At 47.2% G+C, this 71,131-nt stretch overlaps 1 protein-coding gene and 5 pseudogenes across 1 annotated transcript; 1 reads left to right on the top strand and 5 right to left on the bottom strand.

Moving 5' to 3' along the window:
* Window positions 1-4,064: 4,064 nt before the first annotated feature.
* LOC139357675 (uncharacterized) lies at window positions 4,065-7,837 on the bottom strand (annotated as a pseudogene).
* An 8,770-nt stretch (window positions 7,838-16,607) lies between these two features.
* LOC139357674 (mediator of RNA polymerase II transcription subunit 15-like) lies at window positions 16,608-17,613 on the bottom strand (annotated as a pseudogene).
* A 13,585-nt stretch (window positions 17,614-31,198) lies between these two features.
* Window positions 31,199-38,418, bottom strand: LOC139357673 (serine/arginine repetitive matrix protein 5-like). Its single transcript, XM_071076075.1, has 4 exons — window positions 38,389-38,418; window positions 32,683-32,909; window positions 31,986-32,505; window positions 31,199-31,258 (listed from the first exon to the last, which is right to left on the bottom strand). Exons 1-4 carry the CDS (start codon window positions 38,416-38,418, stop codon window positions 31,199-31,201), a joined length of 837 nt encoding a protein of 278 aa, XP_070932176.1.
* Window positions 38,419-48,809: 10,391 nt separating this feature from the next.
* LOC139357310 (LIM domain-containing protein A-like) lies at window positions 48,810-49,745 on the bottom strand (annotated as a pseudogene).
* An 8,139-nt stretch (window positions 49,746-57,884) lies between these two features.
* On the bottom strand, window positions 57,885-59,351 carry LOC139357672 (serine/arginine repetitive matrix protein 5-like; annotated as a pseudogene).
* Window positions 59,352-59,904: 553 nt separating this feature from the next.
* LOC139357671 (uncharacterized) lies at window positions 59,905-65,392 on the top strand (annotated as a pseudogene).
* The last annotated feature ends 5,739 nt before the right edge of the window (window positions 65,393-71,131 follow it).

Genomic DNA, 71,131 nt, shown 5'->3' with positions numbered 1-71,131 from the left:
CATTTCACAGTTGACCATTACAGAATGATGCTGAAGGAAGTCACATTGCAAAAACAACCGAGCTCCTTCTCATCCTTCACAAACGCCTCTCTTTGAGGTCAATCCACCCCGTTGGGAAGCCCCTATCTTTTCTCCTTGGCCAGCTTCTCTTTCAGGGTGAACTGCCTGATCTTCACTGCGGTGGCCTTGCCTGGCTCCCACCAGAGGTTCTCCAACGTCACTTTCATCGACATCACAGAATCCTACGTTTCTTTTTTTTGCAAGCATTGCAATTTTACTTACAATTTGCATTGTAAATACGACTGTGGAAAATTTATTTAGGAGAGCTGGTTCTGCAAAAACATGGAAGAGATCTGGGAGGGGGTGTGTGGGAATAAGTGATATTGTTAAGTAAATGAGCTGCTTGAGTGGAGAACACTTTCAGAAGTGATCAGCCTGGGCTGGGCATGGTGGCTCACTCCTGTAATCCAGTTCTTTGGGAGGTTAAGGAAGAAGGAACACTTTAGCTCAGGAGTTCAAGACCAGCCTGGGTGACATAGCAAGACCCCATCTCTACAGAAAAATAAAAAAAATTAGCTGGGCATGGTGGTGTACACCTGCAGTCCCAGCTAATGGGGAGGCTGAGGTGGAAGAATCTCTTGAGCCTGGGAGGTTGAGGCTGCAGTGAGCCATGATTGCACCACCACACTCCAGCCTGGGTGACAGAGTGAGACCCTGTCTCAAATAAATAAATAAATAAATAAATAAATAAATAAATAAATAGATAAATAAAAGACATGGTCAGCTTGTTTACTTGTTTGTGATTCTTTTCTTTTTTTCTTTCTTCTTCCTCTTTTTTTTTTTCAATAGAGGTAGAGTCTCACTGTGTTGCCCAGGCTGGTCTTGAACTCCTGGGCTCAAGGGATCCTCCTACCTCAGTCTCTCGAGTAGTTGGTGCTACAGGCATGCACCACTGCTGCTAATGAATATTTTCAGAACCTGATGGTTTCCTGCCCCCCCCCACCCCAGGAATCTTGGATAATGAGTGTAGGGAGACCCTGCATAGAGCCTAGAGATGCTGGCTGTGTGTGGAGTGGTCACCAAGGGAGCATCTTAGCAGGAATCTCTGGTCAGAGTGATGGGGGAACCAGACTCAGTCCTGAGACAAGCAGGGGACACCTTCAGCTCACGGACAGCAGACTGTGGAGCTGCTCAGCCTCTGTAATTACATAGTCCAATTCTTCAGAATCATCTATGTATCTATGTATCTATCTATCTATCTATCTATCTATCTATCTATCTATCTATCATCTATGTGCCTCCTTATCCATCTATGTTTTTGTTGTTGAGATGATCAAGTTGGTTCTAAAATTTCGTTGGAAAAGCAAAGGAATTGAAAAAAAGAAAGCAATCTTTAAAAAGAAGAATGAAGTTGAAGTCTCATAATACTTGTCTTCAAAATCTCCCATAATGTCACAGTGACGCTGTGTTTGCATTAGGAAGCAGCATACAGACCGCAGAGCAGGACACAGGAAAAAACTTGCCATAGTGTCGACTGATTCTCATTAAAAACACCATGATTCCAGTGGGATAAGGATGGCTGGTTGGTTGGTTTATTTATTTATTTATTTATTTATTTATTTATTTATTTATTTTATTTTTGAGATGGAGTTTTGCTCTTGTTGTCCAGGCTGGAGTGCAATGGCATGATCTCGGCTCACTGAAACCTCCACTTCCCAGGTCCAAGCGATTCTCCTGCCTCAGCTTCCTGAGTAGCTGGGATTACAGGCATGTGCTACCACGCCCAGCTAATTTTGTATTTTTAGAAGAGACGGGGGCTTCTCCATGTTGGTCAGGCTGGTCTCGAACTCATGACCTCACGTGGCTTCCCAAAGTGCTGCTATTACAAGAGAACCACCTTTGTTTGTTTGTTTGTTTTGAGACGGAGTCTTGCTTTGTCGCCCAAGCTGGAGTGCAGTGCCACAATCTTGGCTCACTGCAACCTCTGCCTCCTGGGTTCAAGCGATCCTCTTGCCTCAGCCTTCTGAGTAGCTGGGATTACAGGTGTCCACCATCATGCCCAGCTAATTTTTGTATTTTTAGTAGAGATGGGGTTTCGCCACGTTGGCCAGGCTGATCTCGAACTCTTTACCTCACGTTATCTTCCCTCCTCGGCCTCCCAGAGTGCCTGGATTACAGGCATGAGCCACTGCGCCTGGCCACGATGGTCTTTTTATCAAATGCTGCTGAAACAATTGGATGAAAAAGTGAAAAAATGGATCTCAACTCCTACCTCACATTACACACAAAAATTAGCTTGAGATCCATCATAGAACTAAATATAGAAACCAAAACTCTAATGCTTCTAGAGGAAAAGCTAGGAAAGAGAGTTTTCTTTTTTTTTTTTTTGGAGACGGAGTCTTACTCTGTCGCCCAGGCTGGAGTGCAGTGGCACGATCTCGGTTCACTGCAAGCTCCGCCTCCTGGGTTCACACCATTCTCCTGCCTCAGCCTCCTGAGTAGCTGGGACTGGAGGCCACCACGCCTGGGTAATTTTTTGTATTTTTAGTAGAGATGGGGTTTCACTGTGTTAATCAGGATGGTCTCGATCTCCTGACCTCATGATCCGACTGCCTCAGCCTCCCAAAGTGCTGGGATTACAGGCGTGAGCCACCGTGCCCAGCAGAAAGAGAGTTTTCAAAAAGGTCACAAGAAAGCACTAACTGTCAAAGAAAAAAATGTTAAATTGCACTTCAAAATCAAAAACATTTCCCTATAAAAAGAAGTTCAGATAATAAGGCAAATCAAATACTGGAAAATTATGTATTATATTTTACACATACATATATATTATATATACACATATGTAGGGAAAAGAAAGAGAGATCAGACTGTGACTGTGTCTGTATAGAAAAGGAAGATATAAGAAACTCCATTTTGACCTGTACCCTGAACAATTGCTTTGCCCTGAGATGCTGTTAATCTGTAATTTTGCCCCAACCTTGAGCTCACAAAAACATGTGTTGTATGGAATCAAGGTTTTAGAGATCTAGAGCTGTGCAGGACGTGCCGTGTTAACAAAATGTTTACAGGCAGTGTGCTTGGGAAAAGTCATCGCCATTCTCCAGTCTCGATAAACCAGGGGCACAATGCTCTGCGGAAAGCTGCAGGGACCTCTGCCCCGGAAAGCTGGGTGTTGGCCAATATTGTCCACATGATAGCCTGAGATACGGCCTCATGGGATGGGAAAGACCTGACTGTCCCCCAGCCCGACACCCGTGAAGAGTCTGTGCTGAGGAGGATTAGTAAAAGAGAAAGGCCTCTTGCAGTTGAGATAGAGGAAGGCCTCTGTCTCCTGCCTGCCTCTGGGAACTGAATGTCTCAGTATAAAACCCGATTGTACATTTGTTCTATTCTGAGATAGGAGAAAACCCCCCCTGTGGTGGGAGGCGAGACATGTTGGCAACAATGCTGCTCTGTTATTCTTTACTCCACTGAGATGTTTGGGTGGAGAGAAGCATAAATCTGGTCTACGTGCACATCCAGGCATAGTACCTTCCCTTGAACTTACTTGCAGCACAGATTCCTTTGCTCACATGTTTTCTTGCTGACCTTCTCCCCATGATCACCCTGCTCTCCTGCCGCATTCCTCTTGCTGAGATAGTGAGAATAGTAATCAATAAATGCTGAGGGAACTCAGAGACCGGTGCCGGTGCAGGTCCTCCATATGCTGAGCGCCGGTCCCCTGGGCCCACTGTTCTTTCTCTATACTTTGTCTCTGTCTTATTTCTTTTCTCAGTGTCTCATCTCACCTGATGAGAAATACCCACAGGTGTGGAGGGGCTGGCCCCCTTCACACATATATACATGTATATAAAACACATGTGTAAATACATATACATACATATGGCAAAGCATTTCATTCATATATTCTTGATATCGAATTTATGAAGAGTTCCAATAAGTCAATAACAAAAAGAACAACAAAAAAAAAACCTACGATAAAATGGGCAAACAATTTTAACAAGACCTTTTAACAAGAAAGATGTGAAAATGGCCAGTGCAAGAAAGGATCCTTGCGAACATTAGTCATCAGAGAAACACAGGTCAAAATCCACACGAGATGCGATTGTACCCCCATGCGATGCCTCACGTTTGAAAAGCCGCCGGGCGGTACTGACAGGCCTGATGCAGCTGACAGTCCCAGGCACCGCTGGGGAGGGGAAAGCAGCACGAGCGTTTGGACAGCTGTCCGTTTCTTAGCAAGTTAAACATACACTACTCTATGGTCTAGCAAGGCCAGTGCTCAATATTTAACCAAAAGATTAAAACTAAAAACATGAGTACGGAAGGACTGGAAGGCATGTTTATGTGTCATTCATCATAGCCCCAAACTGCGAACAATTCAAATATCTATGAACGTGAGAATGGGGGAACGCAGTCGAGAGTATTTTTACACGAAACACTACGCAGTGATTAAAAAAGAAGAATAAGACTAGGCGTAGTGGTTCATGCCTGAAATCCCGGCACATTGGGAGGCTGAGGCAGGTGGATCGCCTGAGCCCAGGAGGTCAAGGCTGCAGTGAGCCATGAGGGCACCACTCTGCACTCCAGCCTGGGTGACAGAGCAAGACCTTGTTTCAACAAAAAAAAAAAAAGAAGAAGAAGAAGAAGAAGAGCAAATCATTGACACACAGAATAACATCGTGAGGGAAAGAAACCAGAGTACATTTTTAATGATTTCATTTCTGCGACATTCAACAGCGGGCAGAACCGGTCAGCAGAGCTGTGCCTGTAGTGATGGGTGGGAAGGGAAGGCCGTGAAAGTGAACCTCTGGGGGTGGAGCAGTTGGTCATGGTTGGGGTGATGGGCACACAAGTACGTGTTTAGCGGAACTCATGGAACTGCACACTCAAAATACGTGCAGAGCCCAGGAGGCCAAGGCTGCAGTGAGCCAGGATCTCACCACTGCCCTCCAGTCTGGGTGACAGAATGAGACACTGTCTCAAAAAAAAAAAAAAAAAAAAAATGCAGTGCAGGCGCGGTGGCTCAGGCCTGTAATCCCAACACTTTGGGAGGCTGGGGCAGGGGGATCACTTGAGGTCAGGTGTTCGAGACCAGCCTGGCCAACATGATGAAATGCCATTTCTACTAAAAATACAAAAATTAGTTAGACATGGTGGCACACACCTGTAATCCCAGCTACTCAGGAGGCTGAGGCAGGAGAATCGCTTGAACTTGGGAGGCAGAGGTTGCAGTGAGCTGAGATTATGCTGCTGCACTCCAGCCTGGACAACAGAGTGAAACTCAGTCTCAAAAAAAAAAAAAAAAAAAAAAAAAGCATTTCACTGCATGTAAATTTTACCTCAATACAAAATTAAAAGTAATCTTTTGGAAAATAAAAGTGCATTAGAGAGGGTGGCTAGTCAAAATTTTTGTAGCCTTCAAGGAGAGTAAATTTGAAGCATATCTGTCGATTTGTGGAATTTTTACAAAGACTTAATTGAGGAAAACTCGAAAGCATTAGGAAGGGTCTTGTTCCTCTGTTCCCTCTGTGAGCCCAGCTTCCCTGAAGGGAACGTGGGTCTAATCTGTGTCATTAGGAGTGAGCTGATTACAGGAGGAAGAGGTAAGAAAGACAAAGGAGAACCAGGGCCACACTAAAATCCATGCTCTTCGACACTTTGTTTTACAAATTTGACAAAATATTTATACTGGAAGTTTTTAAGTGATGGAACCTATAGACAGCCTTTTCTTTCAGCTTATTTTTTTAATTTTAATTTTAATTTATTTTATTTTATTTTTTACAAAATGACCACCGTTGACATAAACACCAATGCCAGGGGGTGGAGGGTCTGCATCAGTGAGGAGAGCTCTGAGCGCCAAGGACAATGGTCCACCCACCAGCCAAGCCACCACTGCCTCCCAGACTCCTAGGACACCCGCTGGAGAGGGAGCCCAGTGTCTTCTAACAAAGGGAAACGCCTATGAGGAAGAGGCCAAATTTAGAAACCAATGAAAGTAGAGCTTGGCTTGAGCTGATGGCGGCTCATAGGACGGTGAAGAGATTAAAAATAACACTTGTGCATGTGAAACAGCAGAAACAACAACAGTATTCATGTGATCAGTATAAACACCTGGGCAGGAATATAAAGAGCCGGGGCTCAGGGAGCTCCACACCTGCACCTGCCACCTGCTTCTCACCTGCTCCTCTACCTGCTCCACCCTCAATCCACCAGAACCATGGGCTGCTGTGGCTGCTCCGGAGGCTGTGGCTCTGGCTGTGGGGGCTGTGGCTCCGGCTGTGGGGGTTGTGGCTCCAGCTGCGGGGGCTGTGGTTCCAGGTGCTGTGTGCCCGTCTGCTGCTGCAAGCCCGTGTGTTGCTGTGTGCCAGCCTGTTCCTGCTCCAGTTGTGGCTCCTGTGGGGGCTCCAAGGGGGGCTGTGGCTCTTGTGGGAGCTGCAAAGGGGGCTGTGGCTCCTGTGGGGGCTCCAAGGGGGGCTGTGGCTCCTGTGGGGGCTCCAAGGGGGGCTGTACCTCCTGTGGGGGCTCCAAGGGGAGCTGTGGCTCCAGCTGTGGGGGCTGTGGCCCCAGCCGCTGTGTGCCCTTCTGCTGCTGCTCTAGCTGTGGCTCTTGTGGGGGCTCCAAGGGGGGCTGTGGCTCTTGTGGGGGCTCCAAGGGGGGCTGTGGCTCTTGTGGGGGCTCCAAGGGGGGCTGTGGTTCCTGTGGGGGCTCCAAGGGGGGCTGTGGCTCTTGTGGCTGCTCCCAGTGCAGTTGCTGTAAGCCCTGCTGCTGCTACTCTGGCTGTGGGTCATCCTGCTGTCAGTCCAGCTGCTGTAAGCCCTGCTGTTCCCAGTCCAGCTGCTGTAAGCCCTGCTGCTCCTCCTCAGGCTGTGGGTCATCCTGCTGCCAGTCCAGCTGTTGTAAGCCCTGCTGTTCCCAGTCCAGCTGCTGCAAGCCCTGCTGCTCCTCCTCAGGCTGTGGGTCATCCTGCTGCCAGTCCAGCTGCTGCAAACCCTGCTGTTCCCAGTCCAGCTGCTGTGTCCCCGTGTGCTACCAGTGCAAGATCTGAGGCTCTGCCCACAAACCTCAGCTGGTCCTACAGATCTGGGCTCTCCAGGAATGACTGCAGCTGTGGCCTGAATTCCTGAAGCATGTCTCTGAGCCTGTCCTCCTCTGGACTAAGGCAGCCTAGTGTTCAGGGCTCAGTACTCAGCCGCTCAGCCTCTGAGGTCATGAGGGCTTCCAGCATGCTGGGTCCTGCCCATCAATTCTCCCGGAATCCCCTTTTCCTTTCCTGACCTCACCACTTCAACCTTCTCAGGGCGTCAAGATCCCACATCCCTGGGCCCCTCCTGTGAGCCTGCTGGAAACACGCTGAAACTGGAATCCTCTGACCTGCTGCCACCTCTCCCGGGTCCCTGCAACCTCCTGTCTCCTCCACCCTTCGTCTTCATCCTGCCTGAGCTGCCAGAGCTCCGATTGCTTTTGGAGTTGATCTGGAGGACTCAGAATTATTAGAGATCCCAGGATCCTCTCCTGAGGAGGAGGGGTGCCCAGTCTCCTCCTCTACCTCCAACCTGGCCTGGTTTCTTTGCCCCAGGGCTTCGCCTTTAAGTACCTGGGCTGGATCTTCTAAATAAATACGATCCGTACCTCTCACGAGTTTGCGTTGTGATTCTTTTGTTTCAGCCTCTGTGTGATTAGAAAAATATACAATTTTCACTGAGTTGCACTCCCAGGCATTTGGGAACCCCCTGTTCCCTGCTATGTGAGTTTGCTAGGGCTGCCCCACAAACCATGTGGCTTCAGCAACAGGAGTGGATTGTCTCACAGTCTGGAGGCCAGAATCTGCCATCGAGGTGCCGCAGGGCCGGGTCCTCCTGAGGCCTCTCTCCATGGCTTACAGATGCTGCCATCCCTGTACCCTCACGTGCTCGTCCCTCTGTGTGTGTCTGCATCCTTATCTCTTTGTATAAGGACACAGATTAGATTAGGGCCCACCCTAATCCATGAGGTCCACGTTTCAACTAATCACCCTGTAAAGAGCTATCTCCAAATAAGGTCCCATTCTGAGATACTGCAGTGAGGACTCCAACGTATGAACCAGGGGGCATAACTCAGCCATGGCATCCACTTGGATGGGGGCCTCACCATCTTTCCTGTCTTCCAGAACACAGAATTGGGAGGCCCCTTGGGCTTCTTTCTCCCACAAGTCGCCAAATCCCACAGCATCTCCTAGAAGACATCCTACAGACATCTCCTTCCTGCCTCCTTGTAACACTTCCCTATGCAGACCTCTGCTTCAGGCACCCACCTGTCCCTTCCCTGCTGCCTCTGTCAGCTCTGGCTGCCAGAATGAAACCCACAAAGTAAGCCTGGAGGACTGAACAACAGACACCATTTCTCCCAGTTCTGGAGGCTGGAGGGCCCCAGCCAAAGTCCAGCAGGTTTGACTCATGGGGAGGGAAGGCAGGAGCCGGCGGAGGAGGAGGTGGGCTGCAAGGCTGGAGCCCCCAGACCCAGGCGTCTGTAACAGCAGAGCACTGGAGGCTGCTTGGGAAGCCAGTGTCTTATAGGATGGCAGACAATGAGTGCCTGACGAAACTGTGACAAGAAAGTGAAAACTCAACAACACAGAAGTTTTAGAAATTGCTTCTGAGTTTCTGTTTTAGTAAGTAATGTTGACTTAATTAACAAGTCAACATTAATTCATAACCCTGGAACTTCTAAAAGGACATGGTGAAACCCCATCTCTGCTAAAAATACAAAAATGAGCCAGGCATGGTGGTGGGCGCCTGTATCCCAGCTACTCAGGAGGCTGAGGAAAGAGAATTGCTTGAACCTGGGAGACAGAGGCTGCAGTGAGCATAGATTGCACCACTGCACTCCAACTTGGGCAACAGAATGAGATTCTGTCTCTAAATAAATAAATAAATAAATAAATAAAACTTAAAGTGCTGTATTTAAAACATGTATATTTTTAAGTCAATGAGCTGTTCAAAAAATAAATAATCCTCAGAACCAACAAGCAAGAGAGAGATGAACCCACAGAAGAAGGTGAAAGACAAAAATGGCCTCCACCCCTTGCCTGGACCAGAAAGAGGCCCTCTCTGTTTTCTTCCACCTGTGGTATAGCTTTTGTTGTCAGTATGAATCTGAGAAAAACGTAGTTTCTCTACACTCACACATAGAACACTCTCATTCCTGATGTGCGAGTTTTCCCCACACCACTCAATTGTCTGCTTCTTTCCACACCAACTGATTCTCTGATACTGTCCTGCGATTCACTCCCATCCTGAAACAGAGTTCATTTCAGATCCCACAGGCAAAGGGCTGAGTCCCACAAGACTGTCCTCATTTGAGATGTTGACATGGTTTGGCTGTGTCCCCACCCAAATCTCATCTTGAACAGTAGCTCCCACAATTCCCCCGTGTTGTGGGAGGGACCCGGTGGGAGGTAATTGAATCATGGGGGTGGATGTTTCCTGTGCTGTTCTTGTGATAGTGAATAAGTCTCATGAGATCTGATGGTTTTATGAAGGGGAGTTTCCCTGCACAAGTTCTATTCTCTTGTCTGCCGCCATGTGAGATGTGCCTTTCACCTTCCACCATGATTGTGAGGCCTCCCCAGGAGAACTGTGAGTCCATTAAACCTCTTCATTTTGTAAATTGCCCAGTCTTAGGTATGTCTTTATCGGCAGTGTGAAAACAGATTAACACAGATGCCAATCACTAGTCCAGGTCTCTGGAGCTTCTAACCAACAGGCTATAAATCAGGGTTCACACTGATACCTAAAATGAGTGGCTGAGGCAAAGCTCTCTATCCACCAGGGTTTACTAAGTCTGCTTTAAGGCGCACCTGGGAAAAATGCAAGACGCAGGCACGTCTGTGGCTGTTTTCCCAAAGAGGTTTTTGGGAAGTTTGGTATTTATACATTTCCTTAAAGGGAAGCAGGCAGGTAGGAAGAGGCAGGTAAGCGTTAGGCCAATGGTTGCATTCCTGTGAGACTTTAGTTAGTGCCCAGTAAGTCTGCATTTTACATGAGGTAAGGTGGGCGTTTGAGGAGAAAAGGGGACTAAAGGAAGAGTCAGTTGTGCAGACCTCTCTGGGTAGGTGAAGGAGGGACTGGTATCATCTTGTTTTTGTTCTGCTCCTGGGAAGATAAACTCATAATCTATATGATCGGTGTGGAATGGAAGACTTTCGTTTTAGGAGCTGGACGTGGATTGCAGGCCTGAAGTCACAACGGGCACGTCCTTGTTGATGGCAGGACACACGTCTTGAGAAGTTTTGCAAACAGCATGGTGCATATTTATGAGTGATTTGCGGGGGCAGCGTCCTGAACGCCTGAGGCCTTTGCCGTTTCCTGGGCCTGGAGACCGAAACACACCACAACACAGGCTATGGAGGAACAGGGCTGCTTTTGCGAGAGGGCGGTGCCACTCAGCCTCTGGGCTTAACTTTCCCTTTGGCCTAAGGAGCTTGGGGGTCCTGAGATTTTTATTTTCCTTTACTCAACACCACCCTCCCTGGGTTTGATAATCTGCTAGAACAGCACCCAGAACTCAGAGAAACACTTGCTTATGTTTACTGGTTTATTATAGAGGATGAGATCAAGGACACAGGTGAACCCCCAGGTGAAGAGGCATCTAGGGTGAGGTCCAGGACGATCCTGAGTGTGGGAGCTTTGTCCCATGGAGCCGGGACAAAGTGGGACAAAGTCTTGCCCACTCTAGCCTGGGCAACACGGCCAGACCCTATCTCAAAAAAAATAACAATAATTACAAAATACTCATACTTATGAAAGGGAGTTCTTGGGCCTGATCAAGGAGGCTCAGCATCAGATTAATGGGACTTACAGAAGGATAAAAACTGGAAAATGAAAGAGAGGAGAGTATCAAAGAAATTATGTAAGAAAAAAAGCCCCAGTGGCAAAGGTTGCGAGCCTCCACACGAGAGGGGCTGCAGTGCAATCACTGAAAGTGAATGGAATGAGCCTCCGTCGTGAGATATCTACACATCAGGAGTGAAGAGAGGGCCCCAAGCTTCCAGACAGAGAACGCAGGCCCCACACGACAGGAGGCTGGGAAGAATTTCTGTTGGATTTCACAACAGCAGCGCTGGATGCTGGAACGGGACATGGTTTTCAGTCTCCCAGTTTAAGTCCCTGCAAAGACGGAAAGGATAGAGTAATGCATGCAAGAACTTGGCTGTACCTTTCCAGGCTCACTTAGGAAGCTACGTGGGGTGGGGTCCAAGGTGGGGGGTTTCTCTGTCAACTAAAGGCATAAACCAAGAAGGAAGAAGGCCCAGCCTCTAAGAAGGAGGGGGCTCAGCCCAGGAGAGGCGAGGACCGAGACCTGGGTTGACAGCTCTGTGTGGTCCAATCAGATCCACCCAGTTTGGATCAGGAGGACAGGGGCTCTGGAAAAAAGAGGTCCCAAGAAAACAGGCTGTTCAGGGACAGATTCGTCACCCAGGAGCTCCTGAAGAAGCAGATTGGCTAAACCTCCCCTCCACGCCACCTCTCACCTGAGCCCTGTGATCACTGTGCATAGGGCCAGACAGAAGTCTTAGTGCCTGGAGTCTCTCCTGGCAGAGATGAGACAGTGAAACCCTGGGAGAATCAAGGCTCATGGAGAACAAATGATAAAAGTGAAAAAACAAAGCCAACCTAGGCTTCCGAAGAAGGCGGCTGAGTCAGAAGGAACTGTCACCCGCATGGGCAGCGTGGCTCCACAGAGAACAATGTTCACATAAACATTCCAACAATGGAAAGAGTGGTTTCACAAAACACACACAGGGAGCGTATTTGGAGGACACGAAAGACAGGTGCGGGAGAGGTGAGTCCTCGTACATCACAACAGAAAGTAAACACCTACGCTCTCAAAATGGTACGCCAAGAGCCAGTGGGACCAGCACCTACGGAGAGCCTGGCCAGTAACAGCAGAAGGTGCATTGTTACACACATGCCCATCCCCTACATGAGGCTGGGCTGAGCAAGGCGAAGCTATTAAAAGCCTCTTGGCATTATTTGACTTTTTAAATATACACACAAAACATTTGGTGAAATTTGTTTAAATGATATGCGAATAAAGTGTTGAGAGACTGAATGTATCAACCGACAGTTCCCGATGCAGGTGGCACCACTGACCCCCTGCCAGAGCCAGCTCCGCGTAAACAGCCTCCAAGCGTTCCTGTTCGGGTAGCCTTCATTCATTTCCACATTGTGAACTGATCATGCTACAAGGAACACATTGAATGACACATACGTGTTCCCAGGCACACAGGCGTCATCATCAGCAAACCGGTGTTCTCTAAGATGGAAGAACAAGAGGTGCAGGTCTAGAGCTCGGAAGGAACACGCAGAAACCAGAAGCAGCGGGGGCTGGCGCTGGGACCCTCACAGCCCTTTCCTCTGTGCCAGCACAGCGGCCGCCTATCCAGGGAGTGAGCGGCGTGTTCGATCCTGGAAGCAGGCAGCAGAGTTCTGGGGCCCAGAAGTGAACTTTCCGTCTTCCGAGAGTGAAAGGAGGGAGAAGCGCTGTTCCTTATGCACTCTCTTGGGGTTCCCACTCCAGTTTCAGCCTGAGCCCCCCTCGCCCTTCAGAACTCCCCTCACCCTACACCTTGCTCAGGCCCAAGACCATGCCCTCACGGCTCCCTGCTGGACAGAGCTGGGTCCTCCTGAGCAGGAGCTGGCTTCCTCTTGCCAGACTCCCACTTCCTACACCTCCTCCTCCCCCAGTGCTTCCAAGCCAGGATGCACCTGGAACCAGGCCACAGAGGCCCTGAGACAGCCCCAAGGGCCTCACTCGGAGAGGTCCTGCCCTCCCTGCCCCAGGCCGCTCTGGCCCCTCACTCAGGCACTTCCATTCTCTGTCCTCTCAAGACCTCGCTGGGCCTGGGGCCCACTAGCAAACACCTCTCCCAAAAGCCTGTGCTTGCTGCAGCCCTACCCCACGGGCCCTGTCTGGCCAATGTCTGATCACCATCACCTGGAGATCTGCCCTGTGCAGAACCAGTAATGCCCCGGGACCCTCGAGGGCCAGGCTCCCACTGCCCGGCTGACTTCATCTCAGCGCCGATCCACAAGAGGGGACCTGGGGCCTTGGAAGGATAGATCGTGGCTTCACACCCACTTCCAGGCTCCTGTCCGGCCCACAGCCCTGCAAGAGGCAGCCCCAAGTGTCCCCTGACTCCACCTCCAGGCCACGCCATCTGATGGCACCAGAGTCTGACCCTGCCCAGCTAGGAGGCGGTTGTCAGGCAGGAGAGGCCAGGATTGAAAACCACAGTTGAATGGTTAGAAGCGCATTGTTTTCTTCACTACAACATCTTGAGCTTCCTGGCTGTCAGGGCAAAGGGGCTAACACACTGGCTGCAAAATGTTCACTGTGTGAGAGAGACCAGAGCACTCTGGGAGCTGCTGGCAGGAAGACCTTCAGTGTGGCTCAAGATTCTGGATGAACCTAGGGTGACTGTTTCATATGTGAAACTGACAACATCCCCGTGCTGATGGCAGCTGCTGACCCAAACCTCCCGGTCTCTGCTGACTCATGCAGACACCTGCACGGCTCCTGCCTAGACACCGGAGTGGCTGCCCTGGGTGTGGGTAGGGCACAGCCTGCAGGCCGCGCTGCCTGTCCTTGAAAAGTGGGTGTTCCCACCTCTCAGGACTGTGGAAGTGTGAGGGGTGAGGGATCCTGGCATGTGCTGCCTGCCTCAGTCTGCAGCAACTGTCACCGCTGGATGTCACGGCAGTCCTCACAGGGAGGCAGCTACCCTGGCTGAGAGCGTGAACCAGATGCAGAGACCACGGGCAATCTCCACAAACGCTCTCTGTGGCCTGTGCGGCAGCCGGGATGCCATCTCCAGGCCAGCTAAGCCCGCACTTCCCGAGTTATCCAAGTCAGGATGAAAGCTCTCCTCTGAGAAGGCTCCAGTGGAGAAAAGCGAACAGGCTGGTCCTCTTGGATTCTGGGTCCAGGGTTGGTCTATCCGGGGGCAGCGTTGTGGGATGGAGATTGCCGTGGCATTGGCCATGCCCCTGAGATGGAATTCCCGATGATGGGATCCTGCCAGGCCACGAGCTGATGCTTCAGAGCAATTAAGTGCAAGTTGGTGTCTGTGTGAACATGAACTTCAAAGGCCAGGATTGGGGACGATGAACAGGAGGGGAGGAGGCAGATGCCTTGTGGCGCCACCTACAGCTCGGCTGGGGACCTCCTACACTTGTGCACTTGTGGTGCATGAAATCAACCCCATGGAGGCATTTCTGCCTGGAGATCGTCCACCCAGAACCCAAGTGAATGGGAGTGGAGAGCAGGCCCCGTCACGCAGGCAACGTGACCTCACTGGGTGGACCTCTGTGGACACCCCAGGAAAGCCCCCACTTCTCACGTTCTTCTGAGGAAACCTGTTTGTTTTAGTTCTACAGGCGTGTTCTCAGGTCAGGAAGAGTCTTGCAATTTAGACAGCGCTGGGTGGCTGAGGCGGACCTGCCCCAGTGCCATCTTCACACACGAACACCTGCATCACCCACCTGGGCAGCTACAGCCCATGGGCCGGGTCCAGCCCCACCTGCTTTTGTTCCTAAAGTTTCTCTGAAGCGCAGCTGCGGTGGGCGGTTCTGCATCTGTGCCTGCCTTGGTCACTGGGGCAGAGTCAAGCAGTTGTCACAGTGACTGCATGGCCCAAAATATTAACCCCCAGCCTTGAACGGAAAGAGTTAGTCAGGGTGGGTGTGGCGCCTCACGCCTGTAATGGCAGCACTGTGGGAAGCCAAGGCGGGCAGATCCCATGAGGTCAGGAGTTTGAGACCAGCCTGGGCAACATGGTAAAATCCCATCTCTACTAAAAATACAAAAATTAGCCAGGCGTGGTGGCACACGCCTGGAATCCCAGCCACTCAGAAGGCTGAGGTAGGAGAATCGCTTGAACCCAGCAGGCAGAGGTTGCAGTGAGCTGAGTTCTCACCATTGCACTCCAGCCTGGGTGGCAGAGTGAGGCTCTGTCTCAAACAAAAACAAACAAACAACAAAAACAAAAAACAAACAAAAACCGAGAAAGAGTTAGTCAGTTCCTGCCCTGAACGGTGGGGAAAGCACCGCCACTCACTGCTTTATCTCCACTCAGCTACGGCCCCACTTCCCCGCTGGGGGTTTATGGCCTCCTGCTGGACCATGATCTAGAAAACAAACTCCCTTTTGTTTCTGGGCTCCCAGAGGCCCAGCATGGACCCTTATGCTGGCATCAGGACCATCAATGTGAGAGAAGCTGAGGGACCTGTCCCCTGAGGCCTCCCTTTTGGAAATAGGGGCTCTCGTGGGACCGGAGCAGGATTGCGGGCAGGAGGAGAGGTTGTGGTGCCGAGGGAGTGTGGAGCCTGCACTGTAACTAGCCTCTCCCCGCAGAGCTTGCACAGAACATCGTCTGACTGTCACAGACCGTGGGGTACCAGCAGACCCACAAAATCCCCAAAGTTTCTAACCCCTAGCAAGTGCCTGCCCCCTCTCGCCCAACACCCCCAAGGGGCAGTGGCTTCTGCAGGGAGGCCAGTTGGGACCCAAAGCTCTGTTCACAAGGGACCCACCTTGTCATACAGGGACGGGCACCCAGGGTGGCTCCAGGGCGTCTTGTGTTTGGCTGACTGATGCCCTCCTGGCCCCCAAATCCAGGCTCCTGGGTCCTGTGGATGTGAGGGGCCTTGGCAAACGTGATTGTGTCTAGGATCCTGAGATGGGAAGGATATCCTAGACTCCAGGATGGGCCCTGAGTGTGACCTCAGTGTCCTGATAAGAGGGAAGCCGGAGGAACCTGACTGCAGGAGAAGAGAGGCCTGGAGCACAGGGGACGGCCCTGTGGCTGGGGAGGCAGAAGCTGGGCCATGCGTCCACAGCTAAGGAACAGCCAGAGGACACCCGGAGCCCGGAAGCTGGAAGAGGCAGGAAGGAGCCTCCCGAGAGCCTTTGGCGGGAGCACAGCCTGCAGACACCCAGGTGTGGGTCCTCCGTAATTGTGAGAGAACAAATTCCTGTTGTCTGAGCCCCCAGTTTGTGGTCATTTGTCACTGGAGCTCCTGGACAAGGACACAGGCTTCACCCCTGCCTCTGGCTCCCTCTTTTTCTGACATCCTGCGAAGGTCTCTCTCAACAGTGTGGGAAAAGTAACCCAGCCAGCTCTGCCTTTCTGATCAGGTGTGTCGGGCCCCTCCCAGCCCCATCACCCTGCACATGTGTGGCCTCGGGTTTGATGCAGCCTCAGGCGTGAGGCCCTGAAAGCAGTTGCTGGCAGCTGCCCAGTTGGGGAGCCCCCCAGGAGGGAGGAGTTGATCCCAGCCTCCTGCCCTAAGAGCTGTGAAAGCTATGAGGTCCTGCGTGCCCCTCCTAGCCAAGCTCTCCGGGTCTCTTGGTGGCTGTTCAGAGGCATTCCCCTGATGGCCAGGAGTCATGTGGGGACAACCACTGGGGAAGGGGATGTGCGGCAGGTCCAGCGGGCGCCTGGGGGCCCTAGTCAGTCCCTTCCATGAAACATGGGTGTGGCATGCGCCAGTCAGATTAGAGATGCAGAGCCGGAATTAAAACTGCAAAACACGGCAAACAGAACGTGATTGTTTCTAGTTTCAAGAAAGCAAACAAAATCTCCCTGGGGAAATGGCACAAACAGGAACCAGGAAGTGACCATGTGCCCAGCTTCACACCTCACCCTGGGCAGGGATATAAAGGGCCCAGGTTCAGGGGCCTCCACATCTGCACCTGCCTCTCACCTGCTCCTCTACCTGCTCCATTCTCAGCACACCAGAACCATGGGCTGCTGTGGCTGCTCTGGAGGCTGTGGCTCCGGCTGTGGGGGCTGTGGCTCCAGCTGCTGTGTGCCCGTCTGCTGCTGCAAGCCTGTGTGCTGCTGTGTGCCAGCCTGTTCCTGCTCCAGCTGTGGCTCCTGTGGGGGCTCCAAGGGGGGCTGTGGGTCCTGTGGGGGGTCCAAGGGGGGCTGTGGCTCCTGTGGGGGGTCCAAGGGGGGCTGTGGCTCCTGTGGGGGGTCCAAGGGGGGCTGTGGCTCCTGTGGGGGCTCCAAGGGGGGCTGTACCTCCTGTGGGGGGTCCAAGGGGGGCTGTGGCTCCAGCTATGGGGGCTGTGGCTCCGGCTGTGGGGGCTGTGGCTCCAGCTGCTGTGTGCCCGTCTGCTGCTGCAAGCCCGTGTGCTGCTGTGTGCCAGCCTGTTCCTGCTCCAGCTGTGGCTCTTGTGGGGGATCCAAGGGGGGCTGTGGCTCCTGTAGCTGCTGCCAGTCCAGTTGCTGTAAGCCCTGCTGCTGTTCTTCAGGCTGTGGGTCATCCTGCTGCCAGTCCAGCTGCTGCAAGCCCTGCTGCTCCCAGTCCAGCTGCTGCATCCCTGTGTGCTGCGAGTGTAAGATTTGATGCTTGGCCCCAGGTGTCAGGTGAAGGCCGTCCTGTATCCCAGACCTGTGATGCAGTTTTTAGCTGTGTCTCTCTGAAATATGACAGTCCCTGGAATCAGAAACAGAGCTCCTCTGGTCATGCCACGTCTTTGCCTTGAAAATCCACTCACCCTGTGCTCCACATCATCACCCCACTGGGGATCCTGGGGTGAGCCGTTTCCTCTGCTGCCCATCACAAAGCTCACTCCACTTGCTGGGGCCAAACCGCCCTGCCCTTCCCTTCTTCCTTGGAGATCTTCCCTCCCCTGCCCTCCACCCTGGCCAGTGCTGGAGCTCAGGGAGGCCCAGGAGGCGGCAGACACTCGGCCATGCCCAGATCTGTGGCCTCTCCTGTGGACCTCACCCTCCCACTGAAAAGCTCTTTGTTATTCATTATCTGCTAAAGTCCAGCTGGACGCTTAGTCCTCTAAATAAACACCGCCCCCCTCCACCAGTCTGCGTCTCCTTGAGTTCTTTCTGTGCCATGTCTTTCTACAGAGCCCAGCTTCTTTCTGAGCATGGGCTCCTTTTGTGTCAGCAGTGGGTGTTGGGCCCTCCTGGATAGAGTTGGGATCTGGAATTGCCACAGTTCCCCAAGGGTCTGTGTGTACCCCAGTACCCACCGGGGTGAGAGGTTTCTTGTGAGAAAGATCTGGGACCACCTGGGATGTCTGCTCTTCTCCAGGGAGGTCCCAGGACCCTGAGAAGGTTTTCTCTGCAGGGGATGCTCTGTGTGATCAGCATGGGGCTGGAGTGGTCCCCCCAGGAGCACTTTGTCCTCTCGAACCAGCTGCCCCAGGGGAGACCGGGGCTTGTGTGAACCAAAGGCTCAGTTCAGGATGGTGCCTCAAACTCAGTCCCACCTGGTAGCTCAGGCAGCAATGCTGTGAGACACCAGTAACAGACCCATGCCTCAGGGTGACCTGGCGGGGTCTGGCAATGGGCTGGAGTGCACCCTGTGATGGTGACCCCATGCCACCCCGACCAGGCTGCGGTGCCCAGCTGTTCTGCCCAACAGTCACCGCAGTGTTGCTGGTAAGGTATTTTGTTAATGAGAGTAACATTCAATTTCAGTAAAGCACTTTGCTCTCCATGATGTACAGGACCTCATCCAAGCATCTGACAACCGGGTAGCTGCAGAAAGCAGCACGAGTTCCATGGAATAGGATCCCACGGCCACAAAGTGAGGGGCTTAAAGCTATACAGATAGAGTCTTTCACTGTTCTGAAGGCCAGAAGTCAGAAATGCGGGTGTCGGGAGGGCTGCACTCTCTCCAGAGGCTCCAGGGCAGGGCCCTCCTGTCTTTTCCGGCTTCTGGGGGCTCCAGGTGTCCTGGGGCATGTGACCTATAAACCAAAGAGTATATAGGACAGGGCTCAGTCAATTTAGAAAGCTTATTTTGCCAGGGTTAAGGATGCACCCATGACACAGCCTCAGGAGGTCCTCATGATATATGCCCAAGGTGGTTGGGACATAGCTTTGCTTTCATGCATTTTAGGGAGACATGAGGCATCAATCAATACATGTAAGATGTGCACTGGTTTGGCTTGGAAAGGTGGGACAAGTCAGGTGGGGAGGGGGCTTCCAGGCCACAGGTAGATAAGAGACAAACTTGCATTCTTTTGAGTTTCTGATTAGCCTTTCCCTGAATACACAGTTTACAGGAATAGTCACTCATGCCTTAGTCTGACTTAGTGAAACAATAGGGCAAAAGAAGCCATCGGATATGCATTTGTTTCACGGGAGCCAAGGGAGGACTTTGACTTCTGCCTGTCCTTTGTCCACAGGGAGTTTCTTTGTGGGCAAATAGTGAGGGAGAGCTGTAGCTTTTTCATATTTGCAGTGATCTTATTTAGGAGTAGAATGGGAGGCGGGTTTGTCCTATGTGGTTCCCAGCTTGATGTTTCCCTTTGGCTTTGTGATTTGGGGGAGTTTTTTGTTTTTGTTTTTGTTTTTGTTTTCCACATTCTGCATTGCTCCAACCTGTGCCGGCACCATCATAGCCTCCTCTCCACATGTGTCTGCGTCTCGCTTCTTGTCCTGTAAGTCCTGTGACAGCATCAGTCATGTGGAACCAGGACCCATACTAATGACCTTATTATAACATGACATGCACGAAGTTCCTGTTTCCATGTAAGATCACACTCACAGGTCCTGGGCATTAGGACTTCAATGTATACTCCGTATTGACTTATATTAAAGTAGATACTTCAACATATTCATCCCACAACACACAACGTCTACCTTGCAAAAAGTCACCCGGTGCATTCTGTGCCATGCAGAAGTTTCTTGGGTTATACTGTAAGCTCATGTTAACACAACTGTTAGCCTTCCCAAACCACAGAGAACAGGTTATAAACTGTGCTGGAGGGTTGGGGGAGCAGGGGATGCGGCAGGGTGACCCCACTAGCCCTGGCTGCCTAGCAATCCCTCATCCCTCCTCAGATATCACAATTTAAGACTATTTAACTGACAACTGCCTAGGGATATCAAGAATTGATACAACCTATTGAAGCAGGTTATCAAGAATTTGAAAATCTAAGATGGGAACAAAAAGGGGAGTTATGACTCTATAAGATGTAGTCCTATTGGCATGACTAATACATATACATATTTATGTGTTGTGTACACGATGTTGTACTACTGAGATATATAAAAGCCGAGTGCAGTGGCTCACACCTGTAATCCCAGCACTTAGGGAGGCTGAGGCAGGTGGATCACAAGATCACGAGTTCAAGACCAGCCTGCCCAAGATGGTGAAACCCCGTCTCTACTAAAAATACAAAAATTAGCCAGGCACGGTGATGCATGCCTGTAATCCCAGCTACTTGGGAGGCTGAGGCAGGAGAATCACTTGAACCCAGGGGGCAGAGGTTGGAGTGAGCTGAGATCATGCCACTACACTCTAGCCTGGGTGACAGAGCAAGACTCCATCTCAAATATATATATGTAAGAGCTCTAACTAATTGGCTTAAGAAAATAAAAGGGCTTGAATCTAATATTTTATCAGGAAAAAAAGACTAGTCAAAAGCTTTTTCAAGTTTTATGTAACTTAAGTAAAATCTTTAATAAATAAGTTGTCTTTAAAATTATTGGTAAAGTAATATTAGAAATGTTTTAAGAATTTCCAGCATACATTTTTGTTTACATTTATTAGTCAAGCAATTTCAAACTTATCCCTGCCAAATACTATAAGGTGTCAAAATTTGGCATAGGGATCACAAAACTATAAACCCAGCCCCAAACAGAATAATCTTTGCTTGTGTAATTTTAAAAAATAAGACATTAATATTTGTTTAACGAACATAATTACATCTTGAATTGTTTAGTAAAATTTCCATAACTTCTAATCTTGTGGCTTTAGACAGTCTAGTCCATGGGCAGTAAGGCAGTTGTTTGGGGAAAGGACCATCTTCTTTGTTTCAAAGATGAACTATCAACTACATTCCTCCAAAATGCAGGAATGAACAAGGACAGCTTGGAGGTTAGAAGCAAGATGAAGTCAATTAGGACATATCTTTTTTGATATCTCAGTTAGAATTTTGCAAAGACAAGTTTCATAACTTTAAATGATGACTATTATAGTTTTCGGAAATAACCTAGGTAAACAAAATGAAATAATTGGGTAAATGTAATGTGATAAATACTTGTAGACAAAGTTGTCATACTTTAGAATCTAAAGTTATATTAGATTCAATAATAGATATTGCTCATTTGGATATTTTCCAGTAAAAAATATATTGTAGGAAAACATCCTTTCTTTTAAAAAGTGTCCTTTTTAAAAAAGTGAACAATTTTTGTCTAATTCAAAGTTTTCTGAAGGTTATGTATAAAACAAGATGAAAGGAACCAGGAAATAAGAGAGATATAAGTAAAGTTATAGAAATAAAGAGGTAGTTTTTGGTAAGAAAGCCTAAAGAGAAGTAATTTTATATGAGAAATAATCTTGTATGGCAAATGTAGTCCTAGAATAAAATGTCTGGTTGTTCAAGAAAGAGGGATGTTCAGAACAAACCAGAAAGTCCAAGCATGTCATGAACATTCTGTGTAAGCTACAATAAGAGGATTTACTTAAAAAAACTTTTTATATGATCAGGTTGTCTATAATTAAAGGAAAAGCATAATGGTCTTTCTAGAGATTGGGTCTGATGTAAAAAAAAACACACACTAAAAAATTGGTTAGAACAATAAAATTTTCTTAAGGGATTGATTAATTCTTAATAAATTATAAGAGATTTTAATTTTTTAACTGAAAGCTGAACTTTTATTGCATCTCACTGTTTTCAGTTTTCTCTTTCCTTTTAAAAGGCACGAAATAGTAATACTTGCATTCAACTCATTTTCAGCTCATTTAAGTTTTTTCCCTCAAGTTTTGTTTGTTGTGGCCTGATGCTAACAAAGTTTTCTTTTCTTTTCTTTTCTTTTTTTTTTCCTGAGATGAAGTTTCACTCTTGTTGCCCAAGCTGGAGTGCAATAGCATAATCTGTTCTGACTGCAACCTCTGCCTCCCAGTTTCAAGTGATTTTCCTGTCTCAGCCTCCCAAGTAGCTGGGATTACAGGCACCCACCACCAAGCCCAGATAATTTTTGTACTTTTAGGAGAGATGGGGTTTCACCACTTTGGCCAGGTTGGTCTCAAACTCCTGACCTCAGATGATCCACTCACCTTGGCCTCCCACATTGCCAGGATTACAGGCATGAGCTACCGTGCCTGGCCAACAATGTTTTCTTAAAGGTCTAAAGGAGGCTGGGCACAGTGGCTCACACCTGTAATCCCAGCACTTTGGAAGGCCAAGGCAGGCAGATCACCTGAGGTCAGGGGTTCAAGACCAGCCTGATCAACATGGAGAAACCCTGTCTCTACTAAAAACACAAAATTAGCCTGGCATGGTGGCACATGCCTATAATCCCAGCTACTTGGGAGGCTGAGACAGGAGAATCTCTTGACCCTGGGAGGCGGAGATTGCGGTGAGCCGAGATCACGCCATTGCACTCCAGTCTGGGCAACAAGAGTGAAGCTCAGTCTCAAAAAAAAAAAAAAAGATCTAAAGGAAATATTTTTTTCCAAAGTATTATTCTGTGTACTACAGAAGGTCTTTCCTTTTGTCTTTGGTAACTGGTCTAACAGATTTTTACATTTTATCAAAATAATTTCTATGCCATTATTACTACATTTTGGTTTGCTTACAAAAAAACTGAGATTAAATTTTTTTAAAAAATTTAAGGTTATTACATACATACATCTTTCTGTATGTGCTTTTAAAATCCTAGTGACATTGAGTTACAGGGCTTTGACTCCAGAGTCTAAAAAGGACACCAAGTTCTGCCAAATCTTTTTTTTTTTTTTTTTTTTTTTTTTTGAGACAGAGTCTGGCTCTGCCACCCAGGCTGGAGTGCAGTGGCCGGATCTCAGCTCACTGAAAGCTCCGCCTCCCAGGTTTACGCCATTCTCCTGCCTCAGCCTCCCGAGTAGCTGGGACTACAGGCGCCCGCCACGTCACCCGGCTAGTTTTTAGTAGAGACGGGGTTTCACCGTGTTACCCAGGATGGTCTTGATCTCCTGACCTCATGATCTGCCCGTCTCGGCCTCCCAAAGTGCTGGGATTACAGGCTTGAGCCACCGCGCCCGGCCACAAGTTCTGCCAAATCTTAAAAAGTGACAGCAATTCAAGCCTCATTTTCAGGCCCTGCAGAAGATGCCAATCAAAATATACTGCACTCCTGAGACACAGGGTAAGAAATTAAAGCTGTTCAGCTCCTCAAGGCCCAGGGACTATCATGGAAGAGCTGGGCATGTGAGATTGCAAAGGCTGATTTTGAGAGAAAAAATAAGTTCAGTTTATCTATAAATTAACCACTAATGTCAAAGGCACACTGATGCAAGACCAGCATGTGGGCCCTGTGTCAGATTAACAAGGTTTTCTTGGCCGGGTGCGGTAGCTCGAGCCTGTAATCCCAGCACTTTGGGAGGCTGAGATGGGCGGATCACGAGGTCAGGAGATCGAGACCATCCTGGCTAACACGGTGAAACCCCGTCTCTACTAAAAAAGTACAAAAAACTAGCCGGGCGAGGTGGCGGGTGCCTGTAGTCCCAGCTACTCAGGAGGCTGAGGCAGGAGAATGGCATAAACCCGGGAGGTAGAGCTTGCAGTGAGCTGAGATCCAGCCACTATACTCCAGCCTGGGCAACAGAGCGAGACTCCATCTCAAAAAAAAAAAAAAAAAAAAAAAAACAAGGTTTTCTTGAAGCATTAACTGACTCCTTAATAAAGGTTATAAAGTCTTATGAAAGTTATATCTTATGGTCAAGATTAAAATTTTGTAGATTGTTTATAAAATTTTGGAAAACAAATTTAATTAGCTTCATGCTGTTTTTATTAGGGCTTATTGTTTGGAAAATTAATTCTGTTTTCTCAAAGAATGAAGGTTTTTACCTTTTTTTTTGAAATCCTTGAGTTATGACTTTGTTCAAATAAATGACTTATTTTACAATGACCTGTGATCTTATTTTGTGATATCAAGTGTTTTAAACCTCTGTTTGGTTTGACAAACTTTCCAAAATCAAATTATAAGTTATGTCTTTTTCTGACTTAATTAATCTGTTAAGATATTAGATTCCCTAAAGTCCAAAAATAACAAATTTGGCTTATTTGGTATAAAAATTATACAGGAGGCATTGTCATATATAAAATGGTGTTTGGTTTTTTTGGGGGGGCTGCATTTGTGTAAATATGTTATTGGTATGTGTTTCACAATCATGAGAAACTCCTATAATTCTGATATGATGTAATACACATTATCAGTAATTATTATAATTGTTATGTTAAGTTATTGTGTGCCACAGAGGTAACAAATTTCCTTGTCAATTGTGTCTTTGACTCTGGCTGTGTTAAAACGTTCTGTCATCCACGAACAATTGTTTTCTTGTTTTGGTCCTCTTTAGAAGGTGATTTTATAACCAGCTATAAAACTCTGACAGGTGCTCCTGAATGCAGGTTTCTGATAACTTTGGAGATTGTGACATCAGAATAGAGGAAAAACTTTTCAGAACTCATGAAGAACTGAAATGTTCATGAATATCAAGCAGAACACGAGTTAACTGTATGGACTGAACTAATAGAACACCGAAGTAATCTTTTTGACTTTTTGCTTAAAATGTTGCTGAGCCTTTGTTTTGTTTTTCAGAGCCTTTTGAGCTACTGACATCTTTTAGCAATTGAGTATACATCTACAAACAAAATTTGGAGCATATTTGTTTCTCTCTACCTGATTTCTCCAGAATTTGGAACCTATTTGCGAGTATTCTTAACTTATAGCGATATAGTTATTTGTGTAAGTGCAATAAGAATCTGTTTTCATTTGTAACAAGACACAATTGGAGAAACAGTTATTTTACCAAGACTTTGAGAGGAATGGTGTGCTTTCCTTTAAGGAATCAAACTTGACTTACAGAGCCAATAAAAGCCCCTTGGGAAAATTGTCTTCATTACATGTCTACACAGTCCCTGCACAGGGTTCCTGACTTGTGGTAAGTAAAGCATGTCACTTTCTGACAGGCCCAGGGTCCCAAGTTATCCTGGGACCTGAAAAAGAGAGGAGTTCACCCTCTCTTTGTACAAATCCATGGCTGAGCTCAGCTTTAAAAAAGTATTATTTGAGATTCCTTCTAGGGAACAAAGTTCCATCAAAGCCCATTATAAAAGCCTATGTAGAAAATAATTATTCTTGCTTCACTTTATACAAATAATCTGGCTAACTATAATAAAGCAAATCGATCCTACCATGATGTGTCTTTAGTAAAAACAGGAAACTGGAGAGAGAAAAACTATGTGTCAAAAACTATAGTACACCGTCGTTAGATTCTAGTCCTGCCTAATGTTTTTCAATTTTTCAATTTTTTTCTGCAGTTTGGACTGGATGCTAATTTTTCTAGGCCACAAGACTTCAAAGTAAAGTTGTCAATATTTTTCCTTTTTCTCCCCCTGACTTTTCTTAATGTGGTATTGCTGAAACCTAACCTGTGCTTTCTTAAAGCCCTACAGACTGAAGCTGAACAACTTAAACTTCAGAAGAAAATAACAGCAACCTATTTACATACATAAGCCACTTTCTTATCTGCCTACTGATGTATGGACTTCAGAGTAACGTGGCCTATATTGATGTCCCAGGATTGGCCTTTTGTTTGTTGTTGTTTTTCTCCCTCTCCCCATTTTCTCCCTCTCCTTATTTTCTCCTCTTAGGACTTGAGACTTCACAACCTTCTAAAAATGAACTTTCCTAATAACCCAGGACCTACCTATCTAGGCAGAAACCATCCTAGCCTTGAGAGATCAGATGAACTCTGAGACCAGGGACTAATTATCTCCTAAAATGCTTTCTCCAAAATATTTTTAAAAAGAAAACAGGGGGAAATGTGAAAGGAAAATAAATCTTAGAAATCTTGGGGCCCCAAAATTACTAAGCTAAAGAGAAAAGTCAAGCTGGGAACTGCTTAGGGCAAACCTCCCTCCTTTTCTATTCAAAGTTGTCCCTCTGCTCAGTGAGAGAAATGCATATCTGATTGCCTCCTTTGGAGAGGCTCATCAGACACTGAAAATAATACAACCGTTTGTCTCTTATCTACTACGACCTGGAAGCCCCTCCCTACTTTGAGTTGTCCCATCTTTTCTGAACCGAACCAATGTTCATCTTACATAGGTTGATTGATGTCTCGTGTCTCCCTAGAATGTATAAAACCAAGCTGTTCCCTGACCACCTTGGGCAGATGTCATCAGGACCTCCTGAGGCTGTGCCATGGGGATGCATCCTCAACCTTGGCAAAATAAACTTGCTAAATTAACTGAGACCTGTCACAGATTTTCAGGGTGGGGACCTGGATTGTGGGAAGAGCTGGGCTCCAGGATGCTACATGTAGGGAAGATGTTATTTTCTTCTCCACATCCTCTCCTGCATTTATTCCTTTTTGTCTTTTTGATAAAAGCCATTCGCTTCATTTCTGATGTTTGATGCTGACAGCTTTTAGGCTGCACTTCTCCCTTTCCCTCTCTGCCCCACATCAGGACAAGCTTACAAGAAAGCCTGGTGCTTGTTTCTTGGTGCCAGCAAGAACTCCACCCCATCCCTGGGCACCCCCAAGCTAGCCCCAGACTGACTGCCACCCGGTCCCAAGCCCGTCTGCTCTCCCTGCTCTCTGAAGCCACTTTCAAGTCTTCATGCAGCCACCCTGCTGCCACCAGAAAGCTGCACCATGTCAGGAAGGAACCTTGTCACACACGCTTGGAGGGAGGCTTCATTGTCTTGACACCCAAACTAAATTTTAGGAGGTCGTCCACCCTGTCTGTAGTGTTAGGGGAGAAAACCTGCCTCTATCCACACAATGAAATTTAACTCAGCAGTAGAAGGAAGTGATCTGTTGGCCCATGTTACAACTTGGATGGATCTCAAAGATGTTATGCCAAGTGGGGAAAAAAGCCAATGTCAGATCAGGTGCAGTGGCTCACGCCTGTAATCACAGCACTTTGGGAGGATGAGGCAGGCAAATCAAGAGGTCAGGAGTTCGAGACCAGTCTGGCCAATATGGTGAAACCCCATCTCTACTAAAAATACAACAACAACAACAAAAAATAGCTGGGTGTAGTGGTGTGTGCCAATAGTCCCAGCTACTCAGGGGGCTGAGGCAGAAGAATCACTTGAACCCAAGAGGCGGAGGTTGCAGTGAGCTGAGATCATGCCACTGCCCTCCAGCCTGGGTGACAGAGCGAGACTCTCTCTCAAAAAAAAAAAAGTCAGCGTCAGATCACAGCGTCTCATGTACTATCCCAGATCCACAACATTCTGGATGTGATCAAACTACAGGAAGACCACATCAGTGGCTGCCAGGGCTTGGGGTGGAGGGAAGGATGTAAGTGAGGTGTTTCTTTAGGGCAATGGAACAGTCAGTGTCTGCACTGTGATGGTGGTTCTTTGAATCCTCATGTGATAAAATTTCATAGAACTAGACATTAAGAGATCCACATAAAAACAGGAGAAATCCATGTAAGTTCTGTGACTGAGTTGACAGCCTCATGCCAAGGCCTGTTTCTTATTTTTTACAGTGCATGACAGTTGTAGTGCAGGGTGGAGAGTGGGTGTTTACTGGGGCCGAGTCAGCCTGGGAAGATGAGGAGTTTTTGGAGAAGGATGGTGGTGACAGTTGAACAACCATAGGTAGGGAACTGAAGTCACTGATCTGAACATACAATTAGAAGTGGTAAAAATGGTAACTTTTATGTTGTGAATATTTATATCAGTCTGTTCTCATGCTGCTATAAGGGCATACCCAAGACTGGGTAATTTATAAAGGAAAGAGTTAACTCACAGTTCAACATGGCTGGGGAGACCTCAGGAAACTTACCATCATGGTCGATGAGGAAGCAAACATGTCCTTCTTCACATGGCGGCAGCAAGGAGAAGTGCAGAGTGAAGGAGGAAGAAAACCTATTATATAACCATCAGACCTCATGAGAACTCACTATCAGGAGACCAGTATGAAGGTAACCATGCCCATGACTCAATTACCCCCACCAGGTCCCTCCCATGACATGTGGGGATTATGCCAACTACAGTTCAAGATGAGATTTGGGTGGGGACACGGCCAAACCATATCAATATTTTGTCAGAATTAAAAGAGATTATCATGGGGGCACTGGGTGAATGCTACACAGAAGCTCTGTCCTGCATCTTCCTGTGAGTCTCAATTTCAAAATTTAAGTTTTTTTTTTTTTCAAGTGTCTCTGGGTTTCAATGATGAGTTATCACCCTACTCCTGCTCCCCACTTCCTGCATGGGAGATCAGACCCACCCACCTCTGCCAAGCTCCCACCACCCATTGCTCTCTCATGCTCAGCCTCATCCACACATAGCAGCTCCCTCAAGACCCCAGCTCCAGCTCCAGCCCATGGCCCTTCTTCCTTTCTCCAGGGCACACCTGCCCTCTCTGTGCCAGCCCCCAGGGCTAAGCTTTCCCCACAGCACAGCCCCATCTGGCCATGCTCTATGAGTGCACAGAACTGGATGCGGCAGGGGCTTCAGTGTCCTCCTACCTCCCTCACAACTCCCAAAACTGTGCCACACTAAAGGGTCTGCTGGCTCTGTCTGTACAAGGAGCAGACTCCGGAAGAGTCGAGGGCACCCAGACTTTACCCCACCCACCACAGAGAGAGAAAGAAAGCTGGGGTCCTGGCAGATTACACTTATCTTGGAGGAGGGCTCCTCTGAGCTCAGGGCAGTGGCCCCTACTCCCTGCCAGCCTGGGACAGATACAAGTACATTCCACAAGCCCTCGGCATTTGGAGAAAACAGCAGGAAGCTGAAGCCCCAAACCCAGTGTCCTCGGGGGGTCAAAACCCTTGGCCTGAAATCTGTTTTCTCATTGCCTATCCACAGCAGGCATTCATTCTACACTGCCAGACCTGGGTGGATCATTCGGGTACAAACAGATATTCTGTTTTTGTTTTGTTTTGTTTTGTTTTTGTCGTGACATTTGATAACAGAAAAATCCAAATTCTCCCAAAATATATTTAAAGAGGTTTATTCAGAGCCAATATGAGGGGCTGGGCTAGGTTACACAATCTCTAGAGGTCCTGAGAAAAGGTGCTTGAGATGGTCAGGTTATGACAGATATTGCAGCTGAAATCATAAACCAATATAAGGAAGGTAAACATTGGTTCAGCCCAAAAAGGGAGCTTATAAATCATAGATGGGTTTTAGGCATTCTTTAGTTGACAGTTGGCTGAGAGTGTTAAGCTGTTATCGAAAGGCTTGAATTCAGTAGAAAGGAATGCCTAGACTGAGAGGCCAGGCTTATGGAGACCGTGGTTCTTATTAAATAGATGAATCCTCTTAGGCAGCACTCACAGAGTAGATGGCCAACGTCCCTTCTCAGACCTCAGAGGTGTCAGGCTCTCAGCTAACCTCCCCTAGATCCAGGAAAGGTCTAGAAGGGAGAAGTCCTGGATCTGTTAATGGAGATTCTCTACAGATGCAAATTTTTGCCACAAAAGACAGCTTTGTAAGGCCATTTCAAACTATGTCACAGAAATGTATTTTGGAATACAATGTTTTGATTTCCCCTCCAGAGTCTGCTACCTGTCATGTGATGTTACACCAGAGTCAGGTTGAAAAGTGAGTCACATTATATAGGGTTAATAAAAACCCATCTGATGAGATGTTATGGTTTGTAGGGTACAACTCCACAGGCCAGATAGGAATTTGGGCAAGAGAAGAAAGGTCACAGTTTAGTCCTCATATTCCTACCATAGCTCATTTCTCAGAGGTCAAGAGAGCCTCGGAAAAGAAGCTCAGAGGAATTAGAGGGCAAGGTCAGGGGTCCCTGGAGGACCACACTGAGGAGTCTGAGTTCAGAGGAGAGCGGTACATCAAGAGACAGAGTTCACGGACAGATGAGAAGCCCTCGCCATAGACGACAGCCGTGTTGGGGAGCTAGCAACTTGGAGGCACTCCCCTTCACACTTCTAACCTGTGGTCAGTCCTGCAAGCAAGGAGTTGACGCATGCCCTGTGCACATGAAGAATCTGAGCGTCAAAGGGCCTGTGCAAGACATACGGTTTTAAAGTGTTGGTGTAGTCGCCCAGTGAGTTTTCCTTGCCTTCTACCCAGACAGAGTTGATTGATCAAGATGGGGGAATTGCAATGGAGAAAAGTTTCAATTTATGCAGAGCTATTTGAACAGGAGCCCAGAGTTTTATCACTCAAAACAATCTCCCCCAAAATTGAGACTGTTTTTTTTGTTTGTTTGTTTGTTTTAATAACTTGACTGGGGGCCAGGGATGGGAGGTACTGATTGGCTGGGTTAGAGATGGAATAATAAGGGGTCAAACTGGTTTATTCACGCCGTCTTCTGTTCCTGGGTGGAATTGCAGAACTGCTTGAGCCAGATTTCTGGTCTAGATAACACCAGTTTATGCATCAGAATGCAGGGCCTGAAAAATAAGTAGAGCCCCAATCTTAGGTTTTACAACAGTGATGTTATCCCTACGAGCAATTGGGGAGGTCAGGAATTTTGTGAACTCTGTCTGCACCACTACTAAGCCATAATTTCTCATCCTGTGGCTAATGTATTTGTCTTACAAAGGCAGTCTGGTCCTGATATGGTTTGGCTCTGTGTTCCCACCCAAATCTTACATTGAATTGTAATTCCCAGTGTTGGGGAGGGACCTGGCGGGAAGTTATTGGATCATGGGGGCGGATTTCTCCCTTGCGGTTCTCATGATCGTGAGTGTGTTCACACAAGATCTGATGGTCTGAAAGTGTGAGGAACTTCCCCTTTGCTCTCTCTCTCCTGCTCTGTCATGATAAACATGTGCATTGCTTCCCCTTCACCTTCCACCTTGATTGTAAGTTTCCTGAGGCCTCCCCAGCAATGCTTGTTGTACAGCCTGAGTCTATTAAACTCTTTTCTTTATAAATTACCCAGTCTAACGTAGTTCTTTATAACAGTGTGAGGACAGACTAATATAGGTCCCCAGGCAAGAAGAGGGTTTATTTCAGGAAGGGGCTGTCATCATCTTTGTTTCAAAATTAAACTATAAATTAAGTTCCTCCCAAAGTCAGTTTGGCCCACACCCAGGAAGAAAAGGGCAGCTTGGAGGTTAGAAGCAAGATGGAGTTGGTTAGGTCAGATCCCTTTCACTATCATAATTTTCTCAGTTGTAATTTTCGCAAAGGTGGTTTCACTGGGATACTGGTCAGACTCAGTGGAGTCAGTTCCAAGACTCATGCTCATTCTCCAATGTCAAGGAGGTTCTGTGCAGCCACATCAAGGATAGGAAAGGCCCTCGTCTGCAAAAAGAAGAGCAGAGCCCTTCATCATGGGCTAAACACAGCCTCGGTTGCTTGTGAGTGTCCTGAGATTATTTAACATTAAACATAATATTTTTGCACTCTAAGAAATACACAAAATATTTTTACATAAACGTGAGGTATAGACAGTTGTCATCTACATGTCAGAGAAGGCCCCAGTGCCCTGGAGACCCGAGCTCTTTAGCAAGTAGGAGGTTGTGAATGGTGGCATCACTGCAAGACTGAGGCAAGTGTTATGAAGCAATTTGGAGCAATTTCTTTTGCAGGCAACTCCGACCTAAAAAGGCAAAGAGCAGGAGGAGGGTGAAGAGAGAGAAACCCACCTGCACAGAGCCCCCCACACCCACTGAAGCTGCAAATTCAGAGAGCAGTGAGGCTGAAGCCAAACACCATCACCCACTCATCCACACCAGTATCTGAATTTCTCAGACTCTGGCTCAGAAACATGGGTCAGTCCATTGAAGCCCCCAAAGAAAGACATGAAGATTTGAACAGGGAAGGAATATGTGAAGCACACTCATCGCAAGGCGTCCCCAGAATGGAGCAGAGTTTGGCCTTGAAGGTTTGGAGAGGAAAACAATGTAGAAGTAGGAAGTGAGTCACATGGGCAAAGCAACATATGAGTTATTTTAAAGGAAACACAATTTCCCTGGGGAAAGAAAGAACACAAATAGACACAAGGAAGTGACCATGTGTGTAGCAGGACCCTCAGGCAGGTATATAAATGGCCCAGGCTCAGGAGGCTCCACACCTGCACCTCCCTCTCACCTGCTCCTCTACCTGCTCCACTCTCAATCCACCAGAACCATGGGCTGTTGTGGTTGCTCTGGAGGCTGTGGCTCCGGCTGTGGGGGCTGTGGTTCCAGCTGTGGGGGCTGTGGCTCTGGTTGTGGGGGCTGTGGCTCCGGCTGTGGGGGCTGTGGCTCCAGCTGTGGGGGCTGTGGCTCTGGTTGTGGGGGCTGTGGCTCCGGCTGTGGGGGCTGTGGCTCCGGCTGTGGGGGCTGTGGCTCCAGCTGTGGGGGCTGTGGCTCTGGCTGTGGGGGCTGTGGTTCCGGCTGCTGTGTGCCCGTCTGCTGCTGCAAGCCCATATGCTGCTGTGTGCCAGCCTGTTCCTGCTCCAGCTGTGGCTCCTGTGGGGGCTCCAAGGGGGGTTTTGGCTCTTGTGGGGGCTCCAAAGGGGGCTGTGGTTCCTGTGGGGGCTCCAAAGGGGGCTGTGGTTCCTGTGGGGGCTCCAAAGGGGGCTGTGGTTCCTGTGGAGGCTCCAAGGGAGGCTGTGGCTCCTGTAGGAGCTCCAAGGGAGGCTGTGGCTCTTGTGGCTGCTCCCAATGCAGTTGCTGCAAGCCCTGCTGTTGCTCTTCGGGCTGTGGGTCATCCTGCTGCCAGTCCAGCTGCTGCAAGCCCTGCTGTTCCCAGTCCAGCTGCTGCAAGCCCTGCTGCTCTTCAGGCTGTGGGTCATCCTGCTGCCAGTCCAGCTGCTGCAAGCCCTGCTGCTCCCAGTCCAGCTGCTGTAAGCCCTGCTGCTGCTCCTCAGGCTGTGGGTCGTCCTGCTGCCAGTCCAGCTGCTGCAAGCCCTGCTGCTCCCAGTCCAGCTGCTGTGTCCCCGTGTGCTGCCAGTGCAAGATCTGAGGCTCTAGTGGGAAACCTCAGGTAGCTCCTGAAGATCTGTGCTTTCCAACAAGGGACTACCCCTGAAGCACATCCCCTTCCGGATCTGAAAAATGACTCCCTTGGCTCAGGGCCTTTTTCCAGCCCTTGAGGAAATGGAATGAACCACTCCCTGCCCATTCCCTGTAAGGATACCCCAAGACCCAGGCACTTTTGCTCCTCCTTCCTACATGCCCCCATATGTCTGAGCCAGACAGCACTGGGGGCGGCCCTCATGCCAAACAAAAGCCTGGAATTCCCCTTCTTGATAATTCCATGGGAGACAGCCAACCCTTCTTTCCTGTGCCTGCCAGGAGCTCTGTGGCATTTGCAGATGGATGTCCTGCAACCCAAGTGATCACATGTATCTATGGAAATCCAAAATGGATCTGGGTGCAGCACTAAATAAATTCTACAACCCTCAGCCTTGGTCTCACTGACTTTTCTTCCAGCCTCTCTCTTATTGGCAAACTGGCCACATGTGCTTCCCCTCCCTCCCTGATGGCTTATTTCTCACACTGCTGTAACTGTGTGCCAGGCCCAGCTCCCATTCCAGAAACAGTTGTTGAACTGATTGATGAAGGAGTCACTAGCAGTGTGTATGAATGAATGAAGAACGAGTGAATGAATGAGTGAGTGAGTGGGGATCTCTCATTAGTACACAGGGAGCCCCAGCTCCGTCTCCGTGGGATTCAGTCTATCTTGGTTGGAACTGTGGACTCCTGCTTCTTCCCCGTGGGAGGATATGTTTGGGAGAGAAGGAGATCTTTGCCCTCAGTGCCTAGGAAGGGGTATAATGGGTGGTCTCTGTGTCCAACCAGTTCCCAGTTTGTGAGTCAAGCCAGGAGAGGGGGAAGCGAGACTAGAATGAGCTGTGTCCCTGAGATGCTCTGTAGGACAACACTGGAAACTGTGCTGCTTCAGGGATCCAAGACGGCGTGGCTGAACACAGGCTGAGGTGCACCCTCCATCTCTGGGCTCAGAGTGAGGAGGGAATCCAAGTGTCCACAGGCTTCCCAGCTTTGGTTTGGCACAGGGAGGAACAGAAGGGACTTCTTTCAGTCTGATAAAGGGCATCTACCCACAGTGAACACCGTGATTAACTGTGGAAACCTGGATGTTTTCCCCTAAGATCAGGAACAAGAAAAGAATGTCCACACCCACCACTTCTATGCAACATTTCACTGAAGCTATAGCCAGAGTAATATGACAGGAAAAGAAAATAAAAGCCATCCAGCTAAGAAAAAAGGAAGCAAAACTATCTCTATTCATAGAAAACCTCATTTTGTATACAGAAGATGCTGAGGGACACACACACACAACTATTAGGGCCAATAGCTGAGCTCAGCAGAGTGCAGGACACAAAGACTACACACAATAGTCAGCTGTGTTTCTATACAACAGCAAAAAGCAATGCAAAAAGGATGTAAGGAAACAATAAAATTCCTAGCAACAAATGCAACCAAAAAAGTACAAGACTTGGACACTTAACACTACAAAACACCATTGGAAGAAGTTAAAGATGACCAAAGTAATGGGGAAAAAATCCCGTGTTCATGTATTGGAAGACCTAATATTGTGAAGATTGAAACTCTCCGAAAAACCATTGTTCTACCAATTTAATGCAATTCCGATCAACATCTCAGATTTATTTTTTCACAAATTGACAAGTGGATCCTAAAATTCGTGTGGACATTCAAGGGACCCTGAATAGCTAAAACAATCTTGAAAAATAAAAGCAAAGTTTGAGGATTCATGTTTTCCAATTTCTAAATGGGCTGCAAAGCTACAGTAATCAGGACAGCATGGTTCTTGCATAAGGATAGAAAGATGGATCAATGGAGTAGGTTTGAGGCCCTTGAAATAAAGACTCACAATTGTGGTCAATGGATTTTCACGGGTACCATACAATTCCATGGGAAAGAAGGAATTTTTTCAACAAACAATGCTGCTGAGACAACTGGATGTCCACATGCAAAAGGATTTGAATCTTGACCTCATACTATATTCCAAACAAACAAACAAAAAATAGATAAATGACCTAATTGTAAAGGCCAAAACTAGAGGATTACTAGAAGCAAAACAGGTTAAAGTTTCATGACCTTGGAGTATGAAATGGTTCTTAGATAATGACACCAAAACCACAAGGAAAAACTAGATTAACTAACTACATCAAAACGAATAGTTTTTGTGCTTCTAACAGCACTATGAAGAAAATGAAGAGACACCAACAGAGTGGAAGAAACTACTTTGAAATCATATATTTGATAAGAACTTGCATCTATACATATAGAGTTCTTGCTGTTCAAACACACAATCCAATTAAAGACTCAGCAGAGGATTTAAATAGGCATTTTCCAAAGAAGATATACAAATGGTTAATAAGCACATGAAAAGGAGCTCAACATTGTTAGACACCAGGGAAAATCAGGGAAATGCAAATCAAAACCACAATAAGATAGCAGTTCACATCCTCTGGGATGGCTATTATCAAAAAAACAATAAGAAGCACTGATGAGAATGTGGAGAAATGGGAGCCCTTGTGCAATGGATGAAAATGAAAAATTATGCCACTATTTTGAAAAATAGTTCCTCAAATGTTCCATGTAGAGATACCATATGACTCAGCAGTTCCACTCTTAGGTAACTACTGAAGGGAACTGAAAACATATATCACATAAAAACTTGTATGATGATATTCATAGCAGCCTTCTTATTTGCCAACAAGTGGAACCATTTAAATGTCCATGAACTGATGAGTGGGTAAACAAAATGTGGTATATTTGTACCTGGATATATTCATGTTCTGGATGTTATCCCCATATCATCTTTAAATTTTAGTGTTTTAATGTTAAAAATGATAGACAATTATAGAAGACAACAAATTACCCATAACCCCAGTCTCTCGAGTGCTAACATTTTGGTTGCTCCCATGTAATTTGTGTATTCGGGCATCTCGTGACCTCTCTATTACCCAAGGCCATCATGGTGTTCTGCTTGCCAAGGCACGAGCTCTTCACTGGCCCCATAACAATGACCCGAACCTCCGTTGTAGGCAGAGGGTTGCATTTCCCACCTGAGTCTACGTGGGACTCCCCAGGGCCTTGTGTGTTCCCCATGCCTTGGTGGAGCGCCCCCTGCTTCTCCCCCAGGGTGTGTCTGCAGCCCCTTTCTTGCCTCCTGCCATTCCCATGGGTTGTGCCAAGAGAAGCTTTAGGGCAGCCAAGCTCTTCCTTCTTGGCATCAGCTAGAGGTTCCTACAACTGCTAATGGTTGGGGGCATGGTGGGGAGAATTCATTATTTCTTCTAGCACTGCTCTCTTAAACATTTGTGTTATCAATAGTTTAGAAAGGTTGTTTTTAATTTCATAGCCCACTATTAATAACTATGGTAATTTTTAGGATTATCAAATTTGGGGAGATGTCATCAGATTGCTTTCCTATACGAGCTATAATATATGGAAGACATTTGTGAACACCAGCTCTGCCTCTGTACGTTTCAAACCTTGTTTCTCCTCCGCTGCCCACAGGCAGCCACTGGAGGATGCCTGGTATCATGACACAATCTACAATCTCTGGTCATTCATCTTTGTGTCACCATACTGGGGCAAATTGTCACAGTAGGAGTATTCCTGGAAGTCATTCATCCTCTAAAGGATAAGAAATTATTGGAATATAGCAGGAAAGGACTCTGAATTCATAAAGGTATCCCACTGAACCAGCCCCAAAATGACTAACGCCCCAGCAATAACACTTTACACAAAGCCTGCGTTGGGCTAAAACCCTAACCCTAGTGAGTGCCCTTGAATAGATACACTTCGCTTGACTTTCTCTCATTTCTTATCCTTCCCCGTTTCAATTTCCCACACTCTGGACAATGAGATGGGCAGCATCCTGTGCCTGTGCTGGCGTGTAGGCTGTCTCCTCTTGGACAAGCTCACCTGTTTCTGCTTATGCTGTTCTGGGAGCCACCTCTCTTGTGGGCCTGGGGATGTTGGTGGGGCCTTGAGTGGCTGCTGCTTCAGATGAAGTCACTGAAAGGGGTCTTTCTAATGGAGATGGGACCACCTTAGCTGGGGGTGGGTGGGTGTGAGGGGGTGACTAGGGCGAGCCAGGACAGGCTGCTTAGAGTTCAGGGAAATTTGGGGATTCCAAATTTTTGGCTCACCTGTGTCCACCCAGATGATTTCATCCCAAGAGTTTCAGCAAATGCCTGCTCCTCGCCAGTCGTGTCCCTACTTTATAATTAGCACCTGATTGCAAGGCTGTGCGTTTTAATTGCCATTACAGCTTTGCAGCCTCCATAGTCAGGTGTGGGTGTGATCCCCAGCCAGGGCTGCTCATAATAAAAGATGCCGACACCCCAGGGTGCTCTGATTGTAGTTATGGGGTTTTTTTTTTAATTTTTTCATTCTACCAGTTTTTATTTCTTGCACAATAACATCGTGACAGCCATAAACAAAATAATTTTGAAAGTAAGGGAAACTTGCCCATAATCCCTTTACTCTAAAGCACCAAGTTCTTATATTCCAGTCCTCATGAAAATTCATTTGTTTGTTTGTCTGTTTTTTTACAGAATTGCGGAAAAAATATTTGACAAGGAAATATACACCAAACCCAGCTCTTTTGTTTAAAAGCCAATTGCAAAAACACAGAACAAATCAAATGACCTGGTTTAACAGTGGCTAAGAACAATAGAAAAAGACCTTGTTTATTTGAGTTACATTCGAGCTCAGGATGAGGCTAGGGTGTGGTGTTGCTGCCAAAACCCGCTCTGTGGTCTGAGGGTGGATTCGTAGCCACACAGTGTCCAACTGAGGGGTGCATGATCCCCTCCTCAGCAGCCCATGCTGGTTCCTTTAATGGACATTTTTTTAGAGCCGTTTTAGGTTCACAGCAAAATTGAGAGGAGTGGGCCACGACATTCCCTGTGCTCTACAATGACAGCGTTTCCTCAGAGCCCAAGGCAGTGGGCCGCTCTCTGGGGGTCCCCAGGGGCTCAGGGTGTGGCTGGCCTGTCCCCAACTCAGGAGAGACCAGGAGTTGTCCAGTGGTTCCTTCATTGGAAGTCCCTGTGGATGCCTCCCACGGGCCTGGATGTTGAGGGCCCATGATTTCCACAGAACATTGGGGAGCCAGGATGTAGGGCCCCTGTTTCCTCTATGTGTGCCCTGGACACCCCAGGCCCATGGGACAGGCCTGGCCCTGCAACCCCACCAGGGCCCTGACACCAGGCTTGGCCTGGCTTTGTGATGAGCAAGAGAAGAGGCAGGTCCAGAGACACCTCCTGCACGGGATCGCCTGCATCCAACCCCATGACAGGCCGTGGCCAGTATCGTGTGGAAGGGGCCAGGATGGCACCTGGCAGGCTGCCCTGCAGCCCCAGATGGCTCCTGGCCTCAGGAAATTAATATCCACAGGAAAACTGGTCACTTGGAGCTGCCAGAAGGAAGGGTGAGTGTCACGTTCCCGCAGCCACGGCCAGCCAGCAGCATGCCCGGTAGCCTCTGTCTCAACCTATGGGACAGGGACCCCAGACAGGGCACAAGTCCCAGTCCCAGAGGGTCCTGGCCTGGTGCTAACCCAAGCCCTGTAAAGGGAGGGGCACCAGGGGCGCTGTGGGCACCCAGCAGCAGCCAGGATAATCATGCAAGGGACCGAGTCTTCTATGGCAGTGGCCAGACCCAGAACTTGGCCAAAAGCAGGGCAAGCCCCCCGGGACAGAGTGGGTGCTGTGCCTGTGCATGCCCAGCAAGGCCGAGCCAGTGATGCTACCAGGTTCCATGAGGCGAGGGTGGGGCAGGAGCAGGCTGACCAGCTGCCAACCTTGCCCACTCCAGGAGGCAGGGATGGCTGAGTTCCTGCACCCTTGTGGCCACCACCAGACCACCGATGGGGCAGAGGCCTGAGGCCAAGCAGTCAGTGCTGGGGCCCTGCTTCTAGGGTCTACAAACTGCTCCAGTCCAGAGGGCCAAAGATAACTGGGCACGTGAGGGCCCAGGAGGTCAGGTGCCTACTTCTGCCATCCTTGGCAGGTGCATTTCGTGGTCAGAAAAAGTCAAGAAAGGTGACGCCTCTCAGGTGTTATTATGAAGAACTCTCCCAAGACACATCTTTTTTTACATTTGTTTTTATTGTATATATTCATGGTGGACAAACATGGTGTTGTGATAAACACGTACACAACTGAAATGATGGCTACCGTCAAAAAATTAATATCTCCAACACCTTCAATGGTTCCCTTTTGTATGTGTGTGTATGAGTGTGTGTGCATAAGTGTGTTGGATAAGTGTGTGTATGAGTGTGTATGCATGTGTATGAGTGTGTGTGTTTGTATGATTATGCATGTATGAGTGTAAAGTGTGTTTTTAATTATATGTGTGTGGGACTGAGTGTGTGTTTGTATGTGTGTATTTGAGTGTATGTGTGTATGATGTGTTTGTATGTGTGTGTATGAGGGTGAGTGTGTATGATGTGAGTGTGTGTGTGTATGTGTGTGTGGTAAGAGCACCCGGAGTCTTCTCTCAGCACACCTGCAGCACACAGCACCTGTCACCTGTAGTTCTTGCACTGTGCACTGGACTGCTAGGCTCCCTCTCCTACACAACTGCAAGCCCTTGGCCTCTTCCTCCCTCTTTCCTTCTTCCTCCAGACCCTGATAACCACTGTTCTATTCTATGTTTCTATGTATTTGACTTTTTCAAAATGTGAAATATATACATACATCTATATATGTATATATGGAATATTCTTCAGCTTTCAAAAGAAGGAGATCTGGTTACTTGCAACAACATGGATGGATCTGGAGAACATCACACAAGGTGAAAGGAGGCAGACACAGAAGGACAGACACCACACGTTCTCCCTCACACATGGAGTCTACAGGAGTGAAACTCACAGAAGCACAGAGTGGAAGCATGGGAACCAGAGGCAGGGAAAGGGGAAATGAGGCGGTGCTGGTCCAGGGGTCCAAAGTGTCACTTCTGCAAGATGAATAAGACTTGGAGACCCAATGCATAGCAAAGTGACCACAGGTAACAACACGGTGTTTATTATGTGCTTAAAATGTACTGAGAGGGTAGATACTAAATGTTCTCACCACCAAGAAAAGAGAGGGAGAGAAAGAGCTATGTAAAGTGGTGGATATCTTAATTGTCTTGACTGTGGTGATTATTTCACAATGTAGACATATATGAGATAATCCAATTTTACATCCTAAATATACACAATAAAAAATAATAAAAACAACCCCCAGTGCTAGGCCCCACAGGTACCCCCACCCAACCCTCCTCCTTGCACATACAATATATAAAAGAATAGATGCACATGCATGATTGGGTATTGTTACCAATTAGAATCTTATTATCCACATTTCTTTGCAACTTAATTTTTTTCACTAAAACCTGTATCATGGTTGCCTCTCCTAGAAAGTAGATCTGAGTATAAGTCTATGTTTCTTTATGCACATGTATATTCATATATATGGATTTTTTCCATAAGTAGGATCACACATACTGGACTCACTTTTCATTGTCATTTTCTTTTTATTGATTCCCACACACCTTCCCCACTCCACCCAGCCACTGTCCTATGTACCCCCAGGTGCATATTCAACATACGTGTAAAAGATATTTTTATTGTTTGCTACTAAAATAAGATCCTACTGTGCTCATTTCCCTGCATCTACATTTCACACCAGCCAGAATCTTGAGGAAATTTCTCCAAGTCCACCGGTACAGCTGCAATCTAATATTTTAGTGGGCATTACTTTTAGTATTCATTTTCAATTTGCTAGGATTCTTTTTCTGACACTGCAAACAATGTATCATACACATATGCATATATATAAATATGTTTACATTTACTCTTATTTTCAGTAATTTCAAGACTAATAGTATTGATATTACCTAATTTTATTAGATACGGTTTAAAAAAAAACTATAATAAATTATATCCCCGGAACAATGTATAAGAGTACGTTTTCCCTGCAATTTCACTAGCAATAGGTGTTATTATTCTTGTTAATGTTTGCCAGTCTAGTAGATATAAAATGTTGCAGGTAGCCACTAACTGGGGCCACTGTCATGGACAGTAAAGGAATTTACCAAGACAGTTGTAGGTAAGGAAAGGCAGATTTATTAGAGAACGTAGGAAAACACGTTGCAAGAATGGAAAGGGTGGGTCAGCAAGGGAGGAGCTGGCTGCCAGGAGACAAAGGCTTGCTGGGGATTTTATAGGATGGTGCTTGTGCTAGAGAGGGTTACATGCAGTACTGATAATGCAAGGTTTCAGTGAGCTAACTTGCATTTTTCTATCAACTGAGGTCATAAGTTGAGTGCAGGAAGATTGTGAGTTATGTGAGTTATTCACACAGGAGGGCTAAGTCTTGCACCATGAAGAAAGGCAGACTTGCAGCTTATCTGCTTTCTCTTTTTGCTTTCCCTTGATCCAACCAACCGGGCTCATTTTCCGTAATTAGGACTCCACAGAAAATATCCCATGTATCTGACTACCAGTGAGTTTGATCTACTTTTTATACTTTTAATTGCACATTTCCATTTGTTTATCAGAGACTCAATCATCTTTTTAAAAACTTGGTTGTCTGTCTTCTACTTGTCAATTTGTAAGAGCAACTAATGTTTTATAGATGTTTTATTTTGAGACAGGTTCTCACTCTGTTGCTGGAGTGCAGTAGCACAATGTCAGCTCACTGCAACATCTGCTTCCTGGGTTCAAGAAGTTCTCCAGTCTCAGCTTCCCAAGTAGCTGTGATTACAGGCATGCACCACCATGCCCAGTTAGTTTTTGTATTTTAGTAGAGATGAGGTTTCACCATGTTGGCCTGGCTGGTTTCGAACTCCTGGCCTCATGTAATCTGCCTGGTTCAAACTCCCAAAGTGCTGGGATTATAGGCATAAGCCATCGTGTTCAGCCAATGTTTTACAGATTATAGAACTAATAAATGAATGCAGCAAGTTTTCAGAATACAGGACCAATATATAGAAATCAATTGTATTTCTACTCACTTGCAACTCTGAAAGTGACAAAACACTGTTGAAAGAAACTAAAGAAGATCTAAAACATCCAAGATTTGTTGTGAACTGAATATTTATGTTCTTTCAAAATCATATGTTGAAACCATCACTTCCATTGTGGCTGAATATGGAGACGGATTCTCTAAGGAAGAAATTAAGGTTACATAAGGTCATAAGGGCTTCCATAGGATTTCTATCTTCATAAGAAGAGACACCAGGGAGGATGTGCTTCTCTCTCTCTCTCTCTCTCTCTCTCTCTCTCTCTCTCTCTCTCTCTCTTTCCTCCCTCCATCTCTTTCTCTCTCCATACACAAAAGAAAGGCCACGTGAGCAAAGAGTGGGAAAGCAGCCATCTGCAACCCAAGGAGAGAGCCCTCACCAGAAACTAAAGTTGCTGGCACCTGATCTTGGACTTCTGATCTCCAGAATTGCGAGAAAATAAATGCCTGTTGTTTGAGCCACCAAATCTGTGGTATTTTGTTATAGCAGCCCAAGCAGACTGATGTTCATGTATCACAAGACTTAACATTTTTCAGATGGCAATAACCCCAAAATTGATCTACAGAGTGTATGCAATCTCTATCAGGAAAACAGCTGGCTTCTTTGTAGAAATTCACAGACTGATTATAAAGTTCATGTGGAATCTCAAGGGACCCTGAATAGCTAAAACAATGTTAAAAAGAAGAACAGGCCAAGTGTGGTGCCTCACGCCTGTAATCCCAGCACTTTGGGAGGCCAAGGCGGGCGAATCACGAGGTCAGAAAATGAAGACCATCCTGGCTAACACAGTGAAATCCTGTCTCTACTAAAAATAACAAAATTAGCCAGGCATAGTGGCAGGTACCTGTAGTCCCAGCTATTCAGGAGGCTGAGGCAGAAGAACGGTGTGAACCCGGGAGGAGGAGCTTGCAGTGAGCCAAGGTTGCACCACTGCACCCCAGCCTGGGCTACAGAGTGAGACTTTGACCCAAAAAAAAAAAAAAACCCAGAAGAACAATGTTGGAAGGCTCACACTTGACAATTTGAAAACTTACTACAAAGCTGCAGTCATCAAGGCAGTTTAGTACTGGTGTTAAATAGATGTATTAAACCAGTGGAATAGAATTGAGAGCCAGAAATAAACCCTCATGTAGATGACCAACTGATTTTTGACAGGGTGCCAGATCGTTCAATGGAGGAAGAGCAGTACTTCAACATATGGTGCTGGGAAACCAGACATCCTCATGCACAGGAATGAGTTGGACCCCTACCTCACACCACAACAATTGATTCAAAATGGATCCAAAGGCCTACATTTAAGAGTCAAATCTATAAAACTATTTAAAGAAAACATGACCTGGATTCGGCGTGGATTCATAGATAGGACACCAAAAGCGCCAGCCACAAAAGAAAAATACAAATATATTGGATGTCATCAAAAGTTAAATATTTTTGCATCAAAGGACACTATCAACAAAGTGAAAGAACAATCTACATAAAGGAAGAAAAGATTTACAAATCAGATATCTGATAAGCGTCTAGAACCTAGAGTATATAAATAACTTTTTCTTCAACTTTTATTTTAGAATCAGGTGGTACATGTGCAAGTTTGTCACATGGGTATATTGTGTGATGCTGAGGTTTGGAGTGTGAATGAATCCATCACCAAAATAGTGACTGTAGTACCCAATCATTTTTCAGCCCTTGCCCCCTCCCTTCCTCCTTCCTCTTGTTTCCCAGTGTCTATGGTTTTCATCTTTATGTCCATGGGTACTCAATGTTTAGCTCTCACTTATAAGTGAAAATATGTGGGATTTGGTTTTCTGCTTCTGCGTTAGTTCTTTTAGGATAATGGCCTCCAGTTGCATCCAGGTTGCTGCAAAAGATATGACTTCTTTCTTTTTTATGGCTGTGTAGTGTATATGTACCACATTTTCATTATCCAATCCACCATTGATGGGCACCTGGATTGATTCCACGTCTGTGCTTCTGTGAATAGCAGTGCAATGAACATATGGATGTATGTGTCTTTTTGGTAGAATGATTTATTTTCCTTTTGGCATATACCCAATAATGAGATTGCTGGGTCAAATAGTAGTTCAATTCTTAGCTCTTAGAGAGATCTCCAAATCGCTCTCCATGGTGCTGAAATCATTTTTATTCCCACCAACAGTGTACAAATGTTCCTTTTCTCTCAAGTTTGCCAGCATCTGTGTTTAGGTTTGTTTTGTTTTGTTTCATTTTTAAAAATTTTTATCAAAAGCCACTCTGACTGATATGAGATGGTATCTCATGGTGGTTTTCATTTACATTCCTCTAATGGTTAGTGATGTGGAGCATTTTTTCATATATTTGTTGGCCATGTGCATGTCTTCTTTTGAGAACTGTCTGTTCATATGCTTTACTCACTTCTTAATGAAGTTATTTGTTTTTGGCTTGTAGATTTGTTTAAGTTCCTTGTAGACTGCAGATATTAGACTTTTGTCAGATGCACAGTGTGTGAATATTTTCACCCATTTTGTAGGCTGAGTGTTGACTCCCTGATAGTTTCTCTTGCTGTGCACAAGCTCTTCAGTTTAATTAGGTCCCACTTGTCAATTTTTGTTTTTGCAGCAATTGCTTGTGAAGACTTAGCCATAATTCTTTTTTTTTTTTTTTTTTTTTTTTTTTTACCAAGGCTGATATCAAGAAGGGAATTTCCTAGGTTTTCTTCTAGGATTTTTATAGTTTGAGGTCTTACATTTCAGTCTTTAATCCATCTTGAATTAATGTTTGTATATGGTGATCTGGTTAGTGTCCCGGTTTTATTCTTCTGGATGTGAAACTCAATAATAAAAAGACAACGTGGGCAAAGAATCTTAATTAGACATTTTCTGAAGAAGACACCCAGATGACAACAAGCATATGAAAAGATTCTGAGTATCATGATTCAGCAGGGAGATGCAAATTGAAATCACAGTGAGATATCATTTCACAAACACTAGGATGAATATAATTTAAAGGATCAGACAATAACAAGTGTTGGGGCAGGATGTGCTCATGCCTATAATCCCAGTGGCTCAGGAGGCTGGAAGGGAAGATCCCTTGGGGCCAGGAGTTTGAATCTAGTACGGATATCACGGCGAGACCTTGTCTCTACAAAAAATTAAAACTTTAGCTGGGTGTGATGAGGCACAACTGTAGTCCCAGCTACTGGGGAGTTTGAGACAAGGATTGCTTGAGTCCAGGAGGTTGAGGCTGCAGTGAGCTATGATCATGACACTGCACTCCAGCTTGGGCAACACAGTAAAATCCTGTCTCTAAAAAATAAATAAGCAAATAAAAATAAAATAACAAATATTGACAAGGATGCAGAAACATTGGAACCTCCATGCACTGCTGTGGGAATGTAAATTGTTTAGCCACTGTGGAAAACAGTCTGCAGTTCCTCAAAAAGTTAAACAGAGAGTTACCATAGGGCCCAGCAATTCTGCTCCTAGGGATGTTCCCAAGGGAAATGAAAGCACATTCCATGCAAAAACTGGCACGCCCATGTTCACAGCAGCATTACTCACAACAGCCAAAAGGTGGAAACAGTCCAGTGTCTGCCAACTGAGGAATGAATGGTGTATTCATACAAAGGAAGATTATTATAAATAATTTATCATAGAAAGTAATGACATACTGTTTCAGGCTGCAACATGGATGAACCTCAAAACATTACACTAAGTGAAAGAAGGAAATTATAAAAGACCACATATCATATAATTTCACAGGTATGAAATTTCAAGAATAGAAAAATAGAGACAAAAAGTAAATTAGTAGTAGTCTCTGGCTACTACTAATGTTACCCATTTATCAGACTCAGGTGAGACACTCACACATGTCATAGGAAGTGGGTATATTAGTTACAGACAGGCAGCAAGGGAGAACAGGAACCTTGGATTCACTGGGAGACCTCTAGCCTCAGCAAAGATTCCCAGGTGAGCTGAGTCTCATCCATGTGTGCCCCACTCACACCGCAGCTGAAGGATCCCAGAAAGCTACCTGCCCTGGGTCTTATGTCCCAGGGCTACAGGATTCACTGCACTAAGGCACCAAAGAACGTCCTGTTTCTAGGAACTAGGACAAAGCCCAGGCTCTTCGGGCCAGTCCCTCCCTATCTTAGGATGTTGAATTCCCAGCATATTCTGTAGTTATTCTTTTTGTTCTTTTATTAATATTTTAATTGAAGCAGGATCATTGTACATGTTTATAGGTCCAGTGAGATATTTTGATACATGTATACAATGTGCAGAGATCATTCAGGGTGAATAGTATATCATCTCCTCAAACATTTATCATTTCTTTGTGTTGGGAACACTCAATATCTTCTCCTCTAGCTATCTGCAAATGTGCAATAAATTATTGTTAACCCCAGTCATCATACAGTGCTACAGAATACTAGGACTTATTCCCCCTGTGTGGCAGTAGTTTTGTATCTGTGAACCAGCCTCTCCTCTTTCCCTCTTCCCCACCCCTCCCCAGCCCGTGGTAACCACCATTCCACCCTCTACTCCTGAGATCAACTTCTTTAGCTTGCACTTGTGAGATCATGCGGTTTATCTTTCTGTGCCTGGTTTATTTCATTTAACATAATGTCTTCCAAGCTCACCTGTGTTGTCACATATGGCAGAATTTTGTTCTACTCTAGGGTTAAATAGCATTCCATTGTGTGTACACACCATCTGTTCTTTTCCATTACTTTTCCATGTTTTCCATTCATCTGTTGATAAACACTTGGGTGCTTTCATATCGTGGCTATTGTGAGCAGTGCTGCGATAAACATGGGGTGCAGATATCTCTTCAACACACTGATTTCTTGTCCTTTGGATACACACCTGTAGTGGGATTGCTGGGTTAGCTCTATTTTTAGCTTTTTGAGGAAACTCCATACTGTTTTCCTTATTGGTTGTACAACTTCCACGAACAGCATACGAATTCCCTTTCTTCTCTTCCTCTGAAGGATTTATTTTTGCCTTTTTGATCACGGCCATTCTGTGGGATGAGAGGACACCTCGTTGTGGTTTTGACCTGCATGTTCCTGGTGATGAATGATGCTGAGAATTTCTTCAAGCTCTCGTTGGTCATTTGTATGTCTTCTTTCAGAAATGTCTGTTCAGCTCCCTCTGCAGTCACACCTGAGAACCACAAGTGAGACACAGGGAGAACTGCACTGGTCTGAAGCTGCCTGGAGAACCGTCCTGTGTGGGAGTGAAGGGGGGGTACTAAAGGGTGGGAGCTTCTGAAATGTTCTATAACTGATTATGGTGATGGGTGCACAGCTCTGTGAATATGCTAAAAGCATTGAATTGTATATCTGAAATGGGCAAATTGTGTGGTATATGAATGGTACGTCAATAAAGCTGTTAACAAAACAAGAAGAGGTATCAGAGAGGTTGGGGATCGGTGAAGCTGTGGTTGTATCAATAGACTGAGGGTTCTGGTGGAATCAAAGCACTGGAGAAAGTGAGCTGGAAAGAGGAGGGTGGCTGGAGGCGGGGTACATGGGACAGACCCCAGTGGGGTACCCTGTGAAGAACAAGGTCACAGATATCACCACAGGGGTGAGGGGTGGGGAAGGATCATTTACTTGTGTAAATGATCCCCATGGGGGCACTGCTTAATTGAGCTGTGGGAAGGAGGACACCATCCTCCAGTCCCCAGAATGGTAGAGCCACTGGCAGCTTGAATCTTGAGCATGGGGAAGCTGCAGGCACCCAACTCCAACCCATGAGAGCAGCTGCGGGGGGTGAACCCTGCAAAGTCACGAGGGTGGAGTGGCCCAAGGCTTTAGGACACCAAGGCTGTGTATACCCCTCACACCAGTGTACCCTGGATGTGGGACAGGGAGTCCAAGGAGATTATTTTGGAGCTTTAAGATTTAATGGCTGCCCTGCTGGATTGCAGACATGCATGGGGTCTGTAGCCCCTTCCTTTCATCTGATTTCTCCCTTTTGGAAAGGGAATGTTTACCCAATGCCTCTACCCTCATTGTATCTTGAAAGTAAATAATGTGTTTTGATTTTCACAGGTTCATAGGTGGAAGGAACTTGGACTTTGGACGTTGAACTTGATGTTGGAATGAGTCAAGACATTGGGAGGACTATTGGGAAGAGATTATTCTATTTTGCAATGCAAGGACATGAGACTGAGGGGTCAGGGGTATAATGATATAGTTGGGATGTCCCCTCCAAATCTCTTGCTGTAATGCAATCCCCAGTGTTGAAGGAGGGGCCTGCAGGAAGGTGTTTGGATCGTGGGGGTGGATCCCTCATGATGGGCTTAGTGCCATCCCCTTGGTGATGAGTGTGTTCACTCAGATCTGGTTGCTCACAAGTGTGTGGCCCCTCCTCACCCCTTGCTCCCAGTCTCACCATGTGGCGTGCCTGATCCTGCTTCACCTTCCACCATGAGGAAAAGCTCCCTGAGGGCCTCCCTAGAAGCCGAGCAGAGGTGGGTGCCACGCTTGTGCAGCCTGCAGAACCATGAGCCATTCTAACCTCTTTCCTTTATAAATTACCCAGCCTCAAGTATTTATTCACAGCAATGCAAAGAATGGTCCAATATACCCAGAAAGCTGAGAATGGCATGAGTAAAATACAAAGACCATGGATAACTTTTGAAATCTAAAATCATAAAATTAATATTATCTGGGGGAGTCAACACAGGAAAGATGAGAGCACTTGGGCAGAGGCTGTTGACCATTGGTCACATGTGGTCAGCAGAGAGCAGGTGACCAGCACCCTGGGGCTTTGTGGGAAGCACCAGACAGCCTGGAGCTGAGGTATTCATTGTAGGGGCCAAAACAAATTGGGAAAAAGACAAATTTAGAAAGCAAGGAAAGCAGATGCTCAACTGAGCCAGGAGGAAGCCACTAGCAAAGAGGAAAAAACAGAGCTCTGGAAAAATAGTGTAAACAGTCACAAGGAAGGGATCCTGTGTCCTGCCTGACATCTGGACAGGTATATAAAGAGCCCAGGCTCAGGGAGCTCCGCACCTGCATCTCCCTCTCACCTGCTCCTCTACCTTCTCTACTCTCAATCCACCAGAACCATGGGCTGCTGTGGCTGCTCAGGAGGCTGTGGCTCCAGCTGTGGGAGCTGTGGGGGCTGTGGCTCTGGTTGTGGAGGCTGTGGCTCCGGCTGTGGGGGCTGTGGCTCTGGCTGTGGGGGCTGTGGCTCCAGCTGTGGGGGCTGTGGCTCTGGCTGTGGGGGCTGTGGTTCCAGCTGTGGGGGCTGTGGCTCTGGCTGTGGGGGCTGTGGCTCCGGCTGTGGGGGCTGTGGCTCTGGTTGTGGGGGCTGTGGCTCCAGCTGCTGTGTGCCCGTCTGCTGCTGCAAGCCCGTGTGCTGCTGTGTGCCAGCCTGTTCCTGCTCCAGCTGTGGTTCTTGTGGGGGCTCCAAGGGCAGCTGTGGCTCTTGTGGGGGCTCCAAAGGGGGCTGTGGCTCCTGTGGGTGTTCCAAGGGGGGCTGTGGCTCCTGTGGTGGCTCCAAGGGGGGCTGTGGCTCCTGTGGTGGCTCTAAGGGAGGCTGTGGTTCTTGTGGCTGTTCCCAGTGCAGTTGCTGTAAGCCCTGCTGCTCCTCAGGCTGTGGATCATCCTGCTGCCAGTCCAGCTGCTGCAAACCCTGCTGTTCCCAGTCCAGCTGCTGCAAACCCTGCTGCTGCCAGTCCAGCTGCTGTGTCCCCATTTGCTGCCAGTGTAAGATCTGAGGCTCTGAACCCAGACCTTCAGGTTTCTCCTGTTTGGTGAAAGCATTTGTTATGGTTTCCCTGAATCAGTTCATCCCACACATCCTCCCTGAGGCACCTGCACCTTCTCCAGCTTATCATCCATGCACACACCTCCTTCCATGGCTCGGCTCTCCTCTGGGCCCTGCCTTCAGCCTCCTCACTCTGGAAACATGTGTTTCCTTGATGCAGGAGGTGTCCTTGCCTAGAAGTGGGTGCCCAGCCAACTGCCACAGTGTTCCCTGCACTTGGGTGTGGACCATCTTCTTCTCCCTGGGCTGACTGAGATGCAAGGTCTGACCCCACCAGGCCAGGTCGATGTTCCCGAGTGATCACTAAAAACCAGTTCCTCAACCACTATCAGGATGCTGGGTCCTCCTGGGCCGCTGCCTGTTCTCTGGCCCACCTGTGACTAAGGAGGTCTCCTTCCTTTCTTGTTGTCTCCATCTGTTTAAAAACAATAACAAAATAATGAATGAATTTCCTTGCAATAAAGCCTCTCACGTCTGTAAATCAACTGTACGCTTGCTGTGATTCTGTCCAACCCTTTTCCTGTGCGGTGACTGATTCTGTGTTCTGATCTGTCAGCTAAGCTGGGAAACGCCTGCCAGCAGGCTTGGGGTATTCAAAAGGAACCACAAAGTTCACTTCTGCCCTCCACACGGCCTCAAATATCTTCACAGTCTCTGCTTGCAGGAGAAGAGGGCTCAACCCGGGGAAGATACCGCATCCAGTGCCTGCCCTAGAGGCTCAGAGGAGCAGGCAGATCCTGAGTAAGACAGGAACAAAAGAGTCAGCTGAGCATCCAGTGTTCTGGCAACCTGGGGTCAGCCAGAGGAACTGGTATGCGTCTCACTTGACTCCAAGTACTGCTAGGGCTGGTAGTCTTTCTTGGATGCTACTGAAAAAAGATACAACCACCATGGCATATTAAAGCTCAGCTCCTAAGACAGTTGCCAGAGGGGAGAAAGATTATGGGCTTCTGAGAAGAGGCGTGGGAAACTTGCTTAGGGAATTCGAGATAACTAAAAAGCACACACACACAAGCCCAAAGAAGACACCTACTCAGAAAAAGCTTGACAGGTCCTGGAGTCTCTAGCTGGACTGATTGGTGAAGGGCTTCCCCTGCACATAGCCAGTCCACAAAGATAGGGAGAGGTGGTTGGTTTTTTTTTTTTTTTCACTCAAGTCTCAACAATAACAACAACAATAAAAATCACAAGGCATACAAAAACAAAAACAAACCAAAACAAATAGGAAAACCAGAGCCTATCAAAGGAACAAACAAACAAACAAACAAAAACTCATGAAACCGACCTTAAAGACATGCAGATCGATGAGCTGCCTGACAAAAAATTCAAAATAACAGTCAGAAGATGATCAATGAGCAAACATAGATGAACGACTAGATGCAATCAGGAAAACAATGCATGATCACAAGGAGAATAACAACAAAGACACAGAAACTATCAACAACAACCAAACATAAATTCTAGAACTATAAAATACAATAACCAAACTGAAAAATGTACTAGAGAAGTTCAACAGCAGACTTGATGAGGCAGAAGGGTACAGCAAACTAAAAGATGGAACATTAAAATCATCAAGTCAGAGTAGCCAACATTTAAACAGAATGAAGGAAAGTTAAGAGAGCCCAAGGGACTTATGGGAGGCTAGGAAGTGGAATAATACACACATTACGGGATTCCAAGAAAGAGAAGAGTGAGAAAAGGGGAAGGAGCTTATTAGAAAAGAAAAACAATAACCAAAGACTTCCCAAATATTAGGGAAAACATGGACATACACATTCAAGAAGCTTCAACCAGAATAAAGCTAAAGAGACCCACACTGACTCACTTTATAATTAGAGTGCCAGAATTCTAAGAAAAAGAATCTATAAAGCAGCAAGGGAAAACAACTTATCACACACAAGGGAGTTTTCAGGCAACTTTGTGGAGATGTCTCAGCAGAAACCTTGCAGGCCAAAAGGGAGTAGGGTGGTATGTTCAAAATGCTGACAGAAAAAAAAGCTATCAATCAAGAAAACTGGCCGCCAAAAATGAAGCAGAAATTAAGGTTTTCCCAGTACATAAAAGCTAAGGAAGTTCATTATTACTAGACCTACTGTGCAAGAAATACTAAAAGGAGTCCTCCAAGGTGAAAGAAAAAATACTAGACAGTAATATAAAAATATAAATTCTTCCAAAAAGATAAATACATAGAAAAACACAGTAACATGTATTAATGTAATTTTGGTACATAAATTCACTTTTAATATATGACATTTAAATGAAAAAACACAAAAATTAAATATAAAGCCACTTAGTGGCTATATAACATGTAAACAACTATGTATTTTGTAACATCAATAACATGAAGTAGAGAGGGTGCAGCTATGTAGTAATATGGTTTTGTGTATGGTTGAAGGTAAATAGTTCTGAGTTTGTAAAAGAATGTCATTACTTTATTATATCTTATGTGATACAATGGTGACTACAAAGAAAAATGATCTCTGGATATTGCCCATATATATGTACAGAGCAACAGACAGAAGATTAACAAGGAAATAAAAGACTTGAACAGCACTATAGTGAAACTAGACCTAAAAGACATACACAGATGACTCCACCCAATATCAGCAGAGTATACCTTTCTCTCAGGTGCACATGGAGCTTTCTCCAGGATAGACCATATGTCAGGCCACAACATAAATTTCAACACATTTTAAATGTTGAAATTATATGGTGTTTTCTCCAAGCACAATGGAATAAAACTAGAAATCCATAGGAGAAGGAAAAATGGAGAATCCACAATCATGTGGAAATTAAGCAGGACACTCTTAACCAATGAGGCAAAGAAGAAGTCACAAGAGAAATACCTAGAGACAAATGGAAGGGAAAACACAACATACCAAAACTTATGGATGCCGCACAAGCAGTGCTGAGGTAGAAGTTTATAACTGTAAACACACACATTTAAAGAGAAGACAGATCTCAAATTAATGACCTGCTGATGAAAAAAGGCAAACTCTGTCAAATATCTGTGGAGGTTTATTCTGAGCCAAATATGAGTGACCATGACCCAGGACACAGCCTCCAGAAGTCCTGAGATCATCACAAGGTGGTTGGGCTACTACTTGGTTTCATATGTCTTGAGGAACAGAAGCTACAGGCAAAAACATAAATCAGGGATGAGCCCCTTTTCGCATGTATATTCGCCATTTGTGTATCTTCTTCGGAAAACGCCTACTTAAATCCTCTGCTAAGTTTTTAATAGGATTGTGTGTTTGGGTACTAAGAATTCTTTATGTCTAGATGCAAGTTCATTATCAAATATATATTTGAAAGTAGCTTCTCCCATTCTGTTGGTGTCTTTTCATTTTCTTCATAGTGCTCTTAGAAGCACAAGAACTAGGCCGGGCGCGGTGGTTTACTCCTGTAATCCCAGCACTTTGGGAGGCCGAGATGAATGGATCACGAGGTCAGGAGATCAAGACCATCCTGGCTAATACCGTGAAACCCCGTCTCTACTAAAAATACAAAAAAAATCAGCTGGCATGGTGGCGGGCGCCTGTAGTCTCAGCTACTCACGAGGCTGAGGCAGGAGAATGGCGTGAATTCAGGAGGCAGAGCTTGCAGTGAGCTGAGATCATACCCCTGCTCTCCAGCCTGGGTGACAAAGTGAGACTCTGTTTCAAAAAGAAAAAAAACAAAAAAAGAAAAAGAAAAAACAGCATAAAATCTATTAGTTTTGATGTAGTTAGTTAATCTAGATTTCCTTTTTCTCCTTGTGCTTCTGGTGTCATTCTCTAAGAGCCATTGCACACTCCAAGGTCATAAAGACTTAATCTGTTTTTCTTCTCACAGTCCTCTAGTTTTGGCTTTTACAATCAGGTCATTGAGCTATTTTTTCTGTTTTTGTCTTGTTCCTTTGTTTGGTATATGGTAAGAGGTAAAGGTTCAAATTCATTCTTCTGCATGTGGACATCCAGTTGTCTCAGCAGCATTGTTTGTTGAAAAGATTCCTTTTTTCCCATGGAATTGTTTTGTACTCTCGTTGAAAATCCATAGACCACAACCGTGAGGCTTTATCTCAAAGGTCTCGAATCTACTCCATTAATGAATCTTTCTGTCTTTAGACAACCACCACGCTGCCTTGATTACTGCTTGCTTTGTAACCCATTTAGAAATCGGAAAACATGAGTCCTCAACTTTGTTTCTCTTTTTCAAGATTGTTTTAGCTATTTAGGATCCCTTGAATGTTTACATAAATTTTAGAATCAGTTTGTCAATTTCTGTGGAAAAGAAACCTGGAATGTTGATAGGAATTGCATTGAATTGGTAGATCAAGTTTTTTAGAGTGTTTCAATCTTCAGAGTATTAGGTCTTCCAATACATGAACATGGGACTTTTCTCCCATTTACTTTGGTCATCTTTAACTTCTTCCAGTGATGTCTTGTAGTGTTAAGTGTCCAAGTCTTGCAGTTTTTCGTTGCTTGTATTACTAGGAATTTTATAGTTTTGATAGAATTATTCCCTTACATCCTGTTTGCATTGCTCATTGGTGGTTGTAGAAACATAGCTGACTTTTGTGTACAGGAATTGTGCCCTGCACTCTTTTGATTTCATTTATTGGGCATAATAGTTGTGCGTGTGTGTGTGTATGTGTGTGTGTGTATCCCTTAGGATTTTCTACATACAAGATAAGGTTTTCTGTAAATAGAGAAACTTTTCCTTAGTTTTTTCCTGCCTGGGTGCTTTTTATTTCATTTTCTTGTCATATTACTCTGGCTACAGTTTCAGTGAACTGTTGCATAGAAGTGGTGAGTGTGGACACCCTTTTGATCTTAGGAGGAAACATCCAGGTTTTCACAGTTACGTATAGTGTTCACTGTGGGTAGATGCCCTTTTTCAGGCTGAGAAGAGTATCTTACGTTCCTCCCTGCGCCAAACCAAAGCTGGGAAGCCTGTGAGTGGTCAGAGAACACTTGGATTCTTCTTCACTCTGTGCCCAGAGAAGGAGGGCGCACCTGAGCCTGTGCTGGGCCACACCATCTTGGGTCCCTGAAGCAGCACAGTTTCCAGTGTTGTCCTACAGAGCATCTCAGGAGCACAGCTCATTCTAGCCTCGCTTACCCCTCTACGTGCTTGACCTTCCCTCTGGGGCCTGGATGGGCACAGAGGCCACCCATTATACCCCTTCCTAGGCACTGAGGGCAAGGATCTCCTTCTCCCGCAAACATATTCTCCCATGGGGAAGAAGCAGGAGTCCACAATTCCAGCCAAGACAGACTGAATCACATAGAGACGCAGCTGGGGCTTCCTAGGTACTGATGAGAGATACTCACTCATTCACTCATTCATTCACTCGTCTTCATTCATTCATACACACTGCTAGTGATTCCTTCATTAATGAGTTCAACAACTGTTTCTGGAATGGGAGCTGGGCCTGGCACACAGTTACAGCAGTGGGAGCAATAAGCCATCAGGGAGGGAGGGGAAGGACATGTGACCAGTTTGCCAATGAGACAGAGGCTGGAAGAAAAGAGTCAGTGAGACCAAGGCTGAGGGTGGATAATTTATTTAGTGCTGCACCCAGGTGCATTTTGGATTTCCACAGATACATGTGATCATTTGGGTTGCAGGACATCCATCTGCAAATGGAGCTCCTGGCAGACACAGGAAAGAAAGGTTTGCCATCTCCCATGCAATTATCAAGATGGGGAATTCCAGGCTCTTGCTTGGCATGAGGGCCGCCCCCAGTGCAGTCTGGCTCAGACATATGGGGGCATGTGGGAAGGAGGGGCCATAGTACAAGGGGCATGTGATACCCTTACAGTGAATGGGCAGGGAGTGGTTCATTCCACTTCCTCAAGGGCTGGAAAGAGAAGCCCTGAGCCAGGGGACTCATTGCTCTGCTCCAGAACAGGATGTGCTTGAGGGGTACTCACTTGTTGGGAAGCACAGATCTTCAGGAGCTACCTGAGGTTTCCCACTAGAGCCTCAGATCTTGCACTGGCAGCACACGGGGACACAGCAGCTGGACTGGGAGCAGCAGGGCTTGCAGCAGCTGGACTGGGAGCAGCAGGGCTTACAGCAGCTGGACTGGCAGCAGGATGACCCACAGCCTGAGGAGCAGCAGGGCTTGCAGCAGCTGGACTGGGAGCAGCAGGGCTTACAGCAGCTGGACTGGCAGCAGGATGACCCACAGCCTGAAGAGCAGCAGGGCTTGCAGCAGCTGGACTGGGAGCAGCAGGATGACCCACAGCCTGAAGAGCAGCAGGGCTTGCAGCAGCTGGACTGGGAGCAGCAGGGCTTACAGCAGCTGGACTGGCAGCAGGATGACCCACAGCCTGAGGAGGAGCAGCAGGGCTTGCAGCAACTGTACTGGGAGCAGCCACAAGAACCACAGATCCCCTTAGAGCCACCACAAGAGCCACAGCCACAGCCTCCTTTGGAGCCCCCACAGGAGCCACAGCCCCCCTTGGAGCCCCCACAGGAGCCACAGCTGGAGCAGGAACAGGCTGGGACACAGCAGCACACAGGCTTGTAGCAGCAGACGGGCACACAGCAGCTGGAGCCACAGGCCCCACAGCCAGAGCCACAGCTCCCACAGCTGGAGCCACAGCCTTCAGAGCAGCCACAGCAGCCCATGGTTCTGGTGGGTTGAGGGTGGAGCAGGTAGATGAGGAGGTGAGAGAGAAGTGCAGGTGTGGAGTCCCCTGGGCCTGGGCTCTTTATATATCTGTCTAGGGGTCATGGGGTGCACATGGTCCCTTCCTGGTTCTTACTGATGTCCTCTCCTTAGGGAACTTGTGTGTCTTTTAAAATAAAAATACTGTGTTGCCTCGTGACACACTTCCTCCTCCTGCATTGTTTTCCTGTCAACACCCTCTGGGCCCAAATCCTCCCCTCTCAAGACCCCCAGGATTGAGTGGAGCCTCCTCTGTTCCTGCCTCTGCCCTCAGACCCCAGCCTTCTATCGCTGTTCTAGAAGGATTCCCCTTACCAGTGTTTTAAGTGGTTTCTTTGTCTCAGTGTTTCTATCCATGCATACACTCTGGGCTCTTCTGGTTCAGGAATGAAACTCAGCATAGCCAAAGTCTTGTTCTCCACCAGGTCTGAGGGCAGGAGACTGCTGACAGTGTCTCTGCCCCTCCTGCTGTTCTAGAGAGCCCAGCTACCCCAGGCTCCGGTCCATCTGTCAGCCCCCTGACTGTTCTAGCTGCTTCTTCCCTTCAGCGTGTCAGCAGCTTGACTGGGAGCAGCAGGGCTTGCAGCAGCTGGACTGGCAGCAGGATGACCCACAACCTGGGGAGCAGCAACAGGGCTTCCAGCAACTGCACTGGGAGCAGCCACAGGAACACAGCCCCCCTTAGAGACACTACAGGAGTCACAGTCCCCCTCTTGGAGCCACCACAGGAGCCACAGCCCCTCTTGGAACCCCCACACTCTCTCTGTGGCAGGTTGGAGAGCTTCTGTGTTCATCACACATCTCTGTTTTGAGAGGCATGGCTTCCTTTGAGATGTATGTGTTCCTCTTCTCTTCTGTAATACAATTTCCAGTGTGTGTGACTATGTGTCTGCGCATGTGTGTGCATGTGACTGTGTGTGCATGTGTGTCTATCTGAGTGTGTGTGTGCATGTGTGTGTGAGACAATGGAGATTCCGCTCTGACTCAAGCACAGAAAGTCACCAGAGACCATTGCTCTCATCACATCAATTAAAATGAGCCAGATAAACCCCAAAGCATCCACCAGGGCACAGAGAGTTTTACAACCCACTGGGGGCAAGGACACAGAGAAACTCCAAGGAACTGAGCTCCGGGGAGTGCTGAGCCCTTCCCGGGAAAGACGAGGCCCTGGCTGCTGCCAGGCCTGCGGGGATGGGAAGGTGCAGACTGCACCAGGGCAGGGAGAGGCCTGCTGGACATCAGAGGAAATGCGAAGCCATGCCCGAGGGCTGGTGTGTCAGACAAGAATCCCAGATTCCTAGAGTTCAGGTCCACAACCACCTGCCACCTCCTCCCAGGGTTCTCTTTGGAGGGTTTGGGCGGGAACTCCCTAATGCCCAGGCAGGGAGGACAGTGGGTCTGAGACCCGGGAGTTCGTAAGGTTCCTGCCGGGTACGGAACCAGGTGCTGCCCTCTAGAAATGAGCGGGGCAGGAGAGCTGAGGACCTCTCCACAAGGCATCCAGTCGCTCACCCAGGAAAGCCGGACAGGAAGGAGGGCTGGGAGGAGCCACAAGTGTTCCACGCCTTTAGGGAGCACTGAGAAAGATCAGGGTTGCAGGAAGCAGGGGCAGAAAAGTGAAGGAGAGAAAAGAGAATTTGCAGCACCCCATCGCCTGGTGGGGACAGAGCCCTGCGGAGCACAGGAGGTGAGAACAGTGCCCTGAAGTGAAGAGAAAACAGGGGCAGAAGGCTGGGGTCAGAGGACGGGGCAGAAACAGACCAGGTTCCACTCATTCCTGGGAGTCCACGGAGGGGAGGACTTGGACCCTGAGGATTTAGAGCGGAAAACCACGTAGGAAGAGGAAGTGTGTCACAAGGAAACACAGTATTTTTGTTATTTTAAATGACACACAAGTTTCCTGGGAAAGAATTTTAGGAGGAACAAGGAAGGACCCCTGTGACCCACCTGACCCCTAGACAGGTGTATAAAGAGCCCAGCCTTGGGGGCTCCACACCTGTACCTCCCTCTCACCTGTTCCTCTACCTGCTCCACCCTCAATCCACCAGAACCATGGGCTGCTGTGGCTGCTCTGGAGGCTGTGGCTCCGGCTGTGGGGGCTGTGGTTCCGGCTGTGGGGGCTGTGGCTCTGGCTGTGGGGGCTGTGGCTCTGGCTGTGGGGGCTGTGGCTCCGGCTGTGGGGGCTGTGGTTCCGGCTGTGGGGGCTGTGGCTCCGGCTGTGGGGGCTGTGGCTCCAGCTGCTGTGTGCCCGTCTGCTGCTGCAAGCCTGTGTGCTGCTGTGTCCCAGCCTGTTCCTGCTCCAGCTGTGGCTCCTGTGGGGGCTCCAAGGGGGGCTGTGGCTCTTGTGGGGGCTCCAAGGGAGGCTGTGGCTCTTGTAGGGGCTCCAAGGGAGGCTGTGGCTGTGGCTCTAGTGGTGGCTCTAAGGGAGGCTGTGGTTCTTGTGGCTGTTCCCAGTGTAGTTGCTGTAAGCCCTGCTGCTGCCAGTCCATCTGCTGGAAGCCCTGCTGCTCCTCAGGCTGTGGGTCATCCTGCTGCCAGTCCAGCTGCTGCAAGCCCTGCTGCTCTTCAGGCTGTGGGTCACCCTGCTGCCAGTCCAGCTGCTGCAAGCCCTGCTGCTCCTCAGGCTGTGGGTCATCCTGCTGCCAGTCCAGCTGCTGCAAACCCTGCTGCTCCCAGTCCAGCTGCTGTGTCCCCGTGTGCTGCCAGTGCAAGATCTGAGGCTCTAGTGGGAAACCTCAGGTAGCTCCTGAAGATCTGCGCTTCCCAACAAGTGAGTATCCCTCAAGCACATCCTGTTCTGGAGCAGAGCAATGAGTCCCCTGGCTCAGGGCTTCTTTTTCCAGCCCTTGCGGAAGTAGAATGAACCACTCCCTGCCCATTCACTGTAAGGGTATCACATGCCCCTTGGACTATGGCCCCTCCTTCCCACATGCCCCCATATGTCTGAGCCAGACTGCACTGGGGGCGGCCCTCATGCCAATAAGAGCCTGGAATTCCCCATCTTGATAATTCCATGGGAGACAGCAAACCTTTCTCTCCTGTGTCTGCCAGGAGCTCCATTTACAGATGGATGTCCTGCAACCCAAATGATCACATGTATCTGTGGAAATCCAAAATGCACCTGGGTGCAGCACTAAATAAATTCTACATCCTCAGCCTTGGTCTCACTGACTCTTTTCTTTCAGCCTCTGTCTCATTGCTAAACTGGCCACATGTGCTTCCCCTCCCTCCCTGATGGCTTACTACTGCCACCACTGTAACAGTGTGCCAGGCCCAGCTCGCATTCCAGGAACAGTTGTTGAACTGATTAATGAAGGAGTCACTAGCAGTGTGTATGAATGAATGAAGACAAGTGAATGAATGAGTGAATGGGTGAGGCTTTCTCATTAGTACACAGGGAGCCCCAGCTGTGTCTCAGTGGGATTCAGTCTGTCTTGGTTGGAATTGTGCACTCCTGCTTCTTCCCCGTGGGAGGATATGTTTGCGGGAGAAGGAGATCTTTGCCCTCAGTGTCTAGGAAGGGCTATAATGGGTGGCCTCTGTGCCCATCCAGGCCCCAGAGTGAAGGTCAAGCGCGTAGAGGAGGAAGGGAGACTAGAATGAGCTGTGTTCCTGAGATGCTCTGTAGGACAACACTGGAAATTGTGCTGCCTCAGGTACCCAAGATGGTGTGGCCAAGCACAGGCTCAGGTGCGCCCTTCTTCTCTGGGCACAGAGTGAAGAAGAATCCAAGTGTTCTCTGACCACTCACAGGTTTCCCAGCTTTGGTTTTGCACAGGGAGGAACAGAAGGGAATTTTCTCAGCCTGAAAAAGGGCATCTACCCACACTGAACACTATACGTAACTGTGAAAACCTGGATGTTTCCCCATAAAATCAGGAACAAGGAAAGGGTGTCCACACTCACCACTTCTATGCAACATGTCACTGAAGCTATAGCCAGAGTAATATGACAAGAAAATGAAATGAAAAGCACCCAGGCAGGAAAAAACTAAGCAAAAGTTTCTCTATTTATAGAAAACCTTATCTTGTATGTAGAAAATCCTAAGGGATACACACACACACACACACACACACACACACACACACATTATGCCCAGTGAATGAGCTCAAAAGAGTTCAGGGCACAATTCCTATACACAAAAGTCAGCTATGTTTCTACAACCACCAATGAGCAATGCAAACAGGATGTAAGGGAATAATTCTGTCAAAAAGTGTATAATTCTTAGGAATACAGACAACCAAAAAGTCTAAGACTTGGACACTTAACACTACAAGACATCAATGGAAGAAATTAAAGAGGACCAAACTATATGGGGGGAAAATCCCATGTTCATGTATTGGAAGACCTAATATTGTGAAGATTGAAACACTCTAAAAAACTTGATCTACCAATTCAATGCAATTACATCCCAGATTTCTTTTCTGCAGAAATTGACAAGCTGATTCTAAAATTTATGTAAACATTCAAGGAACCCAAAATGGCTAAAACATCTTTGAAAAAGAAAAATAAAGTTGACGACTCATGTTTTCCGATTTCTAAATGGGCTACAAAGCAAGCAGTAATCAAGGCAGTGTGGTGGTTGTCTGAAGATAGAAAGACGTATTAATGGAATAGATTTGAGACCCTTGAGATAAAGCCTCACAGTTGTGGTCAATGGATTTTCAACAAGAGTACGAAACAATTCCACGGGAAAAAAGGAGCCTTTTCAACAAGCAATGCCACTGAGACAACTGGATGTCCACATGCAGAAGAATGAATTTGGACCTTTACCTCTTACCATATACCAAACACACGAACAAGACAAAAACAGAAAAAAATAGCTCAATGGCCTAATTGTAAAAGCCAAAACTAGAGGACTGTGAGAAGAAAAACAGGTTAAGTCTTTTATGACCTTGGAGTGTGCAACGGCTCTTAGAGAATGACACCAAAAGCACGAGGGATTAAAGGAAAAACTAGATTAAATAACTCTATCAAAACTAATCGTTTTTATGCTTCTAAGAGGACTATCAAGAAAATGAAAAGACACCAATGGAATGGGAGAAACTACTTTCAAATCATATATTTGATAATGAACTTGCATCCAGACATAAAGAATTCTTAGTACTCAAACATAAAATCCAATTAAAAACACAGCAGAGGATTTAAATAGGCATTTTCTGAAGATATACAAATGGCTCATAAGCTTGTGAAAAGGGGCTCATCACTGATTTATGTTTTTGCCTGTAACTTCTGTTCCCCAAGACATATGAGATCAAGTTGTAGCCTAACCACCTGGTGATGATATCAAGACTTCTAGAGACTGTGTTCTGACCATGGTCACTCACATTTGGCTCAGATATTTGACAGAGTTTGCCTTTTTTCATCAGCAGGTCATTAACTTCAGATCTGTCTTCTCTTTAAATGTGTGTGTTTATGGTTATAAACTTCTACCTCACACTGCTTTTGATGCATCCATAAACTTTGGTATGCTGTGTTTTCCCTTCCATTTGTCTCTAGGTATTTCTCTTGTGACTTCTTCTTTGCTTCATCGGTTAAGAGTGTGCTGTTTAATTTCCACATGGTTGTAGATTTTCCGTTTTTCCTTCTCCTATGGATTTCTAGTTTTAATCCACTGTGCTTGGAGAAAACACCATATAATTTCACATTTAAAATGTGTTGAAATTTGTTCTGTGGCCTGACATATGGTCTATCCTGGAGAAAATTCCATGTGCACCTGAGAGAAAGGTATACTCTGCTGCTGTTGGGTTGGAGTCATCTGTGTATTAGCCATTTGTATATCTTCTTCAGAAAATGCCTATTTACATCCTCTGCTAAGTTTTTAATTGGACTGTACGTTTGAGTACTAATAATTCTTTATGTCTGGATGCAAGTTCATTATCAAATATATGATTCAAAAGTAGTTTCCTCCATTCTGTTGGTGTCTTTTCATTTTCTTAATAGTGCTCTTAGAAGCATAAAAGTTATTAGTTTTGATGGAGTTATTCTAGTTTTTTCTTTTATCCCTCGTGCTTTAGGTGTCATTCTCTAAGAGCCATTGCATACTCCACGGTCATAAGGTTTAACCTGTTTTTCTTCTCACAGTCCTCTAGTTTTGGCTTGTACAATTAAGCCATTGAGCTATTTTTTTCTGTTTTTGTCATGTTCGGTTGTTTGGTATATGGTAAGAGGTAAAGGTCCAAATTCATTCTTCTGCATGTGGACATCCAGTTGTCTCAGTGGCATTGGTTGTGGAAAAGGTTCCTTTTTCCCATGGAATTGTTTCGTACTCTTGAAAATCCACTGACCACAACTGTGAGGTTTATCTCAACGGTCTTGAATCTACTCCACTGATGCATCTTTCTATATTTAGACAAGCACCACTCTGCCTTGATTACTGTTTGCTTTGGAGCCCATTTAGAAATTGGAAAACATGAGTCCTCAATTTTGTTTTTCTTTTTCAAGATTGTTTTAGCTCTTTAGGATTCCTTGAATATTTACATACATTTAAGAATCAGCTTGTCCATTTCTGCAGAAAAGAAACCTGAGATGTAATTCCATTGAACTGGTAGATCAATTTTTATAGTGTTTCAGTCTTCACAATATTCTTCTTCCAATACATGAACATGGGATTTTCCCCCCATTTACTTTGGTCCTCTTTGACTTCTTCCAGTGATGTCTTGTAGTGTTAAGTGTCCAAATCTTGAATTTTTGGTTGCTGGTATTCCTAGGAATTTTATTCTTTTTGATAGAATTGTTCCCTTATATCCTGTTTGCATTGCTCATTGGTGGTTGTAGAAACACAGCTGACTTTTGTGTATAGGACTTGTGCCCTGAACCCTGTTGAGCTCATTTATTGGGTATAATAGTTGTGTGTGTCTGTGTGTGTGTGTGTGAGTGTGTGTCCCTTAGGATTTCCTACATACAAGATGAGGTTTTCTGCAAATAAAGATACTTTTGCCTAGTTTTTTTCCTGCCTGGGTGCTGTTTATATCATTTTCTTGTCATATTACTCTGGCTATAGCTTCAGTAAAATGTTGCATAGAAGTGGTGGGTGTGAACATCCTTTTCTTGTTCCTGATCTTAGGGGGAAACATTCAGGTTTGCACAGTTGCATATAGTGTTCACTGTGGGTAGATGCCCTTTATCAGGCTGAGAAAAGTCTCTTCTGTTCCTCCCTGTGCAAAACTAAAGCTGAGAAGCCTGTGAGTGGTGGAAGAACATTGGATTCTTCATCACTCTGTGCCCAGAGAAGGAGGGCGCACCTCAACCTGTGCTGGGCCACACCCTCTCGGGTCCCTGAAGCAGCACAGTTTCCAGTGTTGTCCTACAGAGTATCTCAGAGACACACCTCATTCTAGTCTAACTTCCCCCTCTCCCCGCTTGACCACCACTCTGAGGCCTAGATGGGCACAGAGACCACCCATTATAACCCTTCCTAAGCACAGAGGGCAAGATCTCCTTCTCTGCCAAACATATCCTCCCATGGGGAAGAAGCAGGAGTCCACAATTCCAACCAAGACAGACTGAATCCCACTGAGATTCAGCTGGGGCTCCCTGTGTACTAATGAGAGATCCTCACTCACTCACTCATTCATACATTCATCTTCATTCATTCATACACACTGCTAGTGGTTCCTTCATTAATCAGTTCAACAACTGTTTCTGGAATGGGAGCTGGGCCTGGCACATAGTTACAGCAGTGTGAGAAATAAGCTATCAGGGAGGGAGGGGAAGGACTGTTTACCAATGAGAGAGAGGCTGGAAGAAAAGAGTCAGTGAGACCAAGGCTGAGGGTTGTAGAATTTATTTAGTGCTGCACTCAGATCCATTTTGGATTTCCATAGATACATGTGATCATTTGGGTTGCAGGACATCCATCTGCAAATGCCACGGAGCTCCTGGTAGGCACAGGAAAGAAGGGTTGGCTGTCTCCCATGGAATTATCAAGAAGGGGAATTCCAGGCTCTTATTGGCATGAGGGCCGCCCCCAGTGCAGTCTGGCTCAGACATATGGGGGCATGTGGGAAGGATTGGCAAAAGTCCCCAGGGCATGTGATACCCTTAAAGGGAATGGGCAGGGAGTAGTTCATTTCACTTCTTCAAAGGCTGGAATAAGACGACCTGAGCCAAGGGACTCATTGTTCTGGTCCAGAACAGGATGTGCTTCAAGGGTAGTCACTCGTTCGGAAGCACAGATCTTCAGGAGCTACCTGAGGTTTCCCACTAGAGCCTCAGATCTTGCACTGGCAGCACACGGGGACACAGCAGCTGGACTGGGAGCAGCAGGGCTTGCAGCAGCTGGACTGGCAGCAGGATGACCCACAGCCTGAGCAGCAGGGATTGCAGCAGCTGGACTGGCAGCAGCAGGGCTTACAGCAGCTGGACTGGCAGCAGGATGACCCACAGCCTGAGGAGGAGCAACAGGGCTTACAGCAGCTGGACTGAGAGCAACATGGCTTACAGCAGCTGGACTGGCAGCAGGATGACCCACAGCCTGAGGTGGAACAGCAGGGCTTGCAGCAACTGCACTGGGAGCAGCCACAAGGACCACATCCCCCCTTAGAGCCACCACAAGAGCCACAGGCACAGACTCCCTTGGAGACCCCACAAGAGCCACAGCCCCCCTTGGAGCCCCCACAGGACCCACAGCCCCCCTTGGAACCCCCACAGGAGCCACAGCCCCCCTTGGAGCCCCCACAGGAGCCACAGCTGGAGCAGGAACAGGCTGGGACACAGCAGCACACAGGCTTGCAGTAGCAGACGGGCACACAGCAGCTGGAGCCACAGCCCCCACAGCCAGAGCCACAGCCCCCACAGCTGGAGCCACAGCCTCCACAGCCGGAGCCACAGCCTCCGGAGCAGCCACAGCAGCCCATGGTTCTGGTGGATTGAGGGTGGAGCAGGTAGATGAGGAGGTGAGAGAGAAGTGCAGGTGTGGAGTCCCCTGGGCCTGGGCTCTTTATATATCTGTCTAGGGGTCATGGGGTGCACATGGTCCCTTCCTGGTTCTTACTGATATTCTCTCCTTAGGGAACTTGTGTGTCATTTAGAATAAAAATACTGTGTTGCCTCGTGACACACTTCCCCCTCCTGCATTGTTTTCCTCTCTACAGCCTCTGGGCCCAAGTCCTGCCCTCCCACAACCCCCAGGATTGAGTGGAGCCTCCTCTGTTCCTGCCTCTGCCCTCAGACCACAGCCTTCTATCGCTGTTCCAGAAGGATTCGCCTTACCGGTGTTTTAAATGGTTTATTTGTCTGTGTTTCTATCCATGCATACACTCTGGGCTCTTCTAGTACAGGAGTGAAATTCAGCACGGCCAAGGTCTTGTTCTCCATCAGGTCTGGGGGCAGGAGGCTGCTGGACAGTGTCTCTGTCCCTCCTGCCATTCTGGAGAGCCCAGCTCCCCCAGGCTCCGGTCTGCCTGTCAGCCCCTGACTGTGCTGGCTTCTTCTTCCCTTCGGGGAGTCAGCAGCTGGACTGGCAGCAGGATGACCCACAACCTGGGGAGCAGCAAGAGGGCTTACAGCAACTGCACTGGGAGCAGCCACAAGGACGACAGCCCCCCTTAGAGCCACCACAGGAGTCACAACTCCCCTTGGAGCCCCCACAGGAGCCACAGACCCCCTTGTAGCTCCCACATCCTGTCTCTGTGGCAGGTTGGTGACCTGCTGTGTTCATCACACATCTCGATTTTGAGAGGCATGGCTTCCTTTGAGATGTGTGTGTTCCTTTTCTCTTCTGTAATACAACTTCAAATGTGTGTGAGTGTGTGTCTATGTGAGTGTGTGTGTGTGCGTGTGTGTGTGAGACAATGGAGATTCCGCTCTGACTCAAACATAGAAAGTCACCAGAGACCATTGCTCTCATCACATCAATAAACATGAGCCAGATAAACTCAAAAGAATCCACGAGGGCACAGAGAGTTTTACAACCCACTGGGGGCGAGGACACAGAGAAACTCCAAGGAACTGAGCTCCGGGGAGTGCTGAGCCCTTCCCGGGAAAGACGAGGCCCTGGCTGCTGCCAGGCCTGCGGGGATGGGAAGGTGCAGACTGCACCAGGGCAGGGAGAGGCCTGCTGGACATCAGAGGAAATGCGAAGCCATGCCCGAGGGCTGGTGTGTCAGACAAGAATCCCAGATTCCCAGAGTCCAGGCCCACGACCACATACCACCTCCTCCCAGGGTTCTCTTTGGAGGGTTTGGGCGGGAACTCCCTAATGCCCAGGCAGGGAGGACAGTAGGTCTGAGACCCGGGAGGTCGTGAGGTTCCTGCCGGGTACGGAACCAGGTGCTGCCCTCTAGAAATGAGCGGGGCAGGAGAGCTGAGGACCTCTCCACAAGGCATCCAGTCGCTCACCCAGGAAAGCCGGACAGGAAGGAGAGCTGGGAGGAGCCCCAAGCGTTCCACGCCTTTAGGGAGCACTGAGAAAGATCAGGGTTGCAGGAAGCAGGGGCAGAAAAGTGAAGGAGAGAAAAGGGAATTCGCAGCACCCCATCGCCTGGTGGGGACAGAGCCCTGCGGAGCACAGGAGGTGAGAACAGTGCCCTGAAGGGAAGAGAAAACAGGGGCAGAAGGCTGGGGTCAGAGGGCGGGGCAGAAACAGACCAGGTTCCACTCATTCCTGGGAGTCCACGGAGGGGAGGACTTGGACCCTGAGGATTTAGAGCGGAAAACCACGTAGGAAGAGGAAGTGTGTCACAAGGAAACACAGTATTTTTGTTATTTTAAACGACACACAAGTTTCCTGGGAAAGAACTTTAGAAGGAACAAGGAAGGGCCCCTGTGACCCACCTGACCCCTAGACAGGTGTATAAAGAGCCCAGGCTCAGGGGCTCCACATCTGCACCTCCCTCTCACCTGTTCCTCTACCTGCTCCACCCTCAATCCACCAGAATCATGGGCTGCTGTGGCTGCTCTGGAGGCTGTGGCTCCTGTTGTGGGTGCTGTGGTTCCGGCTGTGGCTCCGGTTGTGGGGGCTGTGGCTCTGGCTGTGGGGGCTGCAGCTCCAGTTGTGGGGGCTGTGGCTCTAGCTGCTGTGTGCCCGTCTGCTGCTGCAAGCCTGTGTGCTGCTGTGTCCCAGCCTGTTCCTGCTCCAGCTGTGGCTCCTGTGGGGGCTCCAAGGGGGGCTGTGGCTCTTGTGGGGGCTCCAAGGGAGGCTGTGGCTGTGGCTCTAGTGGTGGCTCTAAGGGAGGCTGTGGTTCTTGTGGATGTTCCCAGTGCAGTTGCTGTAAGCCCTGCTGCTGCCAGTCCAGCTGCTGCAAGCCCTGCTGCTCCTCAGGCTGTGGGTCACCCTGCTGCCAGTCCAGCTGCTGTAAACCCTGCTGCTCCTCAGGCTGTGGGTCATCCTGCTGCCAGTCCAGCTGCTGCAAACCCTGCTGCTCCCAGTCCAGCTGCTGTGTCCCCGTGTGCTGCCAGTGCAAGATCTGAGGCTCTAGTGGGAAACCTCAGGTAGCTCCTGAAGATCTGCGCTTCCCAACAAGTGAGTATCCCTCAAGCACATCCTGTTCTGGAGCAGAGCAATGAGTCCCCTGGCTCAGGGCTTCTTTTTCCAGCCCTTGAGGAAGTGGAATGAACCACTCCCTGCCCATTCACTGTAAGGGTATCACATGCCCCTTGTACTTTGGACCCTCCTTCCTACATGCCCCCATATGTCTGAGCCAGACTGCACTGGGGGCAGCCCTCATGCCAAGCAAGAGCCTGGAATTCCCCTTCTTGATAATTCCATGGGAGACAGCAAACTTTTCTTTCCTGTGTCTCCCAGGAGCTCCATTTACAGATGGATGTCCTGCAACCCAAATGATCACATGTATCTGTAGAAATCCAAAATGCACCTCGGTGCAGCACTAAATAAATTCTACACCCTCAGCCTTGGTCTCACTGACTCTTTTCTTTCAGCCTGTGTCTCATTGGTAAACTGGTCACATGTGCTTCCCCTCCCTCCCTGATGGCTTACTACTGCCACCACTGTAACAGTGTGCCAGGCCCAGCTCGCATTCCAGAAACAGTTGTTGAACTGATTAATGAAGGAGTCACTAGCAGTGTGTATGAATGAATGAAGACGAGTGAATGAATGAGTGAGTGAGTGAGTATCTCTCATTAGTACACAGGGAGCCCCAGCTGTGTCTCAGTGGGATTCAGTCTGTTTTGGCTGGAATTGTGGACTCCTGCTTCTTCCCCGTGGGAGGATATGTTTGGGGCAGAAGGAGATTGGCCCTTGGTCCCTAGGAAGGGTTATAATGGGTGGTCTCTGTTCCCATCCAGGACCCAGAGCAGGGGTCAAGCCTGTAGAGGGGGAAGGGAGACTAGAATGAGCTGTGTCCCTGAGATGCTCTGTAGGACAACACTGGAAACTGTGCTGCTTCAGGGACCCAAGACGGTACGGTTGAACACAGGCTGAGGTGCACCCTCCATGTCTGGGCTCAGAGGATGAAGAATTCAAGTGTTCTCCAACCATCAAAGGCTTCCCAGCTTTGGGTTGGCACAGGGAGGAACAGAAGGGAATTTTCTCAGCCTGATAAAGGGCATCTACCCACAGTGAACACTATATGTAACTGTGAAAACCTGGATGTTTTCCCCTAAGATCAGGAAAAAGAAAAGGATGTCCACACCCACCACTTCTATGCAACATTTCACTGAAGCTATAGCCAGAGTAATATGACAAGAAAGTGAAATAAAAGTCATCCAGTTTGGAAAAAACTAAGCAAAAGTATCTCTATTTACAGAAAACCACATCTTGTATGTAGAAAATTCTAAGGGAGACACACACACACACACACACACACACAACTATTATGCCCAATAAATGAGTTCAACAGAGTTCAGGGCACAAGTCCTATACACAAAAATCAGCTGTATTTCTACAATCACCAATGAGCAGTACAAACAGGATATAAGGGAACAATTCTGTAAAAAGAATAAAATTCCTAGGAATACCAGCAACCAAAAAGTACAAGACTTGGACACTTAACACTACAAGACATCACTGGAAGAAGTTAAAGACGACCAAAGTAAATGGGGGAGAAATCCCATGTTCATATATTGGAAGACCTAATATTGTGAAGATTGAAACACTAAAAAAATTGATCTACCAATTCAATGCAATTACAGGAGAATTGCTTGAATGGGGGAGGTGGAGGTTGCAGTGAGCCGAGATTACACCACTGCACTCCAGCTTGGGCAATGGAGCAACACTCCATCTCATTGTGCCTAAATGGTTAACACCACTTGGAAGCTGCCAAGGCTTACGGTTTCCACCCTCTGAAGCAGTGGCCTGAGCTGTACCTGGGCCACTCTGAGTGGCCTGGATGCAGGGAATAATGTCCCGAGGCTGCATAGGGGAGTGGGGCCCTAGGCCTGGATCCTCTACGCCTGATGAGAAGGGCCAAAGATCCCTGAAATACATTTGAAGCCTTTTTCTCATTGTCTTGGTTATCAGCACCTGCCTCCCTTTTATTCATGCAAACCTCTCTAGCAAGAGGTTGCTCCATAGCCTTCTTGAATTCCTCTCCTGATAATGCTTTTTCTTGCTCTGTCACTTGGCCAGGTTGCAAGTTTTCCAAGCTTTTACATTTTGTGTCCTCTTTAAATATAAATTCCAGCTTTCAGTCATTTATTTGCTCCTGCATCTGAGTGTAGACAGTTAGAAGGAGCCAGGTCATGCCTTGAATGTTTTGCTGCTTAGAAATTACTTCCACCAGATACCCTAAATCATCACTCCTAAGTACAAATTTCCACAGATTCCTAGAGTATGAACACAATACAGCAATGCTCTTTGCCACAGCATAACAAGAGTGACCTTTGATCCAGTTCCCAATGAATTCTGCATTTCCATCTGAGACCTCATCAGCCTGGACTTCACTATCCTTACCACTGTTAGCATTTTGGACACAACCATTTAACCAGTCTCTAAGAAGTTCCAAACTTTCCCTCATCCTCCTGTCTTCTTCTGAGCCTTTCAAACTCTTCCAGTCTCTGCCCATTACCCAGTTTCAAAGTCATTTCCACATTTTCAGGTGTCTTTATAGCAACACCTCACTCCTGGTACAATTTTCTGAGGCTGGATAATTCGTAAAGAAAAGGGGTTTAATGGGCTCATGGTTCTGCGGGCTGTACAAACATGGCATTAACATCTGCTTGGCTTCTGGTGAGGCCCTGGGTATGAAATAATCTGTACAACAAACGCCCATGATATGCGTCTACCAATATAACAAACCAGCACCTGTGCCCCTGAACTTAAAAGTTAAAAAAAGTTAAAGCAGTGGTTTGGGGTCTGGGCCACACTCTAATCCCCCAGACAGCTTTAAGCCACAACTTTAAGCCACAATGTTGCCCAGGCCCCACTCCAGGGATTCTCATTTATCTGGTCTGTGGCAACTTGGGTTTGGGAAATTCTAAATGCCACTCCCGCCCAGGTGATTTTTACATGCAGCAGGGGTGAGAACAATTGATTCCGGGTAATGAATGCATTCACTGTAGCTGGTTTCCATGCATACTGATGGGATTTGCCACATGGCTGCTCCTGAGTTTAGGGGCTTGAAAAATAGCTCTTCCCTGTTAAAAATCAAAGGACACCTCCAAGATGGACTCAGCTATTTGGATAAATTGCTGCAGAAAAAAAAAAAAAAGCCTTCTCAGCAGATGTATCTTTAAGTCACTTGATTTCAGAGTAAGAAGTTGTTTCAGTCACAGTACTTTTAGTCAGTGTGGAAAATTATACACAGCCTACAAATACCAAACAGGCATGAAAGCATTTACAGACATATAGGATATA

The sequence above is a fragment of the Macaca nemestrina genome, chromosome 12 (assembly GCF_043159975.1).
Source record: "Macaca nemestrina isolate mMacNem1 chromosome 12, mMacNem.hap1, whole genome shotgun sequence".
NCBI classification, from domain to species: Eukaryota; Metazoa; Chordata; class Mammalia; order Primates; family Cercopithecidae; genus Macaca; species Macaca nemestrina.
Note: the sequence above shows the minus strand (reverse complement) of the source record. Positions and strands in the feature narration are given on the sequence as shown.

Bases quoted from the DNA above. Each gene is read 5' to 3' on its own strand.
- LOC139357673 (XM_071076075.1), bottom strand. From the start codon at position 38,418: ATGCTGCTGGCTGGCCGTGGCTGCGGGAAC. The intron at 32,910-38,388 runs GTGACACTCACC...GTTTCCCACTAG, and splicing joins CTGGCCGTGGCTGCGGGAAC to AGCCTCAGATCTTGCACTGG. The intron at 31,259-31,985 runs GTCCTGCTACAC...TTCTTTTTGCAG, and splicing joins ATTTATATACCTGCCTGAGG to ACGAGGGCCTTTCCTATCCT.